The sequence below is a fragment of the Macrotis lagotis genome, chromosome 1 (assembly GCF_037893015.1).
Source record: "Macrotis lagotis isolate mMagLag1 chromosome 1, bilby.v1.9.chrom.fasta, whole genome shotgun sequence".
Taxonomy (NCBI): Eukaryota; Metazoa; Chordata; class Mammalia; order Peramelemorphia; family Peramelidae; genus Macrotis; species Macrotis lagotis.
Genome location: NC_133658.1, coordinates 898,504,566 through 898,575,046, shown reverse-complemented (window position 1 = coordinate 898,575,046; position 70,481 = coordinate 898,504,566). Strand labels below are relative to the sequence as shown.

The following is a 70,481-nucleotide window of genomic DNA, read 5'->3' as shown; positions in this document are numbered from 1 at the left end:
TATGAACGCGGTCTGGCCAAGGGCTTCCTGGTCAGGGTCAGAGCCATGGTCAAGCCTACACAGTCAGAAACTTCTAGCTGCTCACAGAGAGACACATACAGAGACATACCAAACCCTCCCCACCCCTCATGCAGACAGTCAAAAGGAAACAGTGACAGGTCACTGACCCAGCTTCACAATCACAGTTCCACATACACAAACACACAGGCTGATCCAGTCCAACACAGATACAAATATGTACATGTACATATGTACATATATACCTCCTGGCCCACATGGATGAACACAGGCCCAGGCTCGGATCGGCAGCCCAGTTATAGCAGAGATGTCCAAAGAGATAATGTACAACACAGACCAACACACAAGGGGCATCCACAATGGGACACCTGAAGGTCCTCTGTTGACTTGACCAGTTTGGGGGTTGTTCCCCCACTAGGGGGGTTCCAGAAGTGAGGATCACATGAGCAATCCTGGGTAGGCAGAAGGGCTCTCAGCATGTATCCCTCCCACCCCCCCACCTCCTGTCCAAGTCTCCAGTGCAGTCAGTTGGCCCAGCTATAGGCCCAGATAATATCAGGTCTAGTGACCCCTGACCTCAGAGTCCAGCATCTGAAGAGCCTGGCTCTCCCACAGTCAGACAGTCTCCTGACATGCCTCCCTGGGTTCCCCCTTCACAGACGGTGTTTACTCTGTAAACACAATTCAGTCCCAGAGATGGTTCCTAATCTGCTAGGCCAGAGTCCCATAACTTTGAGACTGAGGGCCACACAGCAGGCAAGAAGCAGAAGCAGGATCAGAACTCAGATCCTCCTTACTGACACCAAGGTCTGCCCATGTTGACTTTACTTACACACTCATACCCCAAGATATCAACATTGTTCTCAAAGGTTCCACACTACTCTGCAAACTAACCCCAGGTATTCTATATAGAGGGCAGTTGGCATCCCCTGCCCCTTCTGGAAAGAAGAGGAGACCAAGAAGTAGGTCTCAACTAGAATCATGGACCAGTCTCCCCAACTACTCCAGTCCCTTTCCATCCAGTTCTCTATTCATTTGGGACCCTAGGACATGGGAAAGCAAAGAAAGTTCCCCTTGTCCCAACATGCCCAGCTGGCCAGGCTACTTCCCTGTGGCTTTGGGATCTGGGTCTTGAAAGGCCCTTCTGGACCCCCCAGGGTATCTATAATCTAGCAACCCTGGTATTGTCTACACTCTGACACACCCAGCAGTGAGCATTAGCCCAAAGGCCTACATGGGCATGATGGGGGCAGAAGAACAAGGGCCAGAGTTGCCCAGTCACTGAAATAAATAGTGATGATGCCCCTCTTGGGACCTGGGAAGGGGGAGGCCCCTTTCTAGGCCAGATAATGGGTGGGTCATTTTCTGCAAAGTTCAGGATGGAAGGAGAAAGGGGATGAGGGAAGAGAAGGAGACCTCTTCCTTCTCACTGCTCCCCCTCCCTTCCAGCCCCCCCCACCTCCTGATTTTCCTCCCAGCCTCCATCTCCCCCCCAGCCTGTTCTCAGGATGTCCTTCCCCTTCCTGGGCCCTTGGGACGAGACCTGGTCAGAGCTGGAGGCAGGCCCAGCTGTGTGCAGAGGTTCAGGAGATCTTTATCCCTCACCTGCTGCCTTCCTCCCTGGGAGAACACATTCCTCTAACTGAAACGTTCTTATTATTCCAGCCTTCCCCAGTCTGTCTCTCCCTCTGGTCCCTTCATTCACCCCCTTGCCTACCCACTGATAGCATCTCTGTCCATTCCCGGCTATCCCATTGCTACATCCATCCTTGTGTTTGTTCCCACCACCACCCAGTATCCATCTGTCTCCTGTCTGTCCACCAGTCCCCCAGTCTGGACAATATTCCTGTGCTCAGACCTTGGGTGCCAGCAGGTGCACCCCAACAGGACCAGCTCCCCCAAGCTGTAGCCTGCCATGGCCCACTAAGTCAGACAGCCTAAGTATCTGAAGGTCCCTAAGCTTCCAAAAGCCTCCCAATACTTCTACCCCATCTCCCAGGCTCAGTAGGCCAAACTGAGGTTAGAAAGGGTCAGGGCTCAGCCCTGGCAAGGAACCCAAGGATCTCAGGAGAGAACAGGAGAGCTCACCTTTGGGGGGACACTGAGGCAGGGGATTGGGACAGAACATCTGAGTCACAGTGTGGCCGCTCCCCCATTCCACAGAACAATCCCTAAGATGGAGAGGAAGTATCTGTCGAAACTGGGCCCCAGGCCTCAGCCCTTGCCTGCTGCCCCCTTCTGGTCACCCTATGGCCAGGCCAAATAAGGCCTTTCCTGAGGCTACCTCGGGAGGGAAGTTCCAGCCAGACTGGAGCCGAACCCTTACATTCTTCAATCTGAACCCAAACCATAATCCTCAGAGTGAACTTCCTTAGAGCAACCAGTGAGTCTGGCTGCCAGAGGTGGCACCAGGCATGGCTTAGGACAATGGCCAGGGTCTGACAGCCCACACCCCCAACCCTCCCCACCCCAGACCAGGGAGGCATCCTTCCAAGGCAGCTCCCCCTAATTCAGTGCAACCTCCTTCCCATCCTCAGGTAGTTCCCAGTCTGAGGGTGAAAACAGGGGCCTTGCCTTAGGGCAAGCCACTTAACCCTAATTGCCTCAAATCCAGGATGATGGACACAAATTTGAGTCTAACCTCGGATTCTTGTCACTTAATAGCTGTGTGACCTTAGGCAAGTCCCTTAACCCTGATTGCCTCCCATGCAGGGTCATCCCAGTCATTCTGATCCATATCTGGCTCCTGGACCCAGATGATTCCCTGATGGAGAAAGTGAGGTTGGTGGCTTGGGCAAGCCCTTTAGATGAAGGGAAAGTGACTGTTGCCCCATTAGAGCCCCTAGAAGGGGGGGGGGAGTGTGAAACTGCCCTCAGGAGGTCACTTCTCTGAATTCTGAGACATGAGGGCCACCCTGGAGAAGGAAGAGGGAGCAGCCTGTGCTGGGGATCCCCCAGTCTGATAGAAAGATGCTTCCTTTCTTTGGGGGAACAGCTGGGCTAAAGAGGAGCTGAGGGAAAGACATGCCTTGCCCATGTGTTCAAGGAAGCCCCCAGTTTGAAGGGAAAGCCCCAGCCTGTCCCACAGTTAATTTTTCATTCACTCCTTTTGTTAATCCCCGCCCCCTCCTCCTCCTCTTCTTCCCTCAGTGGTTCTCTCTGAGAGTTGACCCTTGGGTCCCTCTCCAGGTTTATCTGGGGTCTCAGGGCCCAACAGAGCTGTCCCATTTCAGTCCCCTGGTTTCTTAGCCTAAGCTTCTCACTCCAAGGCAAGCTGTAGGTGGGAGGGGGGAGTTGGGGGGACTCAGGGCCAGGGCCTGTGGGGAGCAGGCGCCGGCTCTAGACTCCAAAGAGAGTCCATAAATCAACCTTCACTCTAGAGCTGTAGCCTCAGGGCCTGGGGTCAGCCTGGGAGCATCCAAGGGGAAAGGTTTTTTCTTTCAGCACCAAGGCCTCCTACTGCTCTGAGGGAAGGAGGAGTTAGTGAGGGGACTGGGGGGGGCAGGAGGCCTTGGAGGGGCTGGTCCTCACTCCTTGGCTTCCTACCTTCCCCAGTTTCTCTCCAGGACCACAGAACAGGGGACCCAGTCTGATCCCCAGTGTCCAGTCTCCTGTTGGTCACCTCAAGACAAATGGTCTGGGCCAGGGTAATGTTGAGGAAGGGGAAGGGAAGGGCTAGGCCTCCTGGTGCTTCCTATCCAGTACAGCATAGACAGACAGTTCCATCTTGGACCTGGCTTAGAATCCTGACGCGGAGTCTTGCTAGCTGTGTGACCCTAGGCAAGTCAAGTTACCTCTCTGAGGCATCACCTGAAAATGAGGATAACAATGGCAGCTTCCTCAAAGGGCTATTGTAGATTCAAATGTAGGAGAAATTCTTTGCAAACCTTACAAACCACATAAAGGTTAGTCATCAACAACCATCATCATCATCATCATCCTTATTATTATTATTATTAATTAGCATCAGCTCCTTTCCAGACACTGGAGTTCAACAGCACCACCCGACCTTGCCCATTTATGCTTCATGCAACAAGTCTTTTTTTTTAAATAATTTTTGATACCATTTGTCCCCATGATTCACATGGAAGATGGGACATGGGAGGAAGTATCTGTCGTTCTCTGTCTTCTCAGTAAATATCCCTTTGTTAACACCAACTGATGTACATTGGTTAATTAATTCTGAGAAGGAATCAATTGGTTATTGTTAAATTGTTTCTGACTCATCTTCCTAAGTTCAAATCCATCCATAGATATTTACTAGTTTTACGACCCTAGGAAAGTCACTTCACTCTTTTTGCCTCAGTTTCCTCAAATAGTGAATTACTCCAATAACTTTGCAAAAACATACCCAAATGGGGTCACAAAGAGTCAGATGCAACTGAAAGGACTCAACAGCATCAATTTAACTGATTGATTTCTTCTCAATATCAATTAACCAATGAGCATCACTATATTTTACAAAGGGAATTTTCTGAGAAGATATAGCAAGAAAAGAAGTACAGATGCTTCCCCCCAACCATACTGGGATACATTGTCCCTCTATCATCTGGGTCCCTGGGGACAGTGGGTTCATATTTAAGTGCTTCAGGAGTATTAATAGCTGTGTGGGAGGATGGATTGGGGAGGGGAGAGGCCAGAGATAAGACCAATGGATCCTTTTAAGAAGTAGCCCCGAATCAATCAGGGGGACTCTGAGAAGAGGACAGATACAAAAGAGGTTGTGGAGGCAGAAATGATGAGCCTTGACAGCTGATTGGATGTTTGAGGAGATCTAAGAGTTGTGACTTGCCCAATATCACCTAGGGGTTATTTCAGTCACATCCAACTCTTTGTAACACCATATGGGGATTTCTTGGCAGAGATACCAGAAGGAAAGAAGGAAAGAGGGAAGGAAAGGAAAAGAAAAAAGAATGATAAAGAGAGAAGAAGAGGAAGGGAGAGAGGGAGGAAGGAAGGAAGGAAGGAAGGAAGGAAGGAAGGAAGGAAGGAAGGAAGGAAGGAAGGAAGGAAGGAAGGAAGGAAGGAAGGAAGATAGGAAGGAAGGAAGGAAGGAAGGAAGGAAGGAAGGAAGGAAGGAAGGAAGGAAGGAAGGAAGGAAGGAAGGAAGGAAGGAAGATGTCTTCATATATATTATTATAATAGCTAGTGTTTATCTATAATTTCCAAGTTTGCAAAGCACTTCTTGGACCCTATACTACTGTGGAAAGAGTCCAGGATTTGAAACCACCTCTGTTACAGCCCATGTGACCTTGTACAAGACACTTCACCCTGTTCACCTCAGTTTCCTTATCTGTATCATGAAGGGATTGGACTAGATGCCCCTGAGGTTCCTTCTACTCTAAGTCAATGAGCCTGATCTTAGCCTAGCAAGACCTGTGAAGGAGGCATTATTATTATTCCCATTTTACAGAATTAGACACTAAAGTCAAGGCACATTAAATATTCCAACTTATGAATGTCAGATGGAATTCCAACCCAGGCCTTCTTGTGTACAAGGCCAGGGTTCAAGCCACTATCCCAAAATGTCTCTGTATCTATGTATTTGTCAGTGACTGATGGTGCCTACTTTCTTCCCTTGCAGATATATAATAATAATAATAATATAATAATAATGATAATGATAATAGCAGAGCATATTTATTTAGCAGTTTCTCTCTGCCAAGCCAATCACTGTGGTCAGTGACTTCCAAGTATTCTCTTATCTGATCCTCTCTGCACATGTGCCAGGAGGTCCCAGGTTTGAAGCCAAAAAGGACCTTAGATGCCCTCTGGTGGGACCCTTTCACTCCATAGAGAAAGAGGGAGGGAAAAGGACCGTAAGAACGAAATTGGGAGCTCAGAGCTCTCTGCCCAGTTTGGCTGATTCCTCGATGGCTCTGTGGTGATGTTAGGGATGGGGTGGCCATAGTAGCCTGTAGAAGCGTGTGCTCAGGGTACAGGAGGCTGTCCGAGTGTGCGTGCGTGAATGCATGCTGGTGCTGGGAAATCATTGTTTTTCCCTCCTGGCTGTGAAGTCAGTGCCTTGTAGGAATCGAATCACACCTTGTATTCCTTATATTAGGGCTCCAAACCCTCTCTGCTCCAGGGTTCTGAGAGAAGGGAGCACTGACCTTTCTGGGCCCTCGGTCCTCCTGGCCAGGGTCTCTGGCAGCCCTGGTCCTGGAGCCTGCCAAGCCCTAGCCCCAGAGGAACTTGCCAGCTGCCGGTCCCTGGACCTGGGCAGCATCCTTCACCGCATCTGCTAGATCTACAAGATGTGGGCTATAAAATGAGGGCTTGGACCAGAGTCCTCCTCTGGAGCCTTGGAGGGAACCAAGGATCCTTTGGCCTCTTCGGCTCCTGCCCATTCTGCCCCTACCTATCTCCCTCCCTCACCCAATCTTCCATCATGTGTGTGTGTGTGTGTGTGTGTGTGTGTGTGTGGTGTGCATGTGCGTGCGCTGTGGTGCAATTGTTTCAATCCTGTCTGATTCCATGACTCCATTTAGAGTATTCTTGGCAGAGATTCTCAAACGGTTTGTCATTTCCTTCTCTGGCTCATTGTACGGAGGAGGAAACTGAGGCAGAGCCGTTTGACTTGCCAAGGGTCACATAGGTAGAGAATGTCCAAGACCATATTTGAACTCAGGAAGTCGAGTCTTCTTGACTCCAGAGCTGCGCACTCTGCACAGTCATCTAGATGACATATATACATGGAGATGTGTGTAGACACATATTCATGTATCTACACATACCTATATTTATATTTATATAAAAGTCACTATGCGTGCACTGTGAACATATATACATGTTAGACATGTGTGTGAACATGCAACATGTGTGACACCTGTACGCACCTATCTGAAATGTTTGCCAGAGTTGCATCCTGTCTATAGTCATCCAGCTGATATCTATGTATGTGTTTGTGTGTGTAGGCTTGTAGACACACACATGCCTATATGACACACACACGTATATACATGCATCTTTTAAGTATAAATTCATACTTACACATATGGGTTGCTATGTGCATGTTGTATAATATATGGTCCACATATAAGCATGCAACACAGCTATGTGTGGACATAAGCACACATGCATGTGTGCATGTCACGTGTGTGTGTGAATACACATATTCACTGAGAAAATGTTTGGCAGCGTTGCATTACAGTCAGTCATTTCGCTAATGTGTGCCTCTCTGCACACACACACGTGTGCAAATGTATGTGCATATACACTATCCACCTATTTGTGTGTCTATAAGCACAATGTCATATTGGGTATACATTTATATAGACACACATATAAAATATTCAATCATTTTCAGTCATATCTAACTCTCCAGGACCCTTTGGGGGGGGGGGGTTAACAAAGATAAAGGAATGGTTTGCCATTTCTTTCTCTAACTCTTTTGACAGATGAGGAAACTGAGGCAAACAGTGACCTGACCAGGATCACACAGCTAGTAAGCGTCTGAGGCTGGATTTGTACTCAGGAAGATGAGTCTTCCTGACTCTAGGATTGGCACTGAGCCACCTAGCTGCCCACACATAAGGCTAGGTGTGTTATATGTGTAGACATGTGTGGTCCATGTGACTTTGGGCTGGACTCTCTGGTGTGAGGAATGAAATTCATGGCCCCTGAATAGTTTGGTCTGAAAGAGAACCCCAAGTCAGAAGAGGAAACTCATGGTCCCTGACCTTAGGACTGGAGGAGCCCCCAAAATGAGAGGCAGCCAAACCCCACTCCCTGGAGCCCCAAGCCTTCTCTGAAGTAATTCGGGTTCCCTGTCCTGCCCCCAATCTTCAACCCTTCAATGTTCACCTGAAGATGTGGCCGCCCCAACCCAGCCCTGGGATCCAGACCTGTCGGGGGCCTGGAGTCTGAGACAGGACATTCCTGGGGAATTACAGTGAGAAAGAAGGTTGATCCCCTCTGATTAGTGGCCTGAGAATGAGGGGCCAGGTCAGCAGACAGAGATGGGTGCCACGTTGACAAGAGAGAGATGGGAGCATCCGCCTGTCCACCTCCATTCCTGTCAGTGATATTCAGCAGGCTGAAGCCCTTCCTTGAACCCCTCCATTTCAGTCTCTGTTTCCTTTTCTCTGTTTCTGTCACTCTTGCACTTTTCTCTGTCTTTGGGGCTGGTCTGGAGTCAGGAGATCAAATCCCAGATCTTTCTAGCTGGGTGACCCTGGGTCATGAAGTCATTGAATCACTTCCTGCCTCAGTTTCCTCAACTGTAAAATGGGGATAATGAGAGTATCTATTTCCCAGGATTATAGGGAGGATTAAATGAGAAAATATTTGTAAAAAGCATTTCTCACATCCCTAGCAAACAGTAAATATTTTTTCTTCCTTTCTTCCTTTCCCTTCCACCCCCCCACTGCCCTACAATAATTCTCACTGTCTAGCTATATTTGTATTGGGGCTGCCTCAGGAGGTGATGAGCCCCCTGTCCTTGAAGGTCTTCATATAAAGACTTGATGACCACTAGCCAGATGTGTTCTAGGGGGACTTCCTTTTGGGCATAGATTGGGTCAGATGATCACCACGGCCCCCTCCACTTCTAAGATTCTGAGATGCCACTGGCACAATCGACAGATCAAAGAGTATTTTTAAGCACTTACTGTATATGCCAGTCAATGAGAAAACAAACACAAAAATGCTTTCCTGTCCTCAAGGAGATTAAATAAAAAAGACAAAACTTGGGTCAGGAAGAGAGGAGGGGAGCACCCACAAAAAAAGGGGGTTGGGAAAATCATGTACAAGACAGGGTTTACATGGAACTTTCAAGGAAACTGGAGATTCTGAGAGATGGAGGTAAGGAGAGAGGCCACTCCAGGCAGAGGCCAGAGCCGGGGCAAACACTCAGAGGCTGGAAAATGAGAGGAGGATTCAAGGATTTAGGGGATAAAATGTTGACCCAGAGGAATTCTCATCCCTGGATGGGAGATCTGCTTCCCTGAGAGCTGGGAGGAATAGGGAGACAAAGGCAACTGGTACTGAGAGAACCAACCAGGAAAATCTAGATGAAGGCCTGTAAGCTCCCCCAAATAAAAGTAGCATGAGGGTCATAGATTCTGAATTGTAAGGGACCTGGATTAAGAAGTTGCTATTTGGGGTGGCTAGGTGGCGTAGTGGATAGAGCACCAGCCCTGGAGTCAGGAGTACCTGGGTTCAAATCCGATCTCAGACACTTAATAATTACTTAGCTGTGTGGCCTTGGGCAAGCCACTTAACCCCATTTGCCTTGCAAAAAAAATTTTTTTAAAAAAAGAAGTTGCTATTGTTGAGTCATTTTTCATCACGTCCATCTCATTGTGACTCCATTTTGTGGAAGTTTGCCATTTCTTTTTCTATCTCATTTGACACACAAGGAAACTGAGGCAAGTAGAGTGAAGCGGCTTGTCCAGATCCTCCAGCCCCCAGACCCATGTTCTGTCCGCTACCTATCTGGGTTCACATTCTGCCTCTGACATAATCAGATCCTGGGAAGGTCGCTTAACTTCTCGGGCTTCAGAATCATCTTCTATAAAATAAAAGGAATGGTTTGGAGGGCCCCTTGTCCTCTAGGTCTGTGACACTCAAGTCCCTCACTTTACAGAGGAGGAGCCTGAGACCCTAAAGGAATAAGTCACTTGACTAAGGTCACACAGGTAGACTCAGGAGCAGGATTTGAAGCCACATCTTTGATTCCCAAGTCAGTACTCTTTCCACTGTGTTACAGCTTCTGGTCCTGCCACCCCAAGCTCCTCAGTCCCCAAGTGTCCAGGCCTCGTCCCATTGTCAGTCTCCCTAGTCCATTAGCTTCCCATGCCTTCACCTGAAGCTGAACCAGGAAGGCCTGCAGGAGGCCACGGCAGGAGTGAGCTGTTGTCTGGACTCTTCCTAATAGGGATCAAAGCATTCTAGTCAGAGAGGGGAGCAGAGGGGGATGAGAAGGGAGGAGAGAGGGAGGAGGGGAGGGGAGAGGGAGGAGGGGAGGGGAGGAGGGGAGGGGAGGGAAGGGGGAGGAGGGGAGGGGGAGGAGGGGAGGGGGAGGAAGGGAGGGGGAGGAGGGGAGGGGAAGAGGGGAGGGGAGGAGGGAGGAGGGGAGGGGAGGAGGGAGGAGGGAGGAGGGGAGGGGAGGAGGGGAGGGAGGAGGGGAGGGGAGGAGGGGAGGGAGGAGGGGAAGGGAGGAGGGAAGGGAGGAGGGGAGGGGAGGACGGAGGAGGGGAGGGGAGGAGGGGAGGGAGGAGGGAGGAGGGGAGGGGGAGGAGGGAGGAGGGGAGGGGAGGAGGGGAGGGAGGAGGGGAGGGGGGGAGGGGAGGGGAGGAGGGAGGAGGGGAGGGGAGGAGAGGAGGGGGGGAGGAGGGGAGAGGGAGGAGGGGAGGGGAGGAGGGGAGAGGGTGTTGGAAGAATCCTGGGCTCTCGGAATTCACTGCTCCAACCACACTCCCTCAACTGGACCCATTCTGACCTCATTGACATTTCCATGTTGTTGTCTCTCCTGGCTAGGACTCCCAGTCCTTCTAGGGTATTCTCTTTGATCCTGAGTCATTTGAGAGGGTGGAATAGAGGGCCAGCCCCTGCCTACCCCAAATCTCCATTCTGGAAAGTCTCCTGCTCTCTGATCTTTGTAAACAGCCTTCGCCTCTGCCTCACGCCCATCTCCCCACCCACCTCCTTACACTTGATTCTCTCCTTCTAGCCTTGTCAGGCTCTAACAATGACACAAACTTAGGCACCCTGGGGAGATGCCAAAAAACCGCTTTCCATTAGCCCAGCCTCCTCTCAATTTCAATCCAAGGCAGGTTTCCCTTCAGGACATGGTCATTCCTACTCCCTTTTAAATACACAAACACATTCACACATATGTTATGTATGTATACATGCCTATGTAACATGCTAGTTAAATGTGTATAGTAATTATATAACATACAAAATCTCCAGGGCAATTAGGTGGTACAGTGGATAGAGCCCAGCCTGGAGTTAGGAACTCCATGAGTTCAAATTCGGTCTTAGACACTTACTGATTGTGTGACCCTGGACAAGTCACTTCACCCATTTGAATTAAGTGTCCTCATCTGTCCAATGAACTAGAAAGAAATGGCAAACCACTCCAGTGTCTTCTACAAGAAAATCCATATAGGGTCACAGAGAGTCGGACAAGACTGAAAATCAATAACAATAAAAATAACAAAACGTGATCTCCATTTTTCCTAACTAACTCTTGTACTCTTTTCTTTATGCTGTGCTGGTGGGCTGCAGGATCATTGATATAAAGCTAGAAATTACACATCTATTTGTTTATTATATAATAATATAATCTATTTTTATAAGAATATGTTTACAATATAATAATTTATTATTGCTTTCCAGTCGTGTCTGACTCTCCAAGCATGACCCATTTGAGGTTTTCTTGGCAGAGATACTAGAGCGGTTTGCCATTTCCTTCTCCAGCTCATTTTACAGATGAGGAAACTGAGTCAGGATGGATGAAGTGACTTGTCCAGGATCACATGGCTAGTGATTTGCCATTTCCTTCTTCAGCTCATTTTACAAATGAGGAAACTAAGGCAAAGAGGGAGAAGTGACTTCACACGGATAAGTACCTGAAGACAGATTTGAACTCAGATCTTCCTGACTCCAGCACCCAACCCATATCCATATTTAATGTAAATTAGGATTTATCTAATCAACTTTCCTGTTTTTACAGAAGAGGAAACTGAGGAAAGAGCTGAAATGAGAGGAGATCTGTCCAGACAGATAACAGACCAGCAGAGATGCAAGGGATCTTAGGTGCAGGGTTTGGAGCTGAGGGCTCTGTGTCTTTCAGGCCTGACCCATTCCTCATGTCCATTATCACTGTCTCCCCCATCTGACACTGAGGGATGCATCCATAGATGGCAGCATTTGTGTAACCCTAGATTCCATCCCCTCCCCCAACAGATACTAAAGATACTGTTATTGTAGCTTTTAAAAAACGACAGAATTTTGAGTAGTGATTTCCAAAGCCCTGTGATCCTTGGGTTTAGAATACTATCCTAAGATGATTTTGGATGTCCAGAAAGCATGTTACTTATGATCAACCATTCCAGGTAATTATCTGAGTCCCCTTTACACCTGGCTAAATATACCCAAAGTGGAAAGGGCTTCTTTGAGAGGTAGTGAGCTCCCCATGGACTAGAAGTCAAACAAAGTCTGGAAGCAGGAAAACACCTGCTAGTGATTCTGGAATGACCATTGACCTCCAAGGAGAGGCCTAGGAGATGACCTCCCCACCCACCCCCCAGCCCAGACTCCTGTGAAGCTACAGACTCCTACCACCCTGGGTTCCTCAGGGCTCCACCTCTGCCATTCAGTGGCCATGGCTGAATGGAGGTGGGAGGAGGCAAAACTGTTCCCAGATCCATGGAGCCTCCCCACACATTACACGGGCCAGCGGCTGGCACCAGCCCTAGTCTAGGGGCTACAACAAGGCTCCCAGACAGGCGGGAGGGTCCTTAGATAAGGAGCTGAGAAGCTACTCGCTGGCTCTGCCTGGAAGCTCTTTATCGCCCTAGGCTGCTGTGGGTCAAGGAACAGAGGGACCAGCCCTGACTCAGTCTCTGGGCTCCCCAGATTCCTGGGGTGATGATAGGGGAGGGAGGAAATTGAGTGAGAAATGAAAGATGTTATCACTGGGCAGTTATTACAAGATAGACGAAACCCTTCCCTGGGTGTGGCCAATACCCCATCCTGGACTCCAGGTCCTGCTACATGGAAATGACTGGCAATGGATTGAGGCCACCCTGATGGATTTGGGACCACCCAAAAACCTGTCTCCCTGAGCAAAGACCCTCAAATCTCCATCAGTGGCTGTCCTAGCCCCTGGCCTTGCAGTTCCCCAGCTCCTTCCTTCCCATTCCCTCCCACCACCCTGGGTGGGGGGGGGGGGTAGAGGCCCTGGCCCCCAGCCAGTGCTGTCCTTCAGCACTCTGGTCCTGGCCCCTGGCCCTGTCAGTGAGCTCATTAGCAGACCCAGAGCTGTTTGTCCTGCCTGGCGCCGGAGCTGCCACCTCAAGGGAAGAAACTGCCTCAGTCCCCAGACAGGGATCCTAGGGCCGCCCTCAGCCCTCCCTTCACGAACTCCTTGCTGCCATTCAGGGACTCTGCTTCACATTTTATTTCCTATTTGAAGATCATCCCACCCAGCAGGTGCTCACCAATTAGGAGATGGCTGAACAAAGTATGGCCAGTGAATGCCATGGAATATTACAGCCATGTGAGAGACGATGACTATGAACAAAACCATGGGGAGACTCACAATACAGGGATGCTGAGAAAACTATAAAAAAAAAAAAAACTAAAAAATGATCTACAAAATGACAGCAACCGTGTAAATTAAAAGAACAAAGAAAGAAGCGCCAAACTGCATAAACAAAAAATAATCTAACACAAGAGAAAGAGCTCCCAGTTTTGGAGTCTAAGAATCTGAGTTCAAATCTAGCCTTGGATGTTTCTCAGGCATATGACCCTGGGCAAGTCATTTAACTTGTTTTTGGCTTCCATCTCCTCACCTGTAACATGGGAATCATAAATTAGTAACCACTTCCAGCATCGTTGTGAGAACTAAATTAGATTATATTTGTAAAGTTTTCATCACAACACCTGGACTTTAGAGGTATTTAACAAATAAATATTCCCTAACTTCTCTTCTGCAGACTAAACACTCCTAGGTTTTTCTTTTCTTTTCTTTTCTTTTTTAAGGTTTTTGCAAGGCAATGGGGTTAAGTGACTGCCCAAGGCCACACAGCTAGGGAATTATTAAGTGTCTGAAGTCATATTTGAACTCAGGGACTCCTGACTCCAGGGCTGGCACTCTATCCACTGTGCCACCTAGATGCCCCACTCCTACATTTTTCTTTTCTTTTCTTTTTTTTTTGCAAGGCAAACAGGGTTAAGTGGCTTGCCCAAGGCCACACAGCTAGGTAATTATTAAGTGTCTGAGACCAGATTTGAACCCAGGTACTCCTGACTCCAGGGCCGGTGCTTTATCCACTACGCCACCTAGCCGCCCCTTTACTCCTACGTTTTTCATCAGAGCTTCATATGACATGAACTGGAGGCCCTTCACCCTCTCAGGGGTCCGATGGTAAATGTTTAACAACTGACTCTCCGGGAGGACAAAAATGCATGCATGAAACTAAATTTTAATCAGCCTCATTAACATTTCTCTCTCGCTTTCTTAAATCTAAACAATTAGCAAAACATTAAAGCAAGTCTCGATTTGTAGCAAAGGCTCACACTGAAAATTTAACAATCGTGTGTCTGATGGGAGCAGTCCCCTGAAACTTGCCCTTCTCCAGATGCTACTAATGCCCTTGTCAATACCCTTCCCAAACTGGAGCTTCCAGAACCAAATATAATGCTCCACATGTGACTGGACCCAGGCAGAGGACAGAGTAATGGTCACCTTATTCCAGAAAGCTCTTCCTCTCTTAACGGAACCCAAGATGGAATTTATTTTTGTCGCAGTCACATTGCCAGACTTGAGCTTGCAGCCCACTAACACCCCCCAGATTGTTTTCTGCACAAACTTTGGCCTAAACTTACCTTTCCTATCTTATACTTGTGAAGCTGATTTCTGGAACCGAAGGATAAAACTCTCTATTTCTGCCTATTAAATTTCATCTCATTAGATTCAGTCCAATGTTCTAGCCTGTTAAGATGTTTTGATCAAAAGGGGTAGTGTGTGTAAGGCTCTAAGTGCTATATAAATGTCAGCTCTGATTATGATGGATGTGTGGAGGCCGGCTCTGCTGGGAGAGGTACAGACAGTGGGACTGAGGAAAAAGCTGGCCATGACTCCAGGAGGGCTGCCCCCATTCATCACCTTGGCTCACCTTTAGCAGAAGGGAATGGAGGAGGATGCTACGGCGAGGGTCAGAGATAGCCAGGGATGTGGATCTCCTCTCCTGTGATGGGTGAGCCTCTCATGACCTTTCCATTGCACCTGGCACCCTGCCACCAAGGTCTTGATGAAGACTGCCAGGATCATGAGTGATGGGGGCAGAGGGTTGGCAAAGAAATGAAAACCCTCCTAACAGATAGTATAGGCTTCCTGTGGTCTGGGCTCTGGGGATGTAAAAACAAAAGAAAAAACACTCATCTCAAAGCACTTACACTTTGCTGAGAGGATATGAAGAAGTAAATGGATAAGTGCAACTCAGATAACATGAGGAGAGAGAGAGAGAGAGAGAGAGAGAGAGAGAGAGAGAGAGAGAGAGAGAGGAGGGGGAGAGAAAAGAGGGATAAGAGAAGGGGAGAAAAGGGAGAGAGAGAAAGGAAGGAAGGAAGGAAGGAAGGAAGGAAGGAAGGAAGGAAGGAAGGAAGGAAGGAAGGAAGGTAGGAAAAGAGGGAGACAGGGAAGAGAGAGGAGGGAGGAGGAGGAAGGAGAGAGGAAGAAAAGAGGAGAAGAGGGGAAGGAGAAAGAGAAGAAAGAAGAAAATAAGGTCGACAGAAGGAGTGGAGGGAGAGAGGAAGAAAAAAGAGAGGGGGGAGATAGGAAAGGGGAGGGAAAGAGGAGAAAGGAGAGGAAGGAAAAGGGGGAGGAAAGAGGGGGAGAAGATGGGGGGGGAGAAAGTGAGAGAGGAGAGGGAGAAGAGACAGAGAGACAGAGATAGAGAAAACTATCTCCTGGAGAATTCAGAAAAGATTCCCCTCCCTGTATGAAGCACCACACAATGTGAGCCTTAAAGGAAACCAAGAGGATTCTAAGAAATTGAGGTAAGGAGGGAAGGCATTACTGGAGTGGAGACCAGCTTGTGCAAAGACAGGGAGGTGAGAGATAGCCAGCCAGGTCTGGACAACAGCGAGTAGGCCCATTTGGCTGGCAGTCCAGGGGACTGCTCCCATCAGACACGTGATTGTTCCCATAAAATATGGGAAGAGGAATATATGAAGTCAGTCTGGAAAGGGAGGCTGGAGTCGGCCTGTGGAGAACTCTGAATGGCAAGTTCAGCTCCTACTCTATCCTGGATGTGGGCGATAGTTAGGTTTATGGGCCACTGACAGGACAGCCGGGGCTGCCAAAGTGGCCTTTGGTGCTGGCCTCTTCCCTCCGTGAGTGTCTGGCACTGGTGAGCTGAGCACGGTTGCTGCCGGCTCTCTGAGTAGGGTACCATGAGCCCCGGGCACAGCTGCCAGAATCATTTCTCAAAGCGCAAGCCTTTGTCAATCCCTCCTTGAGATTTTCTCTGCCTGGAATTGCCAGTGTCCAGACCTGGTTTGTGCCAGGCTGTTGGCATGTTGTTGGCTCTTCCATTAGATTGGAAGCTCTCTGAGGGCAGGGATTGTCTTTAGCACATAGTAGGGGTTTAATAACTGCTTCCTGACTAACTGATAAGGCCTAGTATGCCACCCTTAAGAGTGGAATTCTAAGTAAATCTGGAACAGAGTGGAGAAGCTTAGAGATCCCTGGACTGGGGGTTGGGAGGGTAGTCTTTGGGTACATGGGCAGACATAGGGGCAGGTATGGCCAAGACTGAGGCCTCTGAATATGCCTCTGCCCCTGGGGCTGGTGCTGGTGCTGGGAGCCAGAACTGCTGAGAGCCAGCCTCAGCCTTATCCAGAGCCCAGTCAAGCAGGCCCTGCTCAGGGCACCATATCAGAGGTCCTAGTGTCCGATTCAAGAGACACCAGCCCCCCCCACCTCCAGCCCCTGCACTGGTCTGAGGAAGACCCCGTAACTCTGGTGCCAGACAAAGATAGTATCAAATATATTGTCCTGGCATTGGCACCCTTGGGCTTCTGCCTGGTCAGCCTACATTCTTGGTCTGGGAATCTAAAGCCAAGATATCATTGAGGAGGGAGGTGGAGAGGGGAGAGGGAGGGATTCTGGGAGGGAACTAATTGGGTAATTTCCCCTAGGCTCCATCTGGAGGTCCCGGAAGAGACAGTCAGCCAGAGGACCTGCAGATAACATTGCAGGCACCTGTCTCCTTCCCCAAGGGCCTTTCCTGGGTCCAGATATTTTCAAGTGAGAACAGAATGGCTTAAAGAGGTCTTCATTGACCCTATCTCCACTTAGCATACATATTTGGACACACACACACACACACACACACACACACACACACACACACACGACACACTAGGGCAGGAGTATTCAAGGATCTCTAGGGTTCCCTGGATCTTCTCTCCCAAGTTATCTATCCACTCTGATAACTCCTGAATCCAAGAGCCCTGAGAACCTCAAAAAAGAAGGAAGGAAGGAAGGAAGGAAGGAAGGAAGGAAGGAAGGAAGGAAGGAAGGAAGGAAGGAAGGAAGGAAGGAAGGAAGGAAGGAAGGGAGGGAGGGAGGGAGGGAGGGAAGGAGTAGAGATGAGGAAGAAGAGCATTCCAGACATGGGGGATGGCCAATGACAAATGCTCATAGTCAGAAGATGAAGAATCATGTTTGAGGAATGTCTACACAGCAATGATCTGGTGCCCCCTGAAGTAGCCAGCTGGCGGTAAATCCATTGGATGTTACGTGTATGTTTATGTGTGTATGTATTGTGTATGTAAGTGTTTCTACACCTACAAAAACAATGTTCCTCAACCCTACTTCATTTGTCATCTCACTGGAGGCTCAGGGTAACTCTATGATCTAGGTCCTGTCACCTCCCTTTCACAGTTCACAGGCTCTGAAGTCTATCCAAAGCTAGAAGGGTCCTCAGAGGCATCTAGTTCAACTCTCACTTTAGTGATGAGAAAACCAAAGCCCAAATGCCTTACTCAAGTTACCCACATGGGCAGGACCAGAACTGCCACCCAGATCCTCTGACTTCAGCCCCAGGTGCTTTGTACTGTGCAACAGCTCAGGGAATACAAATAACAGCAGAAATAGTCCTGCATTTGGAGTCAGAAGATGTGAATTCAGATCCTGTCTCTGAGATGTACTTCCCTTGTGCCTTTGGACAAGTCACTCCCCCTCTCTTGGCCTCAGTTTCCTCATCTGTAAAATAAGGGAACTGAACTAGTTGCCTCTAAGGTCCTCCAGCTTACCTGGAATCATTCAGCTAGTGAGTGTCAGAGTCAAGATTCAAATCCAGCTCTCTCCCACTCCAAATCAAGCTGTCGATCTGTCTTGCCATGCTGATCTTTAATGACCTGGGGCACCGCTCAAATCAAGAGCAGGAACAAGGCAATATCAGACAGCTCCAGAGATGGGAGTCTGGGACAGCAGGTTTCTAACTAGCCCCAAGGGCCACTAACTCACTGAGTGATCATGGGCAATGACTCTCTGAACCTCGGTTTCCTACTCTATAAACAGTAATAATTGTCCCTGTTTTGCCCACATCACAGGGATTTTATGAGAATCTAATGGGAAGACAGAAGGGAAAGTATTTTGAAAACGATGAAGTCTATGTTCTGGGGGAGCATTATTAAACCCCAGAGCCCAGGATGACGCACAGTGGGTGGGGTTGATAGGGAGGAGCCCTTCATTTTACACTGCATCAGTGAAAAAAATAGACGTGCCACCCTCACTAGCCAGCTTTGCCATCCAACTCAATCCAGCACCTACCGTGTGGAATATAGAACCAGACTCCCTAGCTGGAAGACTGGGGTTCAAGTCTTACCTGGGGTATATAAGGACCATGCCCTAGGGAGTCTTTAAAAGTAGAATGGAGAAGAGAAGGCCAGACTTGGGAGAGATGTCTAAACTTAAAGGCCAGGAAGAAAAGCCCAGGACAGAGACTGGAAAGAAACAGTTTGAAGGGGAATCAGAAAAGACCAGTGCCTCAGAGACTGAAGAAGAGATCATATGCAGAAGCAAAGGAAGGAAATCAATGATATAAAATATAGCAGAGAGGTCAAGGAAGATGAAGGAGAAAAAAGTCAATGGATCCCACAAGGTCATGGGTGACCTCAAAGAAAACAATTATTCCAAGGGATGGGGGAGGTAGGAAAGTGAATGGAGATGATGAAGGAAAGAGAGTCACGTGTGAACACTCCTATAAATTTAATATTGAAAGGGAGAGAAGATCAGGAATCCTATATTAAAATGAATGGAAGGACTAGCAAGAGAAGAGACCTGACTTTACAGGTGGGAGGAAAAGATTGAAGATGAAAGAGAAAGCAGTGATTAAAGGGGAGTGTCACCGGGAAATCAACTTCGGCAAGTGGACAGGTGGGAATCTTCCTCTGAAACAGAAAGGAAGGAAAAAAGAAATAGTAGAAGGGGGAAATTAGAGGGATGGATGGATGGATGGATGGATGGATGGATGGATGGATGGATGGGTGGGTGGATGGATGGATGGATGGATGGGTGGATGGATGGATGGATGGATGGATGGATGGATGGATGGATGGGTGGATGGATGGATGGATGGGCTGATAGGTAGATTGGTAAATGGAAAGGCACAATATGGACATGTGGGCAGATATGTGACTGGGTGGGTAGATGGATTAGTGACTGAATAGATGTGTGAATGCACTGGTGGGTAGATAAGTGGATAGATAGATGAATGGATGAATGACAACAAAAATGGTTGGATGGATGACTGGACAGGAAGATGAGTGAAGCCACTGATAGAATGGTGGACAAGTAAATGGGTGAATGGCCTGAACTGGGAATAGTGGGAAGCAGGTCTTAGGAGCAGATGAGTTCCAGGAGAGCTAAAGTGGAAAAGAGGGGAGAAGGGAGTAAATAGAGGCCTAAGAGAGCTGCCCTGCTTGGCTTTGGAGCAGTGCCTCTTGTTCATTAAAGGCAACCAGTAGCAGCATTTCCCCCTGTTCCTCTGCTGGCCCAGCCCTGCTTGTTCATCACCTCCAGCCCTATCTTACAGCTCTTGCTAGAAGCCAGCCTTGAATCCCAGGACCCACAGACAAAGTGCCACCGTCATCCTCCAAAAATCCCCCACCTCTTTATCTCCTTGCTGGCCCTGCTCTACCAGGACTCTCTAACTCTGACCCTGGTCCACGCCCAGGGCAGAGTTCTCTTAGGCTCTGTCCATCTTCCTTCCCCTTTTCCTTTATCCAATGATTAAAACTGCAGAAGCAGAGCTGGGCTTCAGAATTCAAAGGTTCCCCCTAGGTCTGTCCCTCTGCCTCAGTGTGTGGCACAATATTCAGTAAGTTGATGAATTGGACCTCATTTTCCCCATCCATACAATGGAGCAAGTGTTTTAGCAGAAACATTCCATCTACAGGTGACTAGACCCCTCAATTACCCATAATAAATGTTTCATTTCATCACTTCAGAAAAACCTGAGAATACTTGGAGGCAACGTGAAGAATAGAATAAGAACATTGTACACAGTTATAGCAACACTATCACAATAATCAACTGGGAAAACTTAGCTGGGGCAGCTTGGGGCAGCGGATAGAGCACCAGCCCTGGAGTCTGGGGGAACTGAGTTCAAATCCAGCCTCAGACACTTAATAATTGCCTAGCTGTGTGACCTTGGGCAAGCCACTTAACCTCATTGCCTTGCAAAACACAAATTAAAACCAAAAAAAAGACAACTTAACTACTCTGTTCATCACATGATGCAGGACAATTCCAAATTGCTATCCATCACCAGAGAGAGTAGATGAACTCAGAGTGCAGAATTACAGAAATATAATTGTAGAAAGTATCATTTTAATCACTTGATTTTTCTTGCTTTTTGTAATATGTGCTAATATGGAAGTGTTTTGGATGGTTTTAAATATATGATTTTATTTTTTTTTTTAGGTTTTTGCAAGGTGATGGGGTTAAGTGGCTTGCCCAAGGCCACACAGCTAGGTCATTAGTAAGTGTCTGAGGTCGGATTTGAACCCAGGCACTCCTGACTCCAAGGCCGGTGCTGTATCCACTGCGCCACCCAGACGCCCCTTTCCCTTTTCAATGGAAGGGGAAGGGGGCTGGAACAAAGGAGAGAATTCAGAATTCAAAACCATTTTAAAATGAATGTTAAGACTAAAGTTCCAGCCTCAACTTTCCTTCAGTTCTGAGTTTCTCCCCACTTTTCCACAGTGCAGGTGGGCTTGGGGTGGGACTGAAGGGGGTCAGAGAAGGGGCAACGAGCCAAGGGGCCCCCGAGCTGCTTAGGAGCCACAGTCTGAACTCAGCTGCTCTATGGGCCCAGGGGAGGGAGGCGCCCTGGCTAAAGGGACGAGGGAGGTGGCCAGAGGGAGCCAGAAAGGCCGAGGAGAGACAGCACGCGGAGGGGCATGGGGGGGGGGGGGGGGAGGAAAGGGGGAGAGAGAAAGCGATGGCTCGGGGTGCTGGGGCCGGCTGCTCCCCTCCCTGCCCCGGCCGAGGGCCGCGGTGACTCAGCCCCTTCTGGCCCGGCGCCGCTCCGCCTTCCCTGTCACCCACAGCTCCGAACGCTTCCAAGAGGCCGCCCGGCCCGGCCCGGCCCGGCGCCCCTCCTGCTCCCCGGCCTGCCCAAGGCCACCGGCTGCCCAGCCCCGAGGCCTGGCTGAAAGCTGCGGCCGCTACTCGGGCGCTTTTATTAGGACTTGCCTGGCAAACGCGCTCTCGCTCTCTTTGTGTCTCTGTGTCTCTGTGTCTCTGTCTCTATGTCTCTGTCTCTGTATCTCTGTGTGTGTCTCTCTCTCTGTCTCTCTCTCTCCCCCCTGTTCTCTTTTCTTTTCTCTCCCCTCTTTTCTCTTCTCTCTCCCCTTTTCTCTCTCTTCTCCCCTTTTCTCTTTTTCCTTCCTCTTTTCTCTTCCCCCCTCCTCTCTCTCTTTCTGGCTCTCACTTTCTCTTCCTCTATTCCTCTCTCTGTCTCTCTGTCTCTGTCTCTCTCTGTCTCTCTCTGTCTCTCTGTCTCTCTCTCTCTCTCTCTCTCTCTCTCTCTCCTAGTTCTGTTTCTGTAACTGTCTCTCTCATCGTGTCTCTCTGTCTCACCTCTCTCTGTGTACTTCTCTCTCTTGTGCCCATCTGTCTCTTTCTCACTTTCTCTTTCTCCCTCTGTTCCTCTCTCTCTATCTGGGTGTGTGTCTGTCTCTGTCTTTCTCTGTATCTTCCTCTGTGTCTCTTACTTTCTCTCGCTCTATTCCTCTCTCTCTGTCTCTCTATCTTTCTGCCTCTGCCTTTGTCTGTCTTCATCTGTTCATTCTTTTCTGTAACTCTTTCCCTGTCTCTGTCTCCTCTTTGTCTCTGTCTCTGTGTGCTTCTGTCTGGCTCTTGTGCCTATCTCTTGCACCTGCCCCCTCACCTCTCCTCCTGTCTCTCATTTTCTTACTGTCTCTCTCTCTCTCTATCTGTTTATCTCCCTGTCTCTCTGTCTCTTCTCTCTCTTTCTCTGTGTCTGCCCCCCCCCAGGACTTCTGCCTGCCCGGCTTCCCCCTCCCCCAACTTTCTCCTCCTGAGCCCAGCCCCAGTCCCTCTCATCCTCCCCAACCCCAGCTCCAACTTTTCTCTTCTCTCCCCAACTCTCATCCTCCCCTGAACCCCAGTCTCCGCTCCCTAGACCAATCACCTCCCTCCAACCTGTCCTCCAACCCCTCCTTCCTTCTACTCTGTTTCAGACTCATCATCTTCCTCTCAAAATCAGCCCAGGCCTTTCCCCATGACCTGATAGAGTAGAAAGGTCACTGCCTCTGGAGTCAAAGGGCATGGGTTCAAATCCTGTCTCTGATGCTTCTCCTATATAACGGACCTTGGGCAAGCAGTCAACCAAGATATACTAAATGCCAACAAGAACAATGTTTCAAGGACAATGACATTGCTTCCTCCCTTGGACCTCAGGGTTCTCATTTGTAAAATGAGGGTTTTGACTTCCGAAACTTCTTCCAGCTGAACTTTAGGCTCCCAGAGTTCTCTGATCTCCCTGATCCCAGTCCCAGCTTCATCCCAGCAGTCTCCTCCAACTTCTCAGAGCTCTGCAGTTGTGGCCTCATGTGGAGGGAAGGGTCAGAAGGGGGAGGAGAAAGGGTTCCCTGTTAATCCTATCCCCAAGAATATTTCTCCCTTTCATGTCACCTGGTCCTGACCTCAGGCTTCTTTGGGAATACCTGTAGTTAAGTCCTCCCTCTCTACAATTAGGGAAAAATTATGTACTGCAGTGGTCCTGGAATTAGGAAGACCTGAGTTCAGATCCAGTCTCAGATACTTACTAGTGTCATGACCCTAGGCTAGTCACTTCACCCTGATTGCCTCATCTGTTAAAAAAAAATTTTTCCCAGGGTTGTTGAAAGAAACAAATATTTGTAAAGGGTTTAGCACAATTCTCTGTATACATTAGGTGCTTCATAAATGCCTATTTTTTTTCCTTTCCAAATCTTGTTAAACAAAAATGTTTGTTTAGCCACAGCCTGGAGAGATTTATTCAGCACTGGTTCAGGTGGATACTATAATCCTCACCCCTCATTGACCAGAAAGGAAAGCTATCACCATAGTTTTCTGGATCAATGATATCTCCAGGATGGTTTCTCTGCTTTTTTCAGAATGGAGGGTGCTCCTGCCACACACCCAATGAGGGTAGGTCTTTGCCTTTCAATTCCCCACTGCCTGGCACAGCCTTGTTTTTGGAGGCAGGAGAATAGTCTGGATCTGTGATTCCATCAGTATTTGGCATTCCTGGTATGGGCAGAGCCCTTGTTCATCATGGGCATTCCTGCCCAAATGGGGGAGGCAGAAATAGTTTGACTCAGTAACAGATTAGACCTAATGAGGATCTGTGGAGGAAATCATGGATTTTCAACCTGAAAAAGCCCTAGAGTTGGGTGAATGGTGAAGTATGAGATAGGGGAATGTTAAACTGGTTTTCAAATCAAAGCTATTATATGGAAGAAGAGTGACTGGGACAACTTGGTCTCAGAGGGTGGATCTGAGAACCAAGGGTGGAGGCTGCAAGGAGGCAGATTTGTCTGGAAAAACTCTTCAAAGCAGCACAGCCTCCCCTACCAAGAGTGGTGAGCTCCCCTTCCAAGGCCATCTCTGAGTCAACACTAGACCCAATGGCCCTAAGGTCTGAGTTTCTGCGGGTTGATCTTGACCTTAGAACTTTTTTTTCTAGCTCCATTAAAAGCCCCATTCCCTCCAATATCTACTTCTCAGTGGGTTTATATAGGACAGGCTAGGTTGAACCTCAGTCTCTTCCACAAACATGTTTAGATATCACAGGTCCTCTCCTCTGGCCTCTCCCCAGCCACAGTCCTTCACCTAGCTGCCCAAGACATCAGCTCAGATCTGACCCATACACTTAGCTCCTCTGTCAAGCACACCCTTCTTCATCTGCTTCTAGCTTATCTAACATGATGGTGATGTTGATGATGGTAGTGATGGTGGTGATGATGCTACTGACGATGATAATGACAATGAAGAGGATGATGATGGTGGTGGTGGTGGTGATGCTGCTGCTGATGGTGGTGGTGGTGGTGGTGATGCTGCTGCTGCTGCTGATAATGATGATGCTAGTGGTGGTGATGGTGTAGATGATGATGATGATGATGAAGAGGCTGATGATGATAATAATGGTGGTGGTGATGATGATGATGATGCTAATGATGGTGGTGATAGTGGTAGTGGTGGTGGTGATGATGGTGATGCTGCTGCTGCTGATAATGATGAAGATGACAGTGGTGGTGGTGGTGATAGCAATGATGATAATGCTAATGACAATAGTGATAGTGGTGTGGTGATGCTGCTGCTGCTGCTGATGTTAATGATGGTGGTAGTGGTGAGGTTGTTGCTGCTGCTGCTGATGATAATGATGAAGGTGACAGTGGTGATGGTGATGGTGATAATGCTAATGATGATAGTAATAGTGGTGTGGTGATGATGCTGATGCTGATGTTGGCGATGATGGTGGTAGTGGTGATGGTGAGGCTGTTGCTGCTGCTGTTGATGATAATGAAGAAAATGATGCTGGTGGGGGTGGTGATGATGGTGATGATGATGGTGGTGGTGGCAGCAGTGGGGATGATGTTTGCTGTTCATTCTCAATATCAGGGAAATGATGCCATGAAAAGTAAGTAAATTAAGGGACAGCTAGATGGTGAAATGGATAGGGGACCAGCCCTGAAGTCAGGAGGACCTGAGTTCAAATCCAGCCTTAGACACTTAATTATTTAGCTGTGTGACCTTGGGCAAGTCACATAACCCCATTGCCTTGATTGATGGGGTACTAATGCTACATCACCAGTCTTAATTTCTCTTCCAGAGGCAACTGGGTCCAGTGGCTAGTTATGAGTCAGGAAGACTGGAAATGGCCCTAGTGACCAGGCAATTCTATATCTAAAACACTATGCTCCAGGTAAACCACTCTTCTTTGTTTCTAGCCTCCATGCCTTTGCCTAGGCTGTGCCCCATATTTGAAATTATCTCCCTCACTGACTCAACTTCTTAGAAGACCTAGTTTCCTCCAAATCTCTATTTAAGTCCCACCTACAAGAGATCTTTCCTAATTTACATCCCTAGTTGCTCCTGTCCCCCTAAAATCACTTTGTAATACACACACACACACACACACACTCACTCACTCATATGCTTATGTGTGAATCTGTTGCATCCCCCACATAATATAAACTCTTCAGGGCAGGGATTAATTCTTATTTTGACTTCTGTATCAAAACCTAGCTGAGGACCTGGTGCTTTTCTTGATTGGGGACCTTAGAAGTCATTCCATCCAACAGAAGGGGAAACTGAGGTCAGCATTCAGCCACAAGGCACCTACCACCCTTTCCTTTGACTTCTGCTTTGTCTCAAGGCCCACTTGCTGCCCCATCCATGTCTCTTCACTCAGAGACCCCCACAGGCCTAGTAGATAGCTTTGCATGTCAGTTTTTGAGTACTGCACACAAGCCAGGGGGAATATGTGGGTGTTTGTATGACTTATTTATGTGACTACATGTGCCCATGTGTGGGGGCGAATGGGCTTGGGGGGATGGGGTGGGGATAGGAAAAAGGGAAGCAGGCTTTCACAGGCAACATTCCTTTGGTATGAGGCAAGGAGAAAACTTTCACCCAGGGGGTCGGGGAGGGAGCATCCCCTTCTTCATCTTTTTTGGGATTTAGCAGGAAACTCTCCTGGGACCTAGGGATGGGCTCCTCTCCTTAATGAATATGGGGTTTCACAGTAACAGGGATCAGAGCTGGTCTGGTGCCCACAGGGAGCCTAGATTCCTACATTGTTGCCCCACCCAACCCCAAGGGATTTCAAGGCACAGAAAACAGTGAAAAAAAGTCCAAGACCAACCAATAAGGAAAAAATGGAGAGGAAGAGCCCAGGATCAGGAGGGCCCTAGGAGGTGGGGGAGGGAGTGCCAGAGGCTGAGATCAGAGCCAGGACCACCAAGTTCATGGCAGCACCAGGGTCACATGCCCCGCTTGACATTGCCCCTCTCAGCTCTCCATATGATGGGAAGATCCCCAAGGCTTCTGCTGTGCTCCCCCATTCCCCAGGCTCCTCTGCTCCTCCCCCAAGTAATGAAGCATGACTATTCATCACATGTGACTAGAGGTCTAACAGCAGACCTCTCTCACACTTTTATTCTTTATTATCATAATTTTCATAATAATTATTATCAGTAAAGTATATAATAAGAATAGACAGGAACAAAAGAACAAGCAGCCGCCTCTGACCCACAAGGTATGTGTGTGTGTGTGTGTGTTATGTGTGAATGTATGCATGTGTTTGAATGTATGTGTGTGTTTGTGTGTAGTGTATGTGTGTGTGAGGTGTGTGTTATGTATGTGGTAGTGTGTGGAATATGTATGTGTTAAGTGTACCTCTATGTGTATGTGTGTGGCTGTATCCTGTGGTGTGTGTATGTCATGTGGTGTGACATTACACATATGTTGTATGTTGTGCTGTGTGTGTTTATGGTGTGGTATGTATATGTGTATTTGGGGGAACACAGAGGAAAGGAAGAGGGGGACTCCGGCTGGGCTCCCAGGTCCTGTGGAAGAAATGGGGCCAAAGGAGCGGCCTTTCTCCCTTGCCTCCTGCCCTCTTCCTCCCTGTGATCTGCCACTCCCCCATTGGCCCTGGATGTGAGCTGCTTGGCCTTCCCTCCAGATCATAGTCCCACGAGCATCCCCATGAAGTCCGATCCATTCTGGATGGTGAGGGCAGCCCCAGCACTGTTGTCCACAAAGATGGAAGTGTACTGACCAGCCTATGGAAGAGCCGCCAATGACCTGGCATGAGAGGGGGCTGGGAACTAAAGAGGGCAGACAGCCACCTCTCACCCACCCCAGGGGCAGGAAAAATAAATCAGGAGATAGAGATAATCCAACCTCCTCCCCCTGAGCATCTTCCTCTCCTGGAAAGGATGGGAGTGACAAGAAGCTGGACCCAGAAGCAATGGTGGCCACCAGGGCTGGGGATTCTCTATGGATACTGAGCTTTTCTCTGAAGCTCCATATTCCCCATCAGGGACCTAGGGCCCTTCCCTGCCCCCACCCACTCCCAGCCCCCATCATTACCTGTAGCTGCAAGAGCCCCTGGATGTGTACTGTGAAGATCTTACTGTTGCTCTCGAGACCTGTGATCACCTCGAGGGACCTAGAACCAAACCCAGCAAAGGTGCATCAGAGACAGCAGGCAGGGTGGTCGGGGTGTTCATCTCCCCCTCCCTCCAAGACTGATGAGATTCCAAGTTCACTTGATCACATCTCTGGGAGTTTAACTCAATTCTCTGCAATGAGCCTTTCAGATCAGGGGCTGCCTAGGCCTTCTCCTACCTTGAACCCAGAATTTTCCCTACTCCCTCAGGAGTCTTCCTCCCCAGCCCTGCTCTCCTGAAGTTTCTCACAGAGACTACAATTCTTTCCAAGGAAGAGGTTCCCCTTGTACTCTTGATGATTGCGGACACAAAGCAAGACAGAAAGGAGTGTTTGCAAAGGGGGGGATCTAAAGGGGGTGCTTGGAAGGGTTGGTGATTGGAAAGAGGGGGATGAGACTCCTTCACTATGACATTGCCATTCTCCCTTGGGAGGTACAAGGAGACATAGTATCTTTTTTTTGTTTCCCCCAAGAGCTACTGCCAGCCTCCTCCTTAAGAATGGGACTGAGGAGGTAGAGAGAGGATCGAGTAATCTCATGGATGAGACTCTATTAGTTCAACTGGACCTGAAGAAAAAGTCCTCTAGACTCTAACCCCATTTGAAGACCTGGAGAATGTAGGAGTGTGGCAGGGAGCTCATTACCTCCAAAGATAGTCCATTTCATATCAGGGAGGGACCTCATGGTTAGGAAGTTGTGCTTGCTGCCATTAGACCTAAATCTGCCCCTTAGTAACTCCCCCCACCACTGCTCCTGGCTCTATTCTCTTGGTCCGGCAGAACAAGGCTCACCTCTCTGCCCTTCCAAAAGTCAGCCAGTTCCCAGGTTCCCCAAGTCTTCATTTTTCACTTGGACATTGAAACCACCTCCTAATTGGTCTCCCTACTTCTATTTTCTCCTCTCTACAATTCACCCTCCACATTGCTGCTTAAGTGATCTTTTTGATGATTCAGGTCTGACCATGTTTCTCCTCTACTTAACTAAATATCCCTCATTCCCTCAACTGATATTCTCACTGCCCAGGCTCAAGCATCTTTCCTAACTTGGTGGCCCTCTTGTCATCATTCTCCCGCTTAGCAATGTCTTTCTTAACAGGTGGTCCCCACAACTGCACATGTCATTCCCATTGCTATCCCACCCAGAGAAAAGTAGAGAATGATTCCAATCTTAATCCTAGAAGTTACTCAAGATGCCATAATTTTCATTTATCCCAGCATACTTTTGACTCATACTGAGCTTCCATCAAAACTTCAACATCTTTTTCAAATCAATTGTCACCTAGCACACTTGCCCCATCTTGTGCTTGTGTAATTGACTGTTTGAACCTATATGTAGATTTTACATTTATAATTATTGCATTGCATCAAAAACCAAGGCTAGTATAGGAAATCCCTGTAAATCACATTCATTATCATTGAGTCATGAAGCAGCCAGAGAGGAGCCAGTGAAGTTTCCCTTTGCCTTCTACTCCTTCTAAACAACACAGGAGGATTTCTCTTTGGAGACCATATCTTGCCAAATAATAGGTTTTCCTAAAACATGAGACCTCTGGACTCTCCTTCCCAGAGGTTGACTGACCCTATTCCAGGCTATGCTGAGACAACTTGGAGTCTGGCAAAGTCAAAGAAGTAGGAGGTCAGAGGAGTCTAGGACCAACCTGAGGAATGCAAGCACAGTTACTTACGTGTGTTGGTGACATAAGGATTCAATACAGATCAGCACACGGACATTGTCTCGGGCCCTCAGCTGAGCTCGGCTTTTCTGCTCACTGTGATCTTAGAGAAAACCAACAGGAGTAAACAGAAAGCCTTTCAAGCCAAACCCTACTGACTACCTTTATCCACTCTAGTGGGTCTCAAAAATGCCATACACCCTCCATTATCCACAGTCAGGAAGTAGAACAATAAAACAGAAACCCCTCAGAAAGGATAATCTCTTTAAGAGAAGCAGCATAGAGCATAGAAAGCTGGCCTTAGGAAGACCTGAGTTCAAATTCTGCTATCTCCCATCAGAGCTCCAAGATGAATTGCCAGTCTGCATCCATGGAGGGAATTTCTTCATTAGGAAGATCTTCACACAAATTTGTAGAATTCTGGGCTTCCTCAAGTATTCCCTCCTCTAGGAGGATTCTCTGAACTCCCCTTCCGACTACCCTGTGCAGAGTCCTCACCCAAAATCCCTTTGCATTCATTTCTCTGTAGATATGGGATTTGAGATTGAGAGCAAGATGAGGCCCCAAAAGTTATCTAGATCAATCCCTTTATTCTAAAATATAGTCTTAAAGAACTGCCTGGAACTCTGAGAGGTTAAGATTTGACCAGGGTGTGGCAGTCTGGATATATCCAAGGCAAGATTCGAACTCAGATCTTACTGCTTAGGAGGCCTCCACACTTACCATACTACCACTTGTCTGGCATATATTAGCTACTTTATTAGTGCACCTATAAACACTCATCTTCTCACTCCATTCCCCTACCCCCCCCAAAAAAAATCCCTAACCTGAGATGATCCAAAAGCTCATTTTTTCATTTTTGGCATGATCTATATAGCATGATTCTTCCTTAGTACTCATCTCTGATTCTTTAGACTGCAGAAACACAGGGAACTGCCCCTGTGTCTTCTTTCCTCCCATCCATATACACTGAGGTGTCTCCCACCATCCATGTACAATCCCAACAGCTTTGCCTTCTCCCCTCTCTCAATATTCACACTCACCAATGTGTATGTTGGCTGAGAATTGATAGATGCCAGAAACAGGAGCAGTGAAGCGGCCTGTAGAAAGATTCAGGCCTGATCCCCTCAGGAAGGCTCCCTTGGCCAGGGGCTATGAGAAAGGAACCCTGAGTTAGTGTTGTAGAGAGTCCTGGAAGACCAGGAAACATAGAGGCAGATCATAAATGGGAAACTGAGGCAAAAGGATAGTTTCAGGCCACTTCAAAAAGTCTGATCTGTCCTTTGTGAGACTGCACATTTTCTGAGTCTCAGTTTTCCTATATGTAAAATCAAGGGAGTTAATCTAAATGATATCGAATGTTTGTTTTGGCTTCAAATTTAGGGTTCTATGATGATTGGTGGTCTCCAACAGGTCCTATTTTTCCCACCCTGCCTTCTCCATGAGCTTGGCATCTTTGGACAGCTCTGGCCATCTTCTATCATAGTTGAGTTCACCTCTGCTCCTTCATATTCCCCGAGTGGGAGGAAGAGGGGAAGCCAACCAGAGTGAGAAGGAATAACCAATTCCCCATCAGAGGGCAGCTAGGTGACAACAGCTGGGCCTGGTGCCAGGAAAATTCATCTTCATGAGTTCAAATCCAGCCTCTGACACGTACTAGTTGGGTGACCCTGGACAAGTCACTTAACTCTGTTTGCCTCAGTTTCTTCATTAGTAAAATGAGCTAGAGAAGAATCTTTGTTAAGAAAACTCCAAATGGGGTTACTAAGAGTTGGACATGATTAGAATGACTGAACAATAAAATCCCCAACAAAAATCACCCTCTATGATATTTTCCCTGTGATTCCTATCATTTACACTCCTGGCTCTAGCAGACCCTCAGGTTGCCCACCTGACCTGCTCTCCCATGGACTGATTCTGGTCTTGGCTTTACAATCTGGACAGGACCCTCTAAGAATATCTAGTCCATTTTAAGGATGAGAAAATGAAGCCTTGGAGATGAAGAGACTTGCAAAGTTACAAAAGGTAGGGAACCATAAAGTCAGAATTCTAAAACAGATGTCCTCATTTCAAGACTCTCGAGGGTGAGAAGAGGGCAGGGGAGGAAAGACTCACCCAATCAATCTTCCTCCCACCCCCAGCATCATCTCACTTTCTCCTCTGGCATCTCTGCTGTCTTTGAGTCCAACAGAAAAGGGCTCCCCTCCCTCCCCCCCCCCCCCATTAAAGCAATTACATTAATAGAAGCGGCAACTTAATTCCAAACCACTGGCTGGAGAGGAGGGAAACTGCAGGCACCAGAAAATGATCCCAGATAAAGCATTCCTGTCTATTCATGCCCCAGGCACTGGCTTCCTGTCTTTGGGGTTTTTTGATTGTGTGTATGTGTGTGTGAGTGTGTATTTAATTTTTTTTTCAAATAAAACCCCAATCTGTGTGTGTGTGTGTGTGTGTGTGTGTGTGTGCATGTGTCTAAACCTCCGCATATGGTTAATCTCGCAGACAAAATCGTTTCATGTACTTCTGGGGAGGGGGGGGGTTATCCCAAATGACCCCATTTGGGTATCCCAAATGATCATCTTTAGACAGCTCCCTGAGGATGATGAGAGATGATTTGTCTGAGGTCACGAAGTCAGTGTTAAAGGTGAAATTTGAACACAGACCCTCTAACTCCAGGGCCAATGCTCATTGGGCCCAATTTCTTCTTCTGAAATTCAATTGAACTCAATCATATAATTCTTAACATTTATCAAGCAAAAGAAAGATAGAGAAGCATTTTAAATATATCATTTCAGCTGAGCCTTCCAACATTCTTGAGAGGAAGGATCTGTGGGCCTTATGAATCCCTTTTACAGATGAGGCTAGGAGAGATTAAATGACTTATCCAGGGTCATATAGCTAGGAGAAGACAAAGTTGGATTCAAATGGAAGTTTTTACTTTCTCCTTTCTCTCTCTCTCTGTCTCTCCACTAAACCATAAAGAGGATATTCCAGATCTTGTTCTTGCCCAAATATGGGGAGAGAAGGGTTCTGGACTCACCGCCTGGAAGCTGTGCAGTTCCATCAGGGTCTTCTTGTCAATGACCAGGTGGGCTTTCAGCTTGCAATGGAAAGCTTCTTCCACCCGCCTATAGGGAACCACGATGGAGTCCAGGGGCCGCTGGCTAGGCTGAGCCAAGGCTGCCATGACTGCCCGACGTTCTGTGGCCTCTGTGAGGAACACTTTCATAGAGATCCATATTCATCCTGGTTCTCTTCCTCCCGGACTCCCCAATGGCCTTTCATTCCAAATATGGCCCTAAGGCTTCTCACTGTCCAGCTCCCTCCCCAAGGCCAAGATCAGGATCTCTTTGACTTCTTCTCTACCATCTTTGAGGGCTGAATCAAGGCTGCTCTCCTACATGAGAGGCCTTCCAGATCCTATTAATGCTCCTTCCTGGAACCCCTCCCCCATTTTTTATATTCACTTTATATGAATTCTATATACACCTATATCTTTTATAAATAATATCTCCTTTACATGTAAAATATTCTTATATTTTTATATCATTAGAATTGAATGGCTGGAACAAGAGATCAGTTCCAAGTCAGGGGTCAAAGGTCACTGCCAGACTGCCACTAAAGTCCAAGGTCAGTCAAATCTAAGATCTAGGTTAGTGTCATCCTATGATCCGTTACCTTCCAAGGCCAAGTTCAGGGGAAATTGAAAACCAGGGTAAGGGGTTTAGGGGTCAGTCTGAGGAAGGGCCCTTTCTCACCTTTCAGCATGTCCCTGAATTCCTGTAATAAGACTTCCTGGGTAACTTCAGCTCCTGGGGGGCCTGGAGGACCAGCAGGCCCTGGGGGACCTGGGGGGCCCACAAGACCACGCTTAAAGTAGACAAAGGAAACAATGAGAATCAAAGTCCAGACAGAAGTGAGTCTCTGCCCTTCTGTCCAGAACCATGGCCCCTCCCTGCTTGTCCCAGGCCTGGGGCTCCCCTCCCCCAACTGCTCTTAACCTTGATCTGGATGACTTACTAATCTCTTATCTTTCCCTTTGCATTTCTTCCTGGGAGTCCCGTCATCTGGCCTCCGGACAAAGTTCAGCCAAGTTTTGTGGGCATCAGTGAGCTCAGGAACTGGAGCCTCAGGTAGCTGAAGAGCCAACAACCACAGAGATACATGACCTCAGCCTCCACCCAGGGATCCCTAGGGAGCTTCCCCCACCCCCAGGGAGGGGAAGGGGGAGGAATGAGATTGTCCCTCTCCTCCTCTCCCATTGCTCTTCAATCCTCCCAGGGGAAGCAGAGTGATCAGCCTCAGCTCCTGACTCCTAAGAATGGACTACAGAATGGCTAGGTGGTGCAGTGGATGGAGCACTGACCTTGGAGTCAGGAGGATCTGAGTTCAAATCTAAGCTCAGACACTTAATAATAATAAAATGATAGTAATAACAACTATGTGACCTTGGTTATATGATCCATTTCTTTGCAAAATAAAAACAAAAATAATGACTACAAACAGACATGATGGCTGCAGAAGAATCTAGTATCAACCATTGTGGAAATCCACTGGCAAAATCCTAGTAAAATGTAAAATGTAAAAAAAAAAAAAAATCCCAAAGGCAGAAAACATTCTTCATTGTTCTGGTATCCCCTCATTGCTTTAGTATAGTGAGAAGTATTCTGACTTGGAGTCAGAAGCCCTGAGCTGATCCATCTTTCTACTTCCTCATTTATTAAATGAAGGTGTTGGGGGCAGTGCTCCCTGATCATTTCAATCTCATTTTGAGATTTTCTTTTTTCTTTTTTTGAAATTTGGTTACTATTTTAAAAAAAAATCAAAGAATTTTTTCTGGCAATTTGGTTACAAATGCAATGGAGAGCACAGCCATCACATAATCAAATTTTTTTTTTATCATTTTAAGACTTTCAGCATGCTTTATAGATATCTCATTTGATCCTCACAACATCCCTAGGAAGTTGTGAACTTTATTCCCCTTTCACAATAAAGAAACTGAGACAAACAGAGATGAAATGATTTGCCCACGGTCACAGAGCTAAGTATTAAAGCAGATTTGAACTCAGGTCTTCCTGACACCAAATCTAGGATCTGATCACTGCACTTACTTGCTTTCAGCTTGTCTACATCCCTGTAAACCTGGAGCCACATCAGAATCACCAGACAATATGCTGACTTGTTGTTTCAAGGCTAAATAAACACCCATTATCACAGGGAAGGGTTTTTTTGGGGGGGAGGGGGAAGGGAGGGAGGGAGAGAATCTGGAACTCAAAATCTTTATTAAAAATGTTTTCAAAAAGAAATTAAAATTAAAGTTAAAATGTTTTTTAAAATAAGCTTTAAAAATGTATACAAGTAAGTAAATCATAAAATTAAAAATGAATTAAAAGTTAAAGTCAAAAATGCAATAACTTTGTGTGTGTGTGTGTGTGTGTGTGTGTGTGTGTGTGCGTGTGTGTGTGTGTGTGTGTGTATGTGCCCACTAACAGATGGAGTGGGCATAGAAAAAAGTTTTCTTTCCCTATGGGACACAGAGATACTTGCATATTTATCTGGGTTTTTCCTCTTTTGGTCTATATCTGTGATTTTATGGACAGGAAGAACTCCAGAGCCAGATATACTGACAGTTAAACATGTGGCCTGGAGGACTATGAGAAGAGGAATGACTTGCCCAAGGTCACCTAGCCAGGACAAGTCAGAGGTCAGAAAGAATCCTACATCGATCCAGATGTGCAGGTGGGGCCAACTTACACACACACACACACACACACACACACACACACACACACATTCTGATGGCCAAGGAATCAGAAACAGGTTCAAATTTAGACCCCATTTGGCCTGGAGCAGACAGGAGATGGGTGGGCAGGCAACATCTAGGAAAGACTTTTTCCCAGGTGTTTCGCTGTGATTTCCTAAAGCTAGAGATAGAGTGAGGAAGAGGGTGGGATGGAAGGGGGGGTCAGAATGAGAGGTGGGAGAGGGGGAGCCATTTCACAATCAGCTCTGGGTCTTGGTGAGGCCTGACATGTGGGCAGAGGGGATGCCGGAGGGGCCAGATGTTTCAAAGGCAGGCAAATGGTTCCCACTTGGCAGAGTGCCTGGCATTGCTGACGCCTTACTCCCTTTGTGATGACTGAGGGGGCTGGCAGGCTCCCAGTCTCACACCCGGGTTGGGCTAGGCGGCTTCTCCCAGGCAGCCAAGGCTCGTTCTCCTGGGTTCACAGATAGAGAGCTCGAAGGGACCCCTAAGGTCATCCAGTCCATCCCCTTCCTTTCCTGTTGCAGGTCCTATGATTTCAAAGACAAGGCTCCTTCTCCATGACCAGGCTGGCTTGCCCTCTTTCTGGCAACCTGCTGGAAGGGGGTCCCAGCCACTTCTCAACCCCACATCCTGGCCAAGCTGGGTCAGATTGGACAAACTGGGACTCTGGAACAGGTGGAGAGCAAAGGGCCATGGATGACTTGCCTCTCAGGCCCCTTGGGGCCCCTGCTTTCTGGGGCTCTCCCTTCTCCTTGCCCTCCCTTTCCCCTACCCTGTCTCAATCCACACACAATTTAAAAGCCAAATTCCCATCAGATCCAATCAAAGTCTGAGACTTTTCATCCAGAGTAGAGAATGAGGTGTTAGGGCCGGGAGGGGGCCGGGGAAGAATGTATCATAACTGAGCCACACCGGCTGTCATTCTCCCCCCATCACCCCCATCCTAGCCCCACCCCATTCTCCTCTTCCCACCCCCCCAGTCTCTCAGGGGAAGGTGATGGGTGTGGATGAGGAATTCAGTCCTTCTGCCTGGAACAGGAAGCCCATAAAACTGGGCCATGAGCTTAACAGACGTTGGCCGCAAGCTCAGAACCACTGAAGAAGGGATTTCGATTCCCGCCAACCCTGGCTTCTGGTTTCTGACTTCCAGCTCCCAGCTCCTGGCCCCTGGGTCCATGGGAATTCAAGTCAGTGGCATAGCTTCCTTATCAATCACACCATCCCCATCGGGATCCCTCAAAGTCAACCCTGCTCATTGTCCCATCGCCCATTTCTGCTGCCATGACCTTGCCTCTCTCACTCCCCAACCCATTTCCATATTCCATCTCATCATCTCCCACTTTCAGGCCTTTGCCTAGGCTGCCCCTAGATTGCCATCCTCCCTGACCTCTGCCTCTTGAAAGTCAAACAAGGCTTAACCTAACAGCCGCCTCCTCCAAGAAATTCTTCCCATTATATCACCATATACATGCATTCACATATATGCACACAGTTTCACAAATACATATATGTGTGTGTACATGTATGTTTACATATGTGGATGTAGAGTTCTTTTGCTTATATTTATTTTCACATATACATATATATATATGGATGTCTGTCTGTAATTTTATATGTACTTCAGCTCATTGATTAGAAGCTAGAAGGGACCTTTGAGATCATAAAGTTCATTTTTACAGGGGAAGAAACTGAGGCCCAACACAGCTAGTAAGTATCCAGGGCAGCATTCAAATCCAGTCCAGTTCTTCCCAACACTGGTGTGTCCATTTCATTGTGTCTGGTCTGATCACCCCCAAACCCCCAGTCAAGTGTAACCTCTTTGAATGGAAGGACTATTTCCTCAGAGCTTGGCAGTAGAATAATTCCCCTCCCCCCTACCATCATACCCATGGCCTCCTTACTGCTCACCATCCCCCACTCACTCCCAATATCCCCTTTACCTGTAGCCCCCAGGCGGTTTTAGCTTCCATTGCCTCATCACCCCTTTAGACTCTGCACCCCCCCCCTCAGTCTGACCCACCCCCCCCACTTGTAAATCACCACATCAAGGAGTTATCCTGACCTCAGACGATCCAGATGCGTTTTCTTAAAAATAGGCCCTGGGAGTTTGGGGGAGGGGAATAAAAATGTCTGTGCCAGAGGTTTGGAAGCCTCAGTTTCCCTTTTCAGCAGGCGAGAAGGAAGCCCTCATCAGTGACCGCTTGACCCAGCATCTGCCCCACCAAGGGCCTCAAGCCGGGGTCCTGGCACCGACCCTCGGCAGTCCGGGCAGGCAGTGGGGAGCCAGCAGCCAGAGTCAGGCCTAATTAAATAATTAGTGTTCAAGTGAAAGCTGTCAAGGGCGGCTCCACAGTCCTGGGTCAGGGTGAGGAATCTCAGGGAGCCCAGGTCAATGGCCCCATTCTTCTGTGGGCTGGAGGGATCCTGGGAGCCCCTGACCTTGGGCTCAGCTCCTCCATCCAGTCCTCTCCTCCCCCAAGGCTGGAAGTCAAAGGAAAAGGAGGTGGGGTCCTGGCATCCAAGCCCTTCCCCCAGAGCTAGGGGAATCTCATAAAGTTCATTTTTACAGGGGGAGAAACTGAGGCTTAAGATAACACAACTAGTAAGCATCCAGGGCAGGATTCAAATCCAGTGCAGCTTTTCCCAACACTGGTGTGTCCATTTTATTGTATCCTGTCTGATCACCTCAAATTTCTCTGGGAAGTTCAACACTGGGTCCTACTTTCCCTCATCTCCTCTCATCTTAAAGGCCGTCTAGTCTAAATTCTTCCTTGACAGACAAGGAAACTGAGGTCCACTGAAGGGAGGTAACATCTAAGATCATACAAGTTAAAAGTATCAGTAACAGAATCTGGACTCAAGATTATGGAGTCAGTGCTCCTTTCAATCATCCAGTAAGAAAAGAAACCCAGGGGCAGCTAGGTGGCACAGTGGATGGAGCAGCGGCCCTGGAGTCAGGAGTACCTGAGTTCAAATCCAGCCTCAGTCACTTAATAATGACCTAGTTGTGTGACCTTGGGCAAGCCACTTAACTCCATTGCCTTGTAAAAACAAATACAAAATGAAAAGAAACCTAGCAGAAGGCATCGGCAACATGCTGGCTGACCTGCAAACCAAAAAACCTGGGCCAGAATGACCCTATCTCATAAAGAGTATCTCAGTGGCCCTGGGTGTGAATTTTGGCTCTGCTATGTAACTTGGACAAATCATTTCCCTTGTGGGTCCCTGTTTCCCCTCCTGAAAAATAAGGGGGTGGTCTATCTTTTGTATCAAAATCTATTTTCCTATAATATTCCTATATTGGGGAGAGCTGTGATTTAAGGGGGGGGGGTGTAGAGTACAGTGGAAAGAACAAAGATTTGGAGTTGGAGGCCTTGGGTTCCAGTCTCAGCCCTGATTCTCACCATTGATATGTCTTGGGAAAGGTCACTGAATTTTTCTCCTCCCCAGTTTCCTCCCTCCTAAAATGTGCAAGGTTGGGCCTAGGCCTGGGAGTCTTTTCCACTCTCTCCCTAAGGTCCTCTAATTAGTTGGCATCTGGGGTCTCTGAATAGAGAGGAGCAGATCCTTCCCCAGACTAGCATCTTCTTGCTTCCTACCATATTGGGAAGGGGAATGGTGAGGGAAGAGATGGCCAAAGAAAGTCAAACCCTGCCCAGGGAGGCAGCTCTATTTCCTGGAGGGGAAATCAAGGCACCCAGAGTCAATGGGATTAATGACTTCAAGCCTCAGACCCAAGAAGTCCCCATACCTGTGAAGCTCCTAACCCCAGGTCTGTCTCTCAGAGAGGAAGATGGGGGACCCATTGGCTAGGTCAAGAATGCCAACTCCAGCCTAGAGAATGGAATGTTCCAAAGATTCAGCATTTAGCATCACCTTGGCAGACTGGAGAAAGTCATCAGCATATGCCCACCAACCTTCCCTTCCTGGACCCTGCTAGTCACTGAGCCTGAAGCAACCCTGAGGAGTGAGCATTGGAAGCAAGGGGGAATCCCAGAGATGGAGGGAGGGAGGAGTTGTCAAAGTCTGTGCCAATCTCTGCTCCCATAAGGAGCCACTTCATCTCTTCCCTGGTTATAATGGGCACATGAGGGCCCCAGGATATCATACCCTACCATGTTCCCCAGCATCTACATACCCCCTCCTGTAGCAGATTCCCCATAGGGTCACATGGCCCTGGTATGGTGGGCATCCCAGAGCATCAGGCACCCTCTGCTATGCCAGGCCTTTCCTCCATCTCAAATCCCCTCTACCCTTCTACCTGGATTTGGGTTGCCCTTGGATGGGGCAGGAGATCAGTTTTCATTCTCAGGCATCCAGTCTGTGACCCCCAGGATCAGGAGACCCTGGGGCCCCCATAAAATCCCTCAGCCTCCCCCATCTTTGAAATGGGACCGCAGCAGGCACAGTCCATCCATGCCAGGGCACACCCAGTCCCACATGGGCCCTGGAGGCTGGAAGATGGATGAGTAGATAGCATTGATGATGTACTAGGGAGATGAAAAGGCCCGCCAAGCAAGGCGAGGCTCCGGAGGCTGGAACAACCTCTCTTGAAGGAGTATACACCCCCCCACATACACACACACACCCCAAGTCTGAAAATGTACCCGAGGCCCTGGAAGTCTCTCCTCAGTAGTCTGCTTTCAGACAAGCAGGCAGAGGCCAATGGGATGTACATCAGGACTGCAAGACCCAGGAGGCCATGGTTTGGATATCAACCAGGGTTCTCCAGCCCAGAGTTCCAGGGACTAGGACTGGTCACCTCAGCCTGCCAGGAAGCGCAGAGGTCTGAGCTCATGGGTTTGGGGCTGGTTGGGTGAACGTAGATTGTCACCGGGCCCCTCTGTGTCTCAGTTTTCTCATCTGCAAAACAGGGCTTATGCAACCTTCCCTCACAAGGTTGCCCTGAGGTTCACAGGGGAACCAAGACTAATGGCTGACCAGTGATTGGACAAGGACCGTGGGCCATCCAACCAGCATCCTTTCATTGGAGCCTCACAATCCCCCTCTGAGGAAGATGCTAGGACCACTATCACCGGCACAGAGCTGAGGCTCAGAAAGCTGAAAAGAACTTGCCTAGGGCCAAAGTGGATATCTGGGGCAAGATTCGAACCCAGGGCTTCCTGACTGATATGCTGAGTCTCCTGTCTACCTACAGGCTTCACTGTCACTATGCATGTCTTATGTGTGAAGCATTTTGCAGATCCTAAAATGACCTATGAAAATCAACTGACATTACTAGCGAAAGGAGGGAAGGGAGAAAGAAGGAGGAAAGGAGGAAGACGGAGGAGGAAGAAAGGGGAAGAAGGAAGGGGAAAGGAGGATGAGGAGGAAAGAAGGGAAGGGAAGGAGGAGAGAAAGGAAGGGAAAGAGGGAAAGGAAAGGAAAGGGAGGATGGATCAGGGAGGAGAAAAGCAGGGAGAAGGAGAAGGAAAGGGGAGGAAAGAAAGGAAAGAAGGAGAGGAAGGGGGAAGAGAGAAGGGAGGGGAAGGAGAGGAGGAAGGAAGTGGGAAGGAAATAAGGAGGGGGAGGAAAGAAGAGAGGGGAAGAAAGGGAGGAAGGGGAGGAGCAAAGGGAGGGTGAGGGAGAAGGGAAGGGGAAAAGAGGAGGGAAAGGGAAAGGGAAAGGGGAGGAGGAGGAACGGAAGGGGAGAAGAGAAGGGAGAGGAGGGAGTGGGAAGGAAATAAGGAGGGGAGGAGAGAAGGGAAGGAAGGGAGAGAAGAAAAGGGAGGGGAGGGAGGAAGGGAAGAGGAAAGGAGGGAAGGGAGGAAGGGTAGGAGAAAAGGAAGGGGGAGGAAAGGAAGGGGGGAGGAGAGAAGGAAGGGAATGGGAAAAAATAAGGAGGGGGGGAGGGAAGGGAAAGAGAGAAAAAGGAAACGAAGGAGGTAGGAGGAGGACTAAGTATACCAGAGAAATAATTGAGTTTCAAGTCTTCCTTTCTTTTAAGGTCCAGCTCAGGTGCCACCTTGTCCAGAAAACCTTCCGTGTTCTCCCCAGGGGTCCCTCCATCCTCAGGTTTTGCCTCTCTTGGCTCTCTCCTTTGCCCCCTGGTTTCCTCTCTTGTTGGTGAAGGAACATGACTGGCCCCGAGAAGCAGTGGGGGATAGTGAATGCTATTAGCCTTGGAATGCAGACAGATATTCTGGATTCAAGTCTCATTTCCCACCTGTGTGAGACCCAGGACAAGTCACTTAACTTTTCTTGGTCTCGATTTTCTCCTGGTTACCGTTAAGCAGGTTAGTACTGATGACCTCTAGAGTCCCTTCCAAATCTAAATCTATCTTTATGTATGATCTTTGTGAGCCTCGGTTTCCCCTTCTCTCTCTCTCTCTCTCTCTCTCTCTCTCTCTCTCTCACACACACACACACACACACACACACACACACACACACACACAACACACACACAAGACATAGGCTCCTCCAGGGCAGGATTCATCTGCAAACATCTCTAATTAGAGGACAGACCCTCAATCCTAGTGGGCATTTTCTGAATATTTGCCTAGGGCCACCAAGTGAATATCTGACTCAGGATTCAAACCCAGGCCTTCCTGACTCTGAAATGTGTAGTTTCCTATGTATCCACAGGTTTCACTGTCTCTGTGCAGGTCTTACATGTGAAGCATTTTGCAGATCCTAAAATGACCTATGAAGATCAACTGACATTACTAAGGAAAGAAGGAAGGAGGAAGAGGAAAGGGGGACTCCCCAGGAGATGCCCCTGGACCCTCCCAGCCCCTGGTCAACCAGAGGCAGACAGCAGGATCTGGTGCCCTTCTAGCAGAAGCCCTGAGTTCAAATCCCTGAGTCCAGCTCAGGGGTTGCAGTCCTTCACACAAAGCTGGAGGGCAGGTGCTGGTCACGAGACCTAAGCCACTTCAGCCTCGGTACCCTGAACTCCCCTGGCCCGATGTAGTAGACAGCCAGAGTGGGGTTCCCTGATGCCAGTTGGGATTTTGTGGTAGTGGCTACCCCGGAAGGAAGAGAGCCTCTGTCCAGGGGTACCTGAGCTCCACATATCCAGACAGGCATCTGGCTCCTGAGAAACCTCTTCTGACCCTTCTGTTCAGGCTGGGGGTTGCTACTAGGGGGAGCCTCTCACCTGGGCCGCCCCCTTGGGGAGTTGGGAAGCCAATTAAATTTAATGGGCCTCAACCCCACCAAGAAGATCATCCAAATGATCTGGGCTTCAAAGCGTTAATTGATGTGCCGTTGGGAACCCCCGAGTCCTGGCTGAGACCCAGACCCCACCTCCCCTTTCATCAAGACCTAGCTCCATAGAGCTGCTGGCACCCCCACATTCTCTGGTCCCTGCCCTGTCCAGTAGCCTCCCCTTGGACCAGGAAGAAGGCTTTAGGGGATAAGGAAAAGAGGGGGTTCTCTAGAGCCTTTTCAGAGTCAGAACCTTCCCCCAACTTTCCTGTCACAGGCAGCCTTGCCCCAGGCTTTAGAATGAATGGGTGGATGGGTGTTGAGGCAAAGGCAAGTTCTCCCTGGGATTAGTTCTCACTCCCCATGAAGTTGTGCCCCCAATTTCAGCAACCAAAGTCAATCCACAGTCTATCAAAGTCTGCCATGAGGTCAGCATCTCTGAGGTCTACCTTTGAGAGACAGGCAACCAGAGAGAGAGACTATGAGACAGACAGACGCTGACACAGACACAGACATAGAAACTGAAATGAGGAAAGAGCGAGAGAGACAAACACATGATGGTGACAGAGAATGACAGAGGGAGAGATGCAACAAGACCAAGGTCAAGAGACAGCAGTGGAGATAGAGAGGTGGAGAGAAAGGCAGGGCTAGAGGCAGGGAGAGACAGCAAGGAAGTTTCTCAAGGATACTGGCCATAGGCTTGTTGGGAGAGGCTATGGGGGTCTGGAATGCTTAGAGATTGCCATCTTTATCCATCCATACCCCCAACCTCGATTCAGGGAGGGCAGAGAACCCCAGTCTCAGAGAAGATAGGGATGATGCTAAGGGCTGATCCAGTTTATCAGATGACCACAAACAAATCCCCCTGGACCCAGACTGTGAACACAAGAAAATAGGAGCTGCCCGGGATAAAGACCCATGGATGGACACATAGGTACATGGGGAGCTGCACAGCCAAACATGGATACACACCTATAGAGACATACACACATATGTGTATACACAGATGGAGTGACCGACTGTGACTCATCCCCTCCAACTCCGATATCCAACTGGGTACCCCCTCTCATCTAGCCCCACCCACCCCATCTGAGTATGTACCTTAGGGTGCCCAGGCAGCTCCTCACTGTTGGAGACAGTGGCATTGAAGGGCTCCGTGTATTGGCTCATCTCCTTGACCTTCTTGCGCTCCCTCTTGGCACTGATGCCCCTGAGGAGAGCCAGGTGTTGCCACAGGAGAGCTGTGGCCACAGCCCAGACCCACAGCCTCATGGTGGGGGCAGGGGCAGGGCAGGCAGCCCAGGTCTGCAGACAAATGGAATGGAAGCAGGTGGATGGTCTCTGGATTCACAAGGCCAGGGCGGGGGACTTGGGATCCAGGGCAGATGCCGGGGAGACGAGAATCCGGTCCAGAAGCAGTGAGCTGGAAGATGGTGTCCCTGGGCAGAGAGTTCGAGATCCCTGGCCAGGCAGGTGTTCAAGGAGGCTGAGCTGCTGATCCCAAGGCTCAGTATTCTTTCCCCCAAAGCCCCGGGGTTCTCATGAGGATGGGAAAATGGGGGCCCCAAAGACTGGCAGAAACAAAACTCACTGTGCTGGGAAGAGGGGCCAGGAGAAGGCAAGAGGGGGTCCAAGGCCCATGTAAGGCAGCTGGGCACCTGTCTCAGGAAGGCTCCCCGGGTGGTGGGGCCGGGCTAGGCGCTTTCTGGCCTGCCTGGCTGCTGTCCTTCATAGGGCCCCAGGGAACCCCCCAGAACCCTCTGGATGCTGTGGTTGGAGCCACTGCCCCATCTTCATCCTTGATTCTCCTACCCCAGACCAGATGTCAACTTCATCCAAAGGGGGCAATGGAGAAACAGTTCAGCCCGGCCCCCACGCCCGCCTCCCAGGGAGCAGGACAGGGTGGTTCTGGGAGGGCTCCCCTTGCCGCCTGGCAGGCAGGACCGGCAGCCTCTCCGGTTGTCAGGAGAAGGAATCGAGCTCCAGATGCATGTTCATGCTCCGAAAGCAAACCGCAAGGAGTTCGCCTTCCTTCTCAGCGGGGTGCCCCGGGGCTGGATGGGTCGGGCTGGGTTGGGCTGGGTCGGTGCCAGGGAGATGCCAGGGAGCCTTCCTTTGCTCTGCTCTCTGCCCACAAGTGGTGGTGCCCTCTTCCAAGGATGGGACTCTCTGTGCCCCTCTCCCTCTCTCCCTCCCTTTCCCTCTCTCTCTCTCTCAATAAATACTCCTTTCCCTGAAAGCTTTTCCATCAAGGGGGAGGGGTCATCCCCAGCTGTGCTGGGAGCCCCAGGCTGCTCCTGGGCCCTGGCCCACTGCTGGCTGCAGCCCCTAAGCAGCCTGGCCCAATCACCAGCTGCTGGCACTTTGATTAACGAGGAGAGGGCTGCCTGCTGGAGCTGATGGGTATCAGGCTCCTGGGGAGTCCCAGGCGCCGCCAGAGCCCTTTGTCCCCTGCCCCCCCCCCACTGCCCTGGGCTGGGCTCCCCAGTGTGGACCAGCAGAGCCATTAAAGAGTTAACCCTCCTCCTCCTCTCCCCCACCCCTCCCCCTCCCCCAACTCACATTCCAGCTTAACCATGGGCTGTCTTTATTTGTTAATAATATTTAACCTCCATTGGCGCCTTCTGGAGGGACCCCCCCTTCTCAGGTTGGTGGCAGACAAGCCCTGAATTTGTCAGAATGCACCTGATGACATGTTAATAGCTCCATCTGTCAAAGGGCACCTAACCAGCTCTGACAGACCGGGCCCGGCCAGCGCCTTCTCCCAAGGGGGCAGACTTTTCAGCCTGCTCCCTGCCTGGACAAGTCAGCTGGGAGGGCCCCCCCATGTGCTCTACAGCACAGCCTACAAGAAGCCTCCCTCCCTGCTCAGCCCCCCTTCCAGGGCTGGAGGGGGAGCAGCGATCTGGGGGGAAACCCCCAAATCTGCAGACAGGTCAGTGGAGAACCAGACCAGTGAGGGACCAAAGGCAGAGAGAACCTTCCTAGCTCTCCCAACTCGTGTGTGTGTGTGTGTGTGTGTGTGTGTGTGTGTGTGTGTGTGTGTGTGTGTGTGACAGCAGGGAGACAGAGGCAGAAAGACAAAATGAGAGACAAAGAAAGAGGCAGAGAGAGAGACAAAGACTTAGAGACAGACCACAAGATAGACAGAGATCGAGACACAGAGACACACAGAGAGGAGTCATCCAAGGGCTCATTAGGAACTCGTCCTGTCATCCTGAAGAGTGCTAGATTGCAGGCACAAGACCCGAGTGCGAATGCTGCCTCTGCATGTATACTGCTGGTGTGAGCATGGGCTAGTCTCTGGATCTCAACTTCCTGTTCTGTAAAAATGAGAAGACTGGACTCAGTGATGTGTAAGGTCGCTTCCAGACTTCAGTCTCTGGTCCTCCGATGAGCCAGGCGCCGTGTGCTTACCACCAGCCTGTGATTTCGGAGGCTGGCACCTCCTCGTCTCAGAGAGCTGCCTGGGGCCGGACGGGAGCTCAGCCTGGATGAGTCAAAGGCAGAACTTGAACCCAGGGCTTCCCAAGGATGGGATGACCTTCTAGCCTGAAGGAAAAGAGAAAACAATCTCTGCCCTTGGTGGGGGGGGGGGGGGCAGGGGAGGATACAGTATTTAAACAGAGACAGTAGAACTTGAGAAAGGAAAGGGCTCTAATGACAGGGAGACTGAGGTAAGCCCGAGGGAAAGGGACAGCTGGGGAAGCAGCTGGAAAGAACACGACATATAGAAGAGAGGAGCCGCCCCAGAGGACAGAGAGTGGACCTGGGGGCTGAGTGGGGAGTCAATCTTCATTTGGTGTAAGATGGAGAGCACCAGACACACACACACACACACACACACACACACACACTCACTCACACACAAACACATACACAAAATCACACACAATCATATCACAAACACATTCAATCATAATCACACTCACACTCACTCTCATAATCACACACACACACTCTCAATCATAATCACACACAATTACAATCACACACACTCACACAATCATATCACACTCACACATTCACACTCTCAATCATAATCACACACAATTACAATCACACACACTCTCACAAACACAAACACACTCACACTCTCACAATCATAATCACACATCCAGACCAGGGGGTGGGGGCAGGTGGGGGCTAATGCCTAATCTACATGGAAGATTTGGGGGGGGGGAGTCCAAAGAAAGCCAAAGCTCCCACCACCGACCTCAGTACCCTTGGCCTTCCCTATCAGGAGAGGAAAGGCATAGGTGCCCCCCCCAGAAAGAATTCTGCAGACCCAGAGGTGCTGGGGGTAGGGAGAGAAAGCAGCCTGGCCCCCACTCCTCTCCAACCTTCAGGAAAATTTCCCCACCTAGATGCAAGCTTTCCTGCCCCCCACCCCCAGCCCAGGGAGCCCCACCACAAGCCACAAGACAGAGGAAGGTCGTGGGGAGGTCTCCTGACTCCAGTTGCCTCCAGGCGGCCCCCTGGAAGCAAGTTGGGATGTGCCCCATAATCCCTTCTCCCTGGCTGCGGCCCCCAGCCCCAGCCTAGCATCTCTCCATCACTGGAGGACCGAGGCCCAACGTGGGGGCCCTCTGTGGGCTCACAGCACCACCCTGTGGCCACAGTGATGCTTTGCCATTCAGGTTGTTGGGGTTTCACCTTCATGGGGGGGGGGGGTCAGCTGGAAGTGAAATAGAGGAATTTCTCCCTCTCCCTCAGTGGACAGAGCCCTGGACTCAGCAATCTAAAGGGTAAACTGGGTTCCACTGGACTGAACGGGGCAGCTGGGGGTGGGTAGAGCACAGAGTCAGGATTCGAGTTGAAATCCATTTACTAGTTGTGAGACCGTGGACAAGTCACTTAACCTGAATTACCTTCCTCACCCCCAAAAGGGGGCTTATATATAAACCAGTAAGCCAGTATGAACCCAGTGGTCCAGTTTCAGACCAGCTTATTTAGGAGGGGAGGTCCAGCCAGACTCCTGAGAGGGGGGTCTCTTCTTGAGTCAGAAGTCCTGAGGTCAGCCCCTCAGAAGCTTCTCAAGTGTTCACAGTGAGTAGCGGAAGCAATACTCATGGGAGTGGGGAGGCTACCTTGAGGTGGACACACTGCCCAGTCTGCCCCTGCACAGATGGCATTGTCCATCCATCCCCAACACACTGCCACATGCCATGAGGGCCTCCCAAAGGGAGAAAAGACCCTCTAGGGCCCATCCCTGGGATATCCCCACCCCACTCTGCTGCATGAACTCTGGATAAGCATGTGTTCATCCTCTGGATAAACACAGAGGAAATGGTGGTGTGGACAGAGATGTAGAAAGATCTGAAGTCAAATGCTATGCCAAACACAAATCTCTGTGACCCTAGGTAAGTCACCTGATCCCAAGTCCCAGGACTGTGGGGAGGATCAGAGGAGTAAACTCTTTGTAAGGTGCCAGTCTAACCCTGTGACTTCCTATGAGTAAGATCGGCATGGAGGCAGAGAATTTAATAGGACTTCACTTTCTGATGGGCACTGGGAACATAAAAGCACCCCCACTCCCCCAAATAATTAAAATTTTTCCTGCCCTCCAGCAGCTTCCATTCTAAGGTGAGGGTCAACACAGGAGAAGCATGACGCTGAAGTCCTGGGCCTCAGCACCTCACCCCGGGAGGGAGCGGGAGATCTGGCCAGAGGGAAAAGGACGTTCCAAGATAAGGAGGCCCCGAGAAGAGGATGCCCCTGGTCCAGGGGGTTAGCTTTCTGTAACTCTTCTTGCTCATGATTTTTCTAAATAAGCTAATCAAGGAGACTGGAGCCACCCTCAGGGTCACCCCTAGAGGCCTGGGAGGGAAGAGTCAGGAAACCTAGGAGCTTGAGGATTATAGGACCCTCAGTGGTCACTTAATCCCATTCCATCATTTGACCTGAGTATGAAGCAAATGGTCCAGGGTGTTGCTCCAGGTCAGACCTCAGAGGCCATCTATCCAAAGTCCACCTAACAGGAACACCAGACACTCCACACACCCCCACCAGTTCCCACAGAGGCAGGGCTGGTCACTCCCCTGCTGCAGCAGCTCCATGCACTTCTGGATTGTTTCTCCTAATAAGGAGGGACTGCAGTCAATGAGGGACTAATGAGGAGGGGTTCCTAAAGATGAGCCCAGGCTTTCCATGATAGACACCTAGAGACACCCCACCCCTAGAGCCCAGAAAACTGTAGCTCCAAGTTGAAAAGTCACAAGGTCCCCAAGGACATAAAAATAAGAGCAGGGATCTGAACGCACCATCTCTTAGAAGCTATGTGATCCAGAAAAGTCCTTCAACCTCTCCGGGCCTAAGTTCCCTCATCTGGGAAGTGAGGGAGCTGCAGCCATGATTTCTATCACCTTGCTGTTCAGTTGTTTTCAGTCTTGTCCAACTCTCTGAGGCCCCATGTGGCGTTTTCTTGGCAAAGATGACAGGAGAGGTTTGCCACTTCCTCCTCTAGCTCATTTCACAGATGAGTAAATTGAGACAGAGGGAAGTGACTTGCCCAGGGTCACACAGCAAGGATATGTTTGAGATCAGGTTTTAGAAGGCTCTGAGGTTTCTATTAGGTTTCCTGTGTGTCAGACCATTGCTGCTTCCAAGAACCCTGACCACTGAGCCAGCTGTTCCCAATGGGAGCCCAGAGTTCCACCTCTTGGGAGATAGTAACACTTGGGAGATGCATCCCAGGCCTTAGGAAGCCCTTTAAGGGCACAGTCCTGGGATCTCTAAAAGGGAATGTGTGCCATCTTCCTTCAATTGGCTCAAACCCAAATCTTGAAGAAAAAGTGGAGAATGATGAAGACCTGGATTCAAATCCCCACCTCTAACACTTCCTAGCTATATGATCACAAGCGGGACATCGTTTCATTTGTGAAAGAGGCAAGAGTATTTGCAAGCTCAGGGAACTTATGCAGTTGAAAATTGTCCTTTGTTCTCAAAGAGAACCATAGCAACATCACTATTTTAGAGACAAACAACTGTTTCTGACTATAGCCAAAGAAAAGGAAAGAGTAGGGAGGTAGGGAGGGAAGGAGGAAAAGGAGGGAGAAAGGGAAGGAATAAGGGAGGAAAGGAGGGAGAGAGGAAGAGAGGGAGGAAAGGAGGGAGGGAGGGAAGAAAGGAGAAAGGAAAGCAGGAAGAAAAGGAGAGAAGGGAGGCACTGTGAGTTAAGAATTTTATGATGATTCTCTCATTTGATCCTCACCCTGGAAAATGGGCGCTATTAGTAATGGTCATTTTATAGATGAAGTTAGGCTAAGTGACACAGGTGTACGTGCCTAGGGTTGGATTTGAATTCAGGTCTTTTAGTTTTATTTAAGGCAATGGGGTTAAGTGACTTGCCCGAAGTCACATAGCTAGGTAATTAAGTGTCTGAGGTCGGATTTGAACACAGGTCCTCCTGACTCCAGGGCCGGTGCTCTATCCACTGTGCCACCTAGTTGCCCCTTAACTCAGGTCTTGATTGGAGACCAGGGGCTCTACCCACTGCACCCCCTTGTGGTCTCAACAATAAAGTGGATGACAGGAAAGGGGGCAACTAGGCAGGTAGGTGGCACAGTGAATAGAGCATTGGCCCTGGAGTCAGGAGGACTTGAGTTCAAATCTGACCTCACTTATTACTTAACTATGTGACCTTGGGCAAGTCACTTAACCCCACTGCCTTGCAAAAACCAAAAAAGAAAAAGTTATGAAAGGAGTCCAGTAGAACTGGGTTTGGCACACATCACTTTGCCAATCAGAACTCAGGGCCTCCACATTCAACTTGAGGCCCCCAAAACTGCTGACTGTAGCTCCAATCAATTTATGTAATGGAGAGATGTTTAACAAGTAAATAGAAAAGCCATCTGAGCACATGTTCCTTTTCCAGGTTTATGCAGTCACAGTCCTGAAGACTAGAGTTGGCTGAAGTGGTAGCCTGCACTAGAGAGAGCTTCCTCCCCCCACAGTCCCTTGACTTTGGAAGTCTGGTCAGACGAGCACAATGATGGAACATCCCCATAAGACAGTGCACTGGTGACAGGAGGGGACTCGCAGCTTCCCCAGTGCAGATGGCAGCTTCTCTATAAACAATGAAATAAAGATGATTAGGGCCCAGGCTGTAGGATCCAGTGTGACAGAGTGGATGGTGGAGATCTAGAGCTGAGGGCAGATGCGGTTCTGATCTCAGCTTGGATCTTGGGCAGGTCACTTAGAAGATCTAAAAGCTGTTGCTGCAGTCATAAAAGGGGTAGGGAGTGGAGGTGGGGGACCTCTGAGGCCTTTGGAAACATTTTGTGGTTTGACCCTGGACTCTGGTAGATAATCTGGGCCCCAGTAATCCAAGGAGGGCCGGTGGATGGATCTGGCAGGATCCCAAGGCACCCCCACTTATGGGATGGCAGAGCATGGATCTGGGAGAGAATGCCCAGGCTGGATTCTCCAAGAGAGGGTACGCTGGGGTGGAGCTCTCGTAGAAATGGGTGATGCAGGTCGGACACCACAGTATGCACTCACCAGCACTTGAATTCTAATGTGACTCTTCATATCCAGAGAAGCCCATTAAAGATCTGTTCCCTTACAGCCACACACCAAGAGCTGGACATTAGGATTCCTTTCAATTCCTTTGCCACACAATCAACCAATGAACATTCATCAATGTCTCCTATGCTCCAGGACCTGAGTAAGCACTGGGAAAACCCGGGAAGGCAATTTTTTTCCAGGGAAACTACTAAAGAGCAGCCTCGGAGAAGGACCAACCCAAGGGTATAAAGGAATCGAATCCAAGCTTCCCAACGAGTCTGGGGCAATAAACTTCTGTCTCTGGAGTGCCTGGAGCCCCAGGAAGCATGGCGCTGGATGAGCACAAAGCCATATTCTTTTGGTCACAGACTGGAGGCAGCTGAAGTTCATTCACTCTGGGCCACCCTACATCCTTCCTTTGGGTCTCCTGCTTGGTAGCTGTGGAAGCTTTTCAGTTCAGAGACAATAGGAGAGCCTAATAACCACAGCTTTTCCTTAATAGGCTATTATAAAAATTCCAATCCTTTGGAGCAAAAGCTTTCAGTAATTATGTTGCCCTGTGGTCAAGTTCTCTTCCAATTTCTGGGTCAAATGTCCAGCCTGCCTTGGAAATGCAAGCAGTGAAAAGACATGCTTTCACATAGCCTGCACTATAACATTCAGGGTCCTGGTCACTGGGGAGTCAAGGGGCTTTTGGTGTGACCCTTGTCTCCTTTTCACTTTGGAAAGAGACTGCCAGCAAAATCAGACACACAACCATGGAACACAACAGGAAGCATAACTAATATGGTGGCTAACAGAGGCCTGGTGGCCATGGGAGAGGGTAGAGAAAAGCCAGGAAGTTACCCAGCCCACAGGCAAGTGCAAACATTAATAAAGATATCAAAGAAAAAGCAAGAATCTTTGACAAGAGCCCTAAGACACCTCCACAAGCACATATCCCAGAATCAAGTCTCTGAATATAGCAGCCATTGCTGGGCACAAGAATTGAGGGATGGGCAGAAATGTTCAGGAATGGGGCGTTAGGTGGTGCAGTGGATAAAGCACTGACCCTGGAGTCAGGAGGACCCAGAGTTCAAATCTGACCTCAGACACAATAATTGCCTAGCTGTGTGACCTTGGGCAAGTCCCTTAACCTCTTGCCTTAAATATTTTTTTAAAATGTTCAGGAATTAGGGGTAGAAAACTAAAGAAAAAAGTTTTTTTTAAAAGATTTTTTTTAAAAAAGATTTTATTAAACTGTGCCAGTGTCATGTGTCCTGCCTTCAAGGTGCTTCCACTCCAAAGGGCTTGCCAATACATAAGGGTAGTGGTGGTGAGGGAGGGGTTCTTTTAATTTGTGAAGTCATAGGGATGAGTGGGTCATAGGGCAATTAATTCAGGGAATCATGTTTATTTGAGTAGTGCTCATTAAGAGTGACTTGCAAGTAGTAGAAGAGCAGAAATGACCAGAACAACAAGGTGGTCTCAGTCAGGCTAGAAATGCTGAAATTATCATCAATCAGAAGCCCCACCCTTGGTCCTTTAGACCCAAAGAGGAGAGAGATTCAAAGCTGGATCCCTCTGAGCCCAGGACTGAAGACTTCAAGATGACCCTCACCCTCAGGGCTGGACCTGTTTCTTTAGACCTCTGTAAAACACCAAACTCCAATCAGATCTTTATGGATCTAATTATCTCTCTCCATAGACCTAAAATAAAGCACAAGGTCTCTCTATCCCCACCTTAAAAAGTCACTGAACAGGAGCTACATGGAACAAGTGAAAACAGAAACTTGATTACATTTCTTCCACAAAACAATCTTTCCCAGTACTCCACCCTCCATAATTCTTCACTCTCCTTCCAACAGGTCCTGGGTCTATCTGATGGACACCCTTCCTTCCTCCCTCCTTCTCTCTCTCCCATGTCATTTTGTGGCAAGTCCCAATTGTAGATTCTTTCCACCCCCTTCCCTCTGTGGATGCTGGAACACAGGACACTCCACCCCCAGGTCCTGACTTGATTGCCTCATCCCAACCCCATTGCCTCCCTCTGATAGGTGTTAGAATTACCCAAGATACCAATCCCAGTTCTCAATTGGATTCTTTCATTCTAAGGGGCAGTGAATATGCTAGGGATATTCCACTTCCAGATCTTCTCCTGCCCCCCCCCTACTTTCTGACAGGCAGTGAGATTACATAAGAGACCCCAAAACTGAGACCTTCTTTCGGCCCATACTCAGTTTCTACTCCCATCAATAACCACTCCAACCTGAAGAAAGAGATTAGAGACCCAGGGTCATGGCAAGGATAAATCAGAGGAAGAACTGTCAACCTGTCCAGGCCTGAACTGGAATTCCCCCAAACTTGTCCAGCAGACAGACAAGACCTTCCTAAAGAGCCCAAAAGAAAACAAGATAGAGATGCTCTTTGGGGCTAGGCCTCCAGCCGAACTGGCTCATCTCACCTTCAAATATTCCACGTCCACAGACTTGAAGGCCAGGAGGAGGGGAGAGCAGAGAGGGGAGGAGGGAGAGGGGAGAAGCACCAAGAACAAGGGTGCCCACATACATCTGTAAACAGGCGCGTAGCTCACTGTAAGATTTTCCTTCTTTTATTTAAACAGACACTTTACAATGTGGTCACTTCTAATCTGCATAACACAGAGTCTTGGCTATTCCCAGCAATAAGACACAACATTTCATTAAAGAGATTGAGAAAAGAAAAATTAAAACTGTACACCACAGCCCAAAACATGTGATTTTTAAAAATGAACTAAGGCCAAGCAAAGTCAAGTGATTTAAAAGATGGGAAAAACATTTCTGACCATTCCCACAAGGGGTTAAGGAGGTCTAACCCAAACCCTTCTTGGGTTCTAAGGAAATCCAAGATCAAACAAAGGTCAGAACCCCATCGTTTCCATTAGTAGAAAAAGGAAGTTCACTTTGTTGACAATCACTTGGATCACATATGACCTCAGTATTATTGTGGGCAACACTTCAGCCTGGAAGAAGGGATCAATTTCTCCCTGACTTCAGTTTTTAAAAAAGGCCTCAATTCCACAGGCTGGACTCAAGAGGTTCCCTGTCTGTTGGATGAAACCTATTTAGACCTCCCTGTGTATCAGTGGCCGGGCTTTGAGAAATTCCCCAGTGCAATCAGGGACTTTCTCATCTCCTAGGTAACAAAGGGCAGCTGAGAAGGAAGGCACCACTGAGGGGGTGGCAGAGAGCAAGGATTGGAAACAACCATATAATTGTTTTTTAAAAGGTGTTTCAGCATTTCTAAATGAGGCACTCTGAACAGCTATGCCTCTGGTGCTGGGGGGACGGGTCAACTCTATGACCCACATTACAGTGTTATTTTTCACCCCCCCTCCCACCCAAAGTTCTGTGGCTATCAACACATGACTAATTTTGGTCATCTTTTCTCATCTGCTACATCCAACTTACTGAGGCCAAGATAACATGGATCATTCTGTCAACCTGCCTGGAGACAAAGGTGGAGGGATCCTGGAGTCCACCTACAAGCTCACTCCAGTCAAAATGGTCCTGCCCATCTTCAGATTCTAAAATGACAGTACCTCCTGCCTCACTCTGACTCAGTATGGCAAGACACATAACAAAACATCTCGTTCCCCCAAGACCCTGATCAAAACAGAACCAGCTCTAAAACAGTCACTCTTTACACAAGGACAAATCAAGGACATACAAAAGGAGAGATTTAAAAACAAGCCTAAGAAAGTCAAAGGCTTCTATGTCATGGATTCTGTTTCTTGTTTTATGCTCGAGAGAGCCTGTGCCACCCCCTAGAAGATCGTGGGCATCACAATTTCTTCACTATGGTACTGGCCTATCAGCCCCATTGGTCACCTACTGCAGAGAAAACTGGTCCCAGAATGTGGCTGATGAATTAAGTTTTATGGCTCTTTGAAAGAACGTGATGCCTCTTTCCCAGCATCCCCCAGAAGCAGAGACCACACAGCTTGAATGTGCATTTTCAACAGTCTTAGGCAAGTCCGTTCTCAGGGCCACTCACTGAACACAAAGAACAGAGAGTTCTCAGACACCCTGCTGTGGAGCTGCAGACTATGCCAACTCCTACTGGACTTGTCATTCCAGGTGGGAATCTGTCATCCCGTGCAGGGTGACTTGTCACAATTAAACTGCAATGGGCAGAGAAATCTTGGCTCCAGACCAGGTCAAAATATTTGAGTCAAGTCAATTTGCAGCTCGAGAAAGGAAAGGTCTCCAATTTTATTGGAATCCCTTCAGTGAAAAGACTTTGTGCTCAAAAGGGGAAGGCTCTTTCCTTCTCAATCAATCCTGAACTAAGGACCCAGGAACAAAGCAAGAAGTTCTGGGGCCAGCCAGTGGAGATCTGAGGGTCACCTGCTTCAAGGGGAGAGGTTTGCGGAGGCGGGTGATGTGGTTATAGGTGGACTTTGCTGAGGGACTGAAGGAAGAGAGCAGCTCCATAGTGATGGACAAGGCAGCAGAGGCAGGAGATCCTTGTCTGGGCATGAGCTGATCCAGAATTTATCTCCTCTGCCCCTCCCCACCCTGGAGGCGGCCACCACAGCATCTACTGCTTCTCTCCATTACAAGCCCTCCAGGGAAATCTGTGACAAATGCAACACATTCTGAGCAGGCTGTCAGTTTCTCTGCAGATTTATTTAAGTAAACAATGACATCTTGCGATCAGAAAGCAAAACAGAATCTTAATTTCACGTTTTTTGAGAGGGGGAAATTGGTATAGAAGGAAAAAATTTTTCCTAAAAGTCATTTCTTTCTAAGTGAACATAAACACACTAAAAATGCTGAGATAAATCCATGATGGCCCTGGATTAATCTAAAAGTTTGTCACTGGCCAACAGAAGCATCTAACAGTTGACTGGCTACCTGAACCCCTAAGAGTTCGTCCTAAGCCTTATTAAGACAACCATTTTGACAAAAAAACAAAAACCAAAAAACCAATTAGCCACACAAAGCATGGCTGAAGATCAGCCACCAGATGGGGAGCCCCCGGGCCGCCCTCCCAAGGTTTGATACTGGCCACTTCCATCTCCTTCCAGAGCAGAGTCCTTCACCTAAACTAAAAACAGTACATACAACAAGGGCTAGGCATTGAGTGTCGGGGTTTTTTGAACGACCGAATTATGTAAAATGAAAAACATATTTACTTCCAACAGGTCCAACAAAGTGAAAAGGGGCCCGTGCTAAGAGAGCGAGGGTTAAGAGCGCGGCGGCTTCTCCTCCGCAGCACTGAGTTGCTCTATAGCCACAGACACACAGGGAGGTTAAGAAGACAGGAATTCAAGACTCTCACAGATTTCTCAGATCCCAGCTGTGCCCACTCTGGGGTCTGGCTTTGTTTGTGTTTTGTAAAGGCTTCCAAAACTAAACCCCAGGAGCCCAACAGGACCAGACCCAGCTTGTTTGTCATCTGTCCCAGGGTCACACTCTGGTGCCCAGAGTCTCACTCATTTCGCTCCGACCAAGGCCTTGGAATCCTGGCGTGCAGCTCATTCCTGGGCTATGCTTCTCAGGACATACTTGACTGTGTAGGCAAAGGCGGCAAAGCCGACGATGACAAACAGGTTGGCCAAAGCACCTCCCAAGAGTCCATGGTTGCGGTTGGCCTGCTGCAGGCCCACGTGGTTGGGGCCAGCCATCGGCACGTGCCCATTTAGAAGCTGAAGCCCATTCTGACCATGGTGAGTGTCCCCGTCAGGGACCACATCTGGCAACGGGAGGGGCTGAGGGCGGCTACTGAGTTCATCTTGTGCTTTCTGTTTTTGTTTGATCTCCTAGGAAAAGAGTCACAAGCAGAGAAACTCTTCTAAAGACCCCTGAAGAGACATTTTACCAGGAAGAATGTTGTCCCCAATGACATGTACCTTCTATTTCCATAGCCTCCCACCTGCCCAGCCCAGGTCTCCCCTTCAGATTGATCAACCTGGGATAGCCCCGAGCCCCCACTCCAAGCAACACCTTCCCCCTTCCCTCCCCCCCCCTTCAGTTCCTTTGGTGAGCTGTCTTCCTCCGTTAGATTGTAAGCTCCTTGAAGGCAGGCACCTGTCCTCCTACTTTTAGAGTCTGGCACCTAGGAGACATTTAATAAATGTCTATTGGCTTTTCTGACTGTGGATATTTTAAAACAAGCCACCATACAACAATTAAAAAAAATTGAAAGTTTTACTGCTTAGAAGTCACTATTGTCAGGACTTTGGGGCCCATCTCCAAGGTTTTCCCAGGGCCAAGGAGCAGCACCAGATTATGTTTATCCTACAGGTACATCTGCTAAAGGGAACACAGCTCTAGGCAAACCCAGGTAGGCCCAGGCTCCCAAGCATATGATGGCTGCTCCTGGACTTCCTGCTCAGGGCAATCGGGGCTAGGGGGCTCTTTTCACAATTAAGCACCACAAGACACCCCCATTTCCCCCTGGCTCTACCCACTAAAAGGTTTGGGTTTTGTTTTTTTTTTGGTAAGAAGGGAGAATAGATTTCCAAACTTCTCTTTGCTTTTTAAGGAGCACTCACCTCCACCACTTCAGGAAACAGTTCACAAAACACTTTGTCTTTTAAGTTAAATGCCAAACTTTGTGCAGCAAGTTGTCTTTTCTGCCAAGAAAGAAAAACATTAGCTTGAGAACAGAAGCTCACTCCAAGCTAACTTTAAAAATACCTAAAGTTACACCTCACTGCTGGAGAAAACATGGAGATGGGAGGCTCTCACTGACTATGGGGAATTTGTTTACCCACAACTATCTCAACACTCTCCAGCCTCAGGCTTTAAATGCATCCATTTTACTCCTTTACCAATATTAATGTGTTCACATACTGAGCATTTTGGCCCAATGGATTCCCATTCATCAGTGGCAGGAATGAAAGCAGGCACTGTTACCCACAACAGGAAAGAGATAATCTCTCTTCACCAGACAGAAGAGTCCGGCCATCGCTGCTTCCCTAACACACGGACGATCGGTCCAAGGCCAGAGAACAGCATTTCTTAGCTCACTCCAACCCAGCCAGATCTCCTCCAGGAGGCCCAAGTGCTCAACTCCCATCCACTAGCTCATCAGAAGCTGCCAAAGATGAGGGTGACCCGATTTTTAACAACCCACAGAGTAGAGAAGAATAATTATGCTAAGCCAAAGGATAAAGGCCTCAGGGGAGAAATGAGGAGGATCTTCATAGCTAGGGAGCAATGATCACACCCGAAACATAGATGGGGAGCCTTCCCTTAAGGAGAGAAGGGAAAAGATGTCTTGAGTAGGGGTTATCATCTATCTTCATTGGAATGGTGTTGCCCAGGGACAGGGGAATAGAGAGTATGACCTCTGGAATTTTCTCTTGGTACAATGATCTTAACATGGAGGGGGTCTATTTCTCACTCAGTTATCTGGAATCAGTGGCCAGTGGACCCTTCTTTTCACCTAAGGGCACTCCTAGGGTGCCACAAACAGCTAAGAGAATTATCACAGGATTCCCTGGGGATGAGCCAGGACTCTGGCTCTGGTAACACAAAGAAAGCTCTCACAACCTACTCCAACCAGCTGACTTCACTCCAAGGTATTCCCTTTCTGTCATTTTGTGTTCCAGGCAAATGGTTCTTTCTCAGTTCTGTCCTTCTCCAACTCTAGGTCCTTGCATATATTGCTCCTCTGTGCTCCTACCAAAGAAATCTCTGCTTCCAGACCTCCTTCCCCATGGCTCAGGCCTAGCTCAAGCAGCAAATCCTGCAAAGAACTTTTTTCTAACCCACGGTCAGACCCAAGCCTCCAAGGGGAGCTAGGTAATAATGACGCTATGGAGGGGAGTCCTCCAGAGAGTGCAGGTGGTGTCCCGAGTTTGTCGACACATCACCTTCTATGGTTCTAGATTAAATGAAGCTGAGGGAAGGGACTGTCATTGTCCTCAGGTCTAGCACACTGCCATTCACAACCTCCATTTCTATCCATAACAGCCCACAATGGGAGATGTTCCTAAGGACTCACTGTGTAGTCTGAAGTTTCTATGCTGCCCAATGTGGGACCCTTTTCCACCATAAAGCTGAGCAGACCCGTCAAGATTGTTGAGACTGACCAAGCTGGATTCCATGTATCTGGGTGGAAATCAGTGATTGAAAGACATAACCTGCCAAAAGAGGGGGGGAAAGGCACCTATTTATAGAACATACACATGATGTCCCCTGCATGGCTCCCAAAGATAACCGAAGAAACAGGTGGAACAAGGAAAAGATCTTACCTTGTATTACATTTAAATCTTCCATTGGGAGTTATCATATAAATACTAGGAGGTTTAAAAGGAAATTCTCTGGGGAAAATTAGTTTTCCATGATAATAGCCACCTATATTAAAACAGAAGAAAGCCAAAAATAACTCAGGGAAATTTCCTTGTTTTACAAAGACAAACCTGTTGCAAATAAAACATGAAAAAAGAATCATCATTTATGTCTTCACCAAAAACACACTGAGCCCACTGGTCAGGACTTCAATCAAATGACCCAGAAATGTCTTTCACATCTCAAACAAACTCAGGCTAAGTGGTGGCAGGCCTGGGGTCGGGAAGACTTCAGATCAAAGCTACCTTCAGATTCTTCCTAACTGAGTGACCCTGGGCAAGTCACTTCACCTCTGCCTGCCTCTGTTTCCTTGTCAGTAAAGTAAGGATAATAATAGAAGCTGCTTCCTGGCATGTAGTAAACACCCTCTAAATATTAGTTATTATTGTCATTATTATTATTATTATAGCATTCTGGAATCACACCTCCTCAAACCAAACCAGGTTGGGGTAGAGGGGAGATATGTGGCACTGAAACCTAGCCCCCTACAATCCTGGCTGCCCCTAGAGCTTCTCAGACTATTGAGGCCTTTCTTCCCTCCCCATCCTCCCCTACCTCTGGCTCCAGCAGGGCCCCAAGCTCTGTCTAGTCTCCTTCTGTCCCCTCCCCTCTGAACCCTCCTCATCCTCTCCCAGTTCTGATTGCTGAATGAAGATGTATGGGTTCCCTCTAGCCCTTGTTATCTCCTTATGCCCTGAAGCTTTGAACCACCTTCCACATGAACCCACAACAAAACAAGCCTATGCTCCCTGGGAAATTTCTGCCAGTTCTTCTGATTAACTTCTATTAAACATCCCAAAAGAATGCAAACTCTTGGAGGGCAGGCTCTGAAGTGCCCCAAAATGCTCCTCTAACTTAAAGGTGTTCCCAGGGAGCTTGGGGCAGAGTCCACAGTCTCTGGGATTTCAGAGAATTGAAAAGAATTGGCAGAGGTCACAGAGGCTAGGTCATCACCAGAGCAGAATTCCCTCCAAGCATAACTTAGCTCTACTTAAAGACCTCTGGTGAGAGGAAGCCCGCCATCTTCTGAGGCAGCAATGAGATGGCTCTGATTGTCAAGGCATTTTTTTCTAACATTTCCAAAATCTGTGGGCAGTCTTCCAATATGATCTAACCTGCTCACCAAAAAGGCTAGCAGCTTCTGCCTAAGCTTGATCGTGTTGTCTTAAGCTAGTTCAGGAGATTGATTAAGCAACCTCAATCTAAGAAAACATAGTAACAAAGGTTAACTAGAACAAAATACTTTGTAAAACAAGTGAACTCTCCATCCCTGGGTATTCCAAGAGAGGGCTGATGTGAAGAATGCCACTAAAAACTATCTAAATTCCAAATATTTTTAAAAGTTGAATAAAAGTATGTCTAATGAAAAAAACAGAATTTTGAATAAGTATCTTTAGAACTTGGAGATATTAGGAGTCAACGAAAACCTGTATCAAGTTTCCTTAAGCTGCAACCCAAAAGGGGACAATGGTCTTGCCACAGCATCTTGGATCACTTACCTTCATAAGGAGTCATCTCAGGTCCCCGGACAACATAGTGCCTAAAGGAAAGAGAGGACAAACCTCAAGAGTGTGCCCAGTCCAGGCTGTCTAAAGCGATCCTGACAGCCTCCGCATGCTGTGTGCCGGACAGAGCAGGCAAGGGTCAACAGATCTTCCTTCTGATCACAGAAGGTAAATCTGTTTTGGATCTATACCATAAGGGCAAACATTTTCCCAAATGCTAAAAGTGTCCTCCCCAAACCCCCTCATTATAGCACGTTTAAGGGGCAAAGTCTAAGTACCCCAACAATATACTGTTTAATTCAAGCCCTCTCTTTAGTGCTGTTAATTTGGTCTATTCTAAACTGAACAGATTATTTACAGATAAGTCTCTTCAGTCACTCTAAGTCTCTACCAAAGTGCTAATATTTCTATGCCAAATGAAATTATTACATGTAATACATAAATATATATTTCAGATAAAACAATTTAATAAAATTTGGTCTTAGATAACTCACAGTAATAATAAAATCAAGTTCCAATGAGTACTTCAGTCTACAAACTCAATGCATGATGGAAATGCTGAAGTCACTTTTTTTTTTTTTAGGTTTTTGCAAGGCAAATGGGGTTAAGTGGCTTGCCCAAGGCCACACAACTAGGTAATTATTAAGAGTCTGAGACCGGATTTGAACCCAGGTACTCCAGACTCCAAGGGTGGTGCTTTATCCACTACACCACCTAGCCGCCCCTAAAGTCACTTTCAAAGGATACAGTTTGAAAAGATGAAACAAAGTGTGGTCAGAATGTTTCTATTTTCCCCATAATGTAGAAACACCCACATGCTTTCCCATTAGGCTATAACAAACTGGCTAATATATCTCTGCAGTAAACAAAGTCTGAAAAATACTATACCCATCTCTCCCCCATTGGTTCTGTTAAATCAAAATCTGAACAATTAAATGAGGCTTAGTATCATCTGTAAGTAATATAGATGCTTTGGGGGAGAAGAAAAAAATCAATCATCAACTGGTGTGAGAAAGGAGGAAAAAGTCAATTAGAGCAAAAACATGTTATGAAAAAAGGAACAAATTGCCCCTTTGAAGCAAAAGAAGCAAAGACATATTCAACCCTTTAGTAGAACTTGTACAAAATAAGAAGGAACAGACAAAATCATGAGGCTCAGATGTGGGAGGCTTCAGTTGAAAGTCAATTTTTACACACGGTTTTCAACTGAAGACACTATTTTTATGGGCTCCTCTAAAAGAGACTCATTTGAGAAGGCAACAGGGCATGATGGGGAAAGGAGTCACAGCTTGGCCACCCTAAGCTGTATGACTGCAATAGAGGGCTATTAGATATCTAAACTGCCCATTTACTCATCTATGGTGTGGAGGATCAGTATCCTATGATTCTCCCTTGTTTCTGTCTCCTCCACGGGAAAATCAGAACAAAAAAAAAAGGACTGACCAAGAATACCATGAGCAGTAACAAAGACACTTCTTTCAAAGTGAAAAATCCTAATAATCATTCTGAATATTTTTCCTTCTATATTTCTGCCTTGCATCAACAATCTAAAATTTGCTATTTCTACAAAGATAAGGATTGATACTGAGGGGGTCTTATGGTAGAAGACCATGATTTCAGAGTATCTCATAAAATTATCTGTTGTGCACTCACACACACTCATGCACATGGCATATCCGGATACAATTACCTACTAGTGTTTTTTAGATAGTAAAAGGAAAAAAAGAAGACAATGGCAACAAAAGCCATGCAAGTTCAGCCTTCTTGAGTCCCCTAAATTTTTCAATTCTGATGAAAGTAACCAATCTGAAACCTTACCATTCCAGAATATTTGAGGGGAGGGGTTCAGCACAGATATAAGGCACTGGGTCTTTTTTAATTCGAAGGTAGTCTTGTTTAAGCCTCTGGGTTGCTGTGGTCGGTGCTCTCTTATTACTGTTGTTGCTCATCTATGAAAAAAACAAACATGAATTATGTACAAGCATCAAATCTCATTAGCAGGTCATCTGTTACCAATATTTCCTTTCCTATGACCATTACTGTCACAAATTCATTCGCTGAGGCTCCCCTGCCCATTCCCTTCACACACTTCACTGGCACCATCACCTCCCAGATGTCCTGCACTGTAGACACTTCTCTTTCATTGCTTCCTTTTGTGTCTCATCAGTCATAAACTCCTACTCTTTTTTCCTCCAAAGTGCCTCCTCAGTTTCTGACATGGACACAATGCACTTCCTCATCCTCTCACACTCTAACAACAAGAGTAACCTAATTGCTCTCCTTCTTCCAGGTTCTCCTGGAGATCCAAGCCCTTTTCCCCTGGTTAATCCTCCTAAAGTACTAATTCCATCAAGTCATTTCTTAAGCAAAAATGTCCCATAGCTCCCCAGGTTGCATGCCTGCTCAACAATGTTCCTAAAACATTTCAGTGACCTACTCTGTCTTCCTCTGCCCTCCATTCCCAGCTCAACCTGTCAAAAACTTAAATCACCTTTCTACCAACCAATAGTTCCTCCATGGCTTTCCAGTTTTTGATAGCACTACATTCTCCCAATCATTTGCTGAGGTCAAATCTCCCAAATCAAAAATAGTCCCTCCAGGTGCTTACCATAAAAACAAATAAGTAAATACAAAGTAATATTTGGGAGGGAGTCCTAAGTAATAGGAGGATCAAAAAAGGCTATGTAGAAGATCTGATACTCCCAATCCTGTAAGATTATCTCTCTATCAAAGTGAAGGATGGAAGACAAAGGTGATGTGGCATAGTAAAAACGATACTGAACTACAAGTTAGGAGATCTGGAGCACCGATTCCCTGTAGGTCTCACCAAATCCTGGGGGGGGAAATGTTTTATCCTCCAAAATACCTCTGGCTGCTTTTCTTCCCATTGCCATTGACCCTAGTTCAGGCTCTTGTTACTTTGACCTGAAAGACTGTAAGTAACCTCCTACCTAATGTCTCCTGACCTCCAGTCCTTCCATTTTAATGCAACTTATAGGAAATTAGTGACATGAAGCTTCTGGATGCAGAGTTCTGATCCAAGGCCTTCTCTGGCTCAAAAACATTCAATGGCTCCCTGATGGATATCCACTCCTGGAATCTGACTTTCAAAACTCCTAAATTGTACTCAGACTGACTTTTCTAGCCCTTCTCCATCACAGAACCCATAACTTCAGCGAATCATGACTATTCACCATTCTTCAACTCCCTGGTCCTTCTCCATCTCTGTGCTTCTGCTCAGGTTAGATCTTCTAGGCCTTCTGGGTTAAAATCCTGCCCACCCTCCTTGAGCCAGCTCCTTACAAAAGTTTTCCCTGCTGTAGAAGGGATCCTTCCCTCCTTGCATTCTCTCATCTCTATTACACACTTATCACCTATCTAATCACCTGTGTTATGATTCTGCTTAACTTCTCTCTCAGTCTCCTGGAGGGCTCAACCTTTTATAGTAACTAGCACCTTAAAGTACTAAATACTCATTTAATTAGGTATCAGACTTCTCAACACATTCAGTGATCTTTAACTCTGAATCTTCAAAGAGATGAGTTTACTTCCTTATTTATTTTTACCTTCAAGGTTGGAAACCAAAAGAATATGGGATCAGGCCCTGGCTCTACCAGATTCCTTATCTTATCTAGGAGAAATTGTTTTTCCTCTCGGGGACTCAGTTTTCTCATCTTTAAAATGAAGTCAAGGATCTCCCAGCTTCCTTTTATTTCTTTGATGCAAGGATTCTTAAAGTAGCAGGCCTCCAATAAGGAATCAAAAGAAAGCTGAAAGAAGCCACTGGGTTAATTCTATGTCACTAGGTCTGCTTCCAGTCTTTCCCCTGCCCAGGAGGGCACAGCATCTCCAACTAGACCACTCTGTGGTCATCATATTTCAAGGAATGACTTCAGATCAGAATATTGTTGAGTGGCAGTAGAAGAAGCTGGCTGCATCTACCATGTCACTTAGCAGTCAAAATGGATTGGGTAGCTCATGCGATATCAACACTGGCAACACCTGTTTGAGCCTCTTGAAGAAGACTGCTAAGGTTACAATTATAGTAGGTCTGGAAAAGAGAATCTATTCCCTTCTACCAGAATACTGACATATACCCTAGAAATGAAAGCAGCAGCCTGTCACACAAACAAAAGTGAAAACTGGATAAGAAAAAGGTCATTCTGTCATCAATCTTTAAAACTGGTTTCTAGTACTCTGAATTGCATGCTTAATTTTCAAAAGATGTTGAAAGTGAACTGACATCAACACAAACCAAATCCAACTACACTCCTTTTGGCTATTCTATGAACAAACAAACCAAGGGCACAATGTGACCTTCAGCAGTACAATCTGTTCAATCTGAAATATAGTCAATCCATTAAAAAACTCAAATATAAACAATATCATGCATGTATATGGGCACATATGTGTTTATATGTTTATGTGAGTATGGCTGCCTGTGTGTGTGTGTGTGTGTGTGTGTGTGTGTGTGTGTATAAAATTATATCCCCTAACAACTTCATTTCTCTTTCTACAAGTCAAATTTTTCATTTCATTTCTTACAGGACATCTAGCCTAGGGTCATTTTAGGGAAGGAGTTTGACTTTTCAAAATCATTCTGTCCAAGTATCAAGCTCTCTGAGCTGTCTAGACAAAACTAAAGGCACTAGAAAGAAAAATGAATATATGTACTGACCCATGCTGCCTTAAGACAGGACTCCCTGAAGACAAAGATCATTCAGAGTATGTGTAGGAGTGTGGGTGCATGCCACAAGGTTGTTAGGTAGAAAACCAGAAGAGAAATCATTGGAACTTCTAGAAACTCAAGAAAAATAGTATAAATGTCCAGCTCCCAGGGTATTGTCTCTCAAATCTCAAATATTAAGTTTATCAAATTAAACCAAATAAATTGGCTCTATGTACCTGACTACAAAGTGCAGCCTGGTTAAACTCAAGGAGATTCATGACTAGAAAGTTAACCTTAGCAACAACAAACATATCCTTCTCAGGCAATAAGGGAAAAAAAGGCTTGCGACTGGTATCAACTGAGGTAAGTTCTCAAGTCAACGATATATACAGTCCCTTGAAATATTAAAAGCAATTATGGGGGCGGCTAGGTGGTGTAGTGGATAAAGCACCAGCCCTGGAGTTAGGAGTACCTGGGTTCAAATCCGGTCTCAGACACTTAATAATTACCTAGCTGTGTGGCCTTGGGCAAGCCACTTAACCCCATTTGCCTTGCAAAAATCCTTAAAAAAAAAAAAAGCAATTATGTGTACATATGTAGGTATAACTATATACGAATACAGATACAGATCTCACATATATAAATATATATCATATACTTAAATCTATATTCAAGACTTTTCTCAAGTCTCAAATAGAATGACAAAACTAATCTATGAACAAACATTTAAGCCTTTACTATGTGTGAGAGACTGCTACAGGCTCAGAGTACCAAAAAAGGCACACATAAGTGAAAAAGGCAAATAACTAGGTATATAAACGATGTAAATGAAAGTAATCTGAAAGCATTGGAGGGAGAAGGGGAAACTTCAAGAAAGGACTCCCACACTGAACTGGGTCTTAAAAAAGCCAAAGCATTTCAAGTATTCCAAGGACAACTGATGCAAAGGCAGCAAAGGGAGATGAAACATGACTGGGAAGGAAGTGCCAGGTCAATATGGTTGACTAACAGAATACTTGAAGGGGAAGAGGACTGAAGAAGGCTGGAAAGGTTAAGAAGGGGCCATGGGACATATATATATCTGTGTGTAGCTGAGAAGAGGGTCACGATGGGCTTTAATACCAAACAAAAGACTTGATGTTCTGCTTAATCCTGGAAGTAACAAAGTCCCTGGGTTGACATGGCCAGATGTAGGCTATGGTCACCTCTGCAGCTGAGTGGGAAAAAACTGGAAGTGATTTCAACAGCCCAAGTGAGGGAGTGAAGTGTCTGAACCAGGGTTGGGGCTAGATGAGTGGAGAGAGGGCATGTGAAGGTGGAAATGACAAGACTGAGCAACAGACTGGATATGTGAGAGGGATAAGTCAATGAGGACACTGAGGGTCCTGTGTAGTCGATCCTGTTCCTGCCAGTAACAGGAAAGTTTAGGAAGATGAGTTCCATTTTGGACATGCTGAGCTTGAGATGCCCCAAAATCATCGAGTTCAAGATGTCCCAGAAAGAGTTTGCTATGACTAACTCAAACAGTGCCTGAGGTTGAATATATAGACTGAAGAATACCTGCAGAGATACTCTTTGGACATGTAGGAGCTGAGATGCCCAAGCAAGATAACAACTACTGAACTGTATCAAGCTTTGCCCCTAAAATGAGGTTTCTCAAAGTTAGATGGGGAGGGATGGAGGGTGTAGGAAAGGTGGAATGCAGCCTACATAAGAATCAATACATGCAAATAGCAGGTATACGCAAATAGAGGTCAGACAGACCAGCACAGTCCAATCCCTTCATTTCCTGTCATGAAACAATGAAGGCACAGAAAGTCCTGCAACCAGACAGTGGCACAACTGGGACGATAAAACACAGACCTCCTATCTATGGACCCTATGCTCACTTCACTATCAGACTGTTATCAGGGAAAATGGTTTCAGGAAACCAAAGTCATAAGTAATATTTTAATAATCACGATTTCTACAGCACAGTCCTCTTTTGTGTTCTTTAGGCAAACATGAAAGTTCATCTGGCTTCCCTGAGGGATGTGGATGACTTGAGAGCTTCAGGGTCATGCACATACAGGACTAATGTAAACAAAAGTCCCTAAATGCTCAGGAGGCTGGTGGGAAGAGCCTGCATTTTAGTCCCAAGGCTAGCTTGTTCTCTCAGGTCTGTCCTTCACCCTTGAAATTAGAGTCAAATTGATGGTCTATCAGATCCATTCTGGTTCTAAGTCTCATGGCCCTGTCATCCATCTAGGAAATCCATCCCACAAGAAATAGGCTACTAGGTCTGGACCATTGTGAAGGCTCCTGTCATACTAAACATGTGATTCCATCCACTTTATTAAAGACACACATCCCTCTGAAAGTCTGTCAAACATGCTTATCTTAACAGCAATCTGCTGTCACTGCCATGATCTGTGCAGGAGTCTCTCCTAAGTTCTTGGCGGGGGCAGGTCTTTATTCCTCCCTTATATCCAGAGGTGACCCCAAAGTCTGAGTGCAGTGTTAAGGCCCTCTGCCCTCACAACAGGACCCACTGAGAAACAACAGTAGAATCCACAAACCAGACCCTGAAGTCATCCCCATTCACCCTTCTCTGAGACTCTCTGAAAGCCAAGAAGTTTTGAGATTATGTTTTCACAGCAACTAAGAGGGAATCCACAAGGGCAAGGACCAGATGAGCTGCCAAGGGAGTGAACCAGGCTGAGAAAGGAGCTGTCACAGGTGCTGGGCTGACAGTGTTTTAGGAAGCCCTGGTGGGGGGGAGATGGAAAGGAGGCTCAAGGAGATGGAAGAAGAGTGAAAAACAAAGAATCCTCAGTAGCTGCTGGGACAGGTCATAGCCCACACACTTCTGGATTTGTTAAATCTGGGGTTCTGCTTCTTACTATCTGTGAAAGGCTCCTACCTTGGGCAAGTCCTTTCCTCTCTAGGTCTTAGTTTCTTATGCAAAATAAAGAGACTGGACCAGCTGATTCCATTCCATTCAACTCAGAGAATAACCACCTCCTTGGGGTCCAGTGAAAAGAGGAGTGGAGTCAGATTCAGAGGATCTGAGTTCTAATGGGTCTCTGCCAGTCAGTACTTTTGGGCTTCTAGGTTCATCCCATCCCTTCTTGGCCTCCACTTCCTCACTTCCCAAGTGCCTTCCAACTCTTTATCTACAATTCTCTGGGCTAAGCTCTGGGACGCTCCAAAATCTCAGCCAAGGACGGTTGTTCTCAGATGGGGTTAGTGGCCTTAGAAAGATCCTTAATAGCCTTTGGGGGGGGGGGGGTAGTGAGACCAAAACCATTTTCAAAATAATCTTGAGACATTCTTCCCTTATTAAGATACCTCTCACTTTTCCAATTACATTATCTGCTTCAAGCTGGATTGTCCTCCTGTTCTTCAAATCAAAACAACCACTTGAATTCAGAAAGAGATGGGCGAATCCAACTGTTTCCTACCAGGCCAGACATTGAAGAGAGTTGTAAACTTCTCACCAAACGTTTTTGTCTGGGAAAACTTATTTTTCACAACTTTTTAAACACAGAATGTATTCCTTTTTAAATGAAGTTACACATTTGAAAATATGGACAGCTAGAACCCACATAAACCAAAGCCTTTTAAGGTCCTCGACTTTTGGTCGTTAAGAACCGCTTGGTGAGCAGCCAATCCCCAGGCCCGGTTGGGCCACCCGAGAGATGAAGACCACTTTCTCGAAGTCAACCGCAGACTCTGCTCGCTTACTAGCTCTGGTCCATGAGTACATCACTGCCCCTCAGGGTCTTAAGCAGAAAAATGAGAACTCCTCACCTCTGTCCCTTACTCCTCATCTGCCCTTGGTTAAGTCATTCGGTTCAACCAAGAAAGCCCAGGCTCAGAGGGGACAGACCATGCTGCACATCTCTGGCTATCCTGATCTGCAAAGTGAGAGGGGGGATGGCACGGCCCGAGCCTTGCGGCTGCTCTGGGGGTCTCTGGCTTGTCTGTGGCCCGGGCGCAGCGGGGGCCCTGCGGGCGCTCCGGGGGCCGCTGACGGGAGGGACCCGGGGCGGTGATGAGGTCAGACGGGGCTGCGCCGCCCCCCGGCCTGGTCCGTGTCTCCCGGGGGCCCGGGCCGGGCCGGGGGCGCCGCTGTCGCGGAGGCCCGGGGGACCCTGCGAGCCGGCCTTCGGCGGTTGGGGAGGCGGAGGCCCGGGCCCCCGACTTACCCAGCGCCGGGCCGCGGGGACGCTGCGGGAGCGGGACTGGGGGAGCCCGGGCGCCCGCTTCGGGCCTGGCAGCGGCGTCAGCCCGGGGCCTCGGGGCCCGCCTGCGGCGCTGGGGAGGGGAGCGTGACCCCGCCGATTGTTACCGCGGCCCCGCCCGCCCCGCCCGGCCCGCTCACCTCTCCCGCCGCCGCCGGGGTCGCTCCCGGGGCCGCCGCCGCCGCCGCCGCGCTAGGCCCGGGCCCGGGCTCGCTCCGCCCCGGGAAGGCGAAGCAACAAGGGCGGGCGGGCGGTGGAGCCGAGCCGAGGCGGAGCCGAGGCCGGGCCGGGCCGGGGAGCCGCCGCCGCCGTCCGGGAGCGGGCCCGTCACACCCTCAGTCGCCGCCGCCGCCGCCGCTCCGGCTTCCAAGATGGCCGCCCTCCGGCCGAGCCGGGAGCCACTTCCGCTTCCGGGGACGAACGGGGCGCCTCCCCTCATCCCTGCCCTCGCGGCCTCCCCGACGCTCTAGGCCGCGCGCGCCCGGGACGCCGTCGTCTCGCTGCTCCCGCGGGGGGCGGAGCCTGGGCGGGGGCGGGGCGAGAGGCGGCCGCGGCGCAGGCGCGCAGGGTCCTGGCCATGGGGAGCCCGTCCGCGCCCGCAACCGCTCAGTCCCGCTCAGTCCCCGGCTGTTCAGCCGAGCCATCCTGGGCACTTGGGGGTCCTGAGCAGCTCACATGGGGGTGGGGGAGGAAGGGAGGGGCGCATGCAGACCCCCATGTTGGTGGGTTTGGTTTCCATGCGAGAAGAGACCGAACTCCCTTCGTGATGCTGAGGCTGAGAGCGCTGGCTTTGAAGACAGGAGGACTTGACCTTGGACAAGTCACCTCACCCTGACTGTCATCCTGATCCAGATCTGGCCTCCGGACCCAGATGGCTCTGGAGGGGGAAGCGAGGCTGGTGACAGCACAGCCCCCCCCAAAAAAAAAATTTAATTCACCTGCTTGTCGTGGCATCACCTCCCTGATGTCAAAGTCTTCTTTGAGAACAAAGGACAAACACCACTAGTTGTGTGACCTTGGGCAAATCGCTTTACCCTGATTGCCTCCTGTCCAGGACCATCTCCCTCCAGTCGTCCTGATTCCTATCTGGCCACAGGACCCAGAGGGCTCTGGAGGAGAAAGTGAGACTGGGGATTGAACACCGCTCCCCCTCACTCCAATCCAACTCATGTGTACATCACCTCACTGATGTCATAGTCTTCC

General features: G+C 48.2%; 2 protein-coding genes across 7 annotated transcripts; both read right to left on the bottom strand.

Moving 5' to 3' along the window:
- Positions 1–26,427: 26,427 nt before the first annotated feature.
- C1QTNF12 (C1q and TNF related 12) lies at positions 26,428–44,241 on the bottom strand. 2 transcript variants are annotated; one of them, XM_074192493.1, is made up of 8 exons: positions 43,148–44,241; positions 33,148–33,264; positions 32,886–32,997; positions 32,168–32,349; positions 30,171–30,279; positions 29,140–29,230; positions 27,377–27,455; positions 26,428–27,066 (listed from the first exon to the last, which is right to left on the bottom strand). In XM_074192493.1, exons 1-8 carry the CDS (start codon positions 43,316–43,318, stop codon positions 26,968–26,970), a joined length of 960 nt encoding a protein of 319 aa, XP_074048594.1. In that variant the 5' UTR covers positions 43,319–44,241; the 3' UTR covers positions 26,428–26,967. The 2 variants fall into 2 exon arrangements, with proteins under 2 accessions (XP_074048594.1, XP_074048597.1); XM_074192496.1 differs by having other exon boundaries at positions 32,168–32,337.
- An 8,887-nt stretch (positions 44,242–53,128) lies between these two features.
- UBE2J2 (ubiquitin conjugating enzyme E2 J2) lies at positions 53,129–69,509 on the bottom strand. Of its 5 annotated transcripts, XM_074218769.1 has the most exons (9): positions 69,243–69,329; positions 68,845–68,951; positions 65,062–65,180; positions 62,202–62,332; positions 60,378–60,418; positions 58,782–58,884; positions 58,532–58,670; positions 57,075–57,155; positions 53,129–56,339 (listed from the first exon to the last, which is right to left on the bottom strand). In XM_074218769.1, exons 3-9 carry the CDS (start codon positions 65,101–65,103, stop codon positions 56,055–56,057), a joined length of 822 nt encoding a protein of 273 aa, XP_074074870.1. In that variant the 5' UTR covers positions 65,104–65,180; positions 68,845–68,951; positions 69,243–69,329; the 3' UTR covers positions 53,129–56,054. The 5 variants fall into 5 exon arrangements, with proteins under 5 accessions (XP_074074870.1, XP_074074872.1, XP_074074873.1 ...); XM_074218771.1 differs by lacking the exons at positions 65,062–65,180; positions 68,845–68,951; positions 69,243–69,329 and adding an exon at positions 69,419–69,509; XM_074218772.1 differs by lacking the exons at positions 65,062–65,180; positions 68,845–68,951 and having other exon boundaries at positions 69,243–69,345.
- Positions 69,510–70,481: the final 972 nt, after the last annotated feature.

What these genes read in the sequence shown, in the direction of transcription:
- UBE2J2 (XM_074218769.1), bottom strand. Translation starts at nt 65,103, where the DNA reads ATGATCTTTGTCTTCAGGGAGTCCTGTCTTAAGGCAGCATGG. An exon ending in CCTGTCTTAAGGCAGCATGG is followed by an intron (nt 62,333 to 65,061) that starts GTCAGTACATAT and finishes TTTTTTTCATAG; the next exon opens with ATGAGCAACAACAGTAATAA. An exon ending in TAGAAACTTCAGACTACACA is followed by an intron (nt 57,156 to 58,531) that starts GTGAGTCCTTAG and finishes CTTTCTTGGCAG; the next exon opens with AAAAGACAACTTGCTGCACA.
- C1QTNF12 (XM_074192493.1), bottom strand. Translation starts at nt 43,318, where the DNA reads ATGAGGCTGTGGGTCTGGGCTGTGGCCACAGCTCTCCTGTGGCAACAC. An exon ending in CTCAGCCAACATACACATTG is followed by an intron (nt 29,231 to 30,170) that starts GTGAGTGTGAAT and finishes GTTTTCTCTAAG; the next exon opens with ATCACAGTGAGCAGAAAAGC. An exon ending in TCCTTATGTCACCAACACAC is followed by an intron (nt 27,456 to 29,139) that starts GTAAGTAACTGT and finishes GTTTGGTTCTAG; the next exon opens with GTCCCTCGAGGTGATCACAG.